General features: G+C 49.5%; 1 long non-coding RNA gene across 2 annotated transcripts; it reads right to left on the bottom strand.

The window, feature by feature from the left end:
• Positions 1–52,288: 52,288 nt before the first annotated feature.
• LOC116590596 lies at positions 52,289–58,621 on the bottom strand. 2 transcript variants are annotated; one of them, XR_004285670.1, is made up of 3 exons: positions 57,987–58,621; positions 53,660–53,937; positions 52,289–52,424 (listed from the first exon to the last, which is right to left on the bottom strand). It is a non-coding gene; the product is annotated as an uncharacterized LOC116590596 (long non-coding RNA). The 2 variants fall into 2 exon arrangements; XR_004285671.1 differs by having other exon boundaries at positions 52,289–52,421.
• Between the last annotated feature and the right edge of the window lie 13,026 nt (positions 58,622–71,647).

Below are 71,647 nucleotides of genomic sequence, written 5' to 3'. Positions count from 1 at the left end.
ACCAATCACTGTGTCCAGGGAATACGAAGTGCTGATTGGCTAGAGTTAAGGTCATGGGCCCCACCTCCAGAGACCCACCCAGGCCACCAGGACTAAGAGACGGGCTGGAGCCCAAATGAAAATTCAGGAGCTGTTGTTGGAAGGTAATCAATGCAGGGGAAGGATTAAACAGTAAGAGTGCATTATAAATTGGACATGAGATTTCTAGCTCGAAATAGTGAGTGACTCACCAGTTAGCCTTTAAACCTTCTCACTGAGTAAGTATAGCTTGGAATTTAGACAAAGGGAGAATTCCCAGCAGTTATCATCTGACCTACCTAGGATGCTTTTCATCAAGCAGAGGCCCACTAGGAAAAGGTAAGAAGATTCTTCTCACCTCTTCTCTCATCTGTTCTGTCTCAGTGGCCCAGGGTTGGACCTATTAGAAAGGGGTCAACCATTCCTCTCCATCTCTGATGAGCTATCTTTGAAGTAGTCTTCTTACCTATCCTCACACAGTACCCCCTCTACCCTTGTCACTGCCCGCTTACAAACCAGAAACAACAAGTTGCAGAAATGGGAAGTACATTCTGGAAATCACCCTGCTCATCAGACAGCCGGAGCTGGGACCACAGTGAGCTGCGGCCAGAGCCCCACATAGAGGAAACACCACTCCACTTAGAGTCCTAGAGGCCCGGATAGGGGTTATGGGACCCCACCAAAATCACAATGCAGACCAACAAGGAATGAGGGACTGAGCTGGGCTGCTGCCCCTGCTGGAGATTCCAGAAACACCTTCATCCACCTTCTCAGTGAGCTCAGTAAAGGGGAGGCATGACCTGCTTTAAAGAGACACAGAAAGTCTTGGAGAGAAGATATGGATCTCATTTCAAGATGAAATCACAAGGGGATATTAGATGGAGGTGAGAAATGGAAGTTTCACCAAGTAGCTAAAAACAATAGCCAAATGGGATGCCTGGGTGGCTCAGTGGGTTAAAGCCTCTGCCTTCCGCTCAGATCATGATCCCAGGGTCCTGGGATCGAGTCCCTCATTGGGCTCTCTGCTCAGCGGGGAGCTGGCTTCTCTCTCTCTCTCCCTCTGCCTGCCTCTCTGCCTGCTTGTGCTGGCTCTCTCTCTCTGTCCAATAAATAAATAAAGTTTTTTTTAAAAGTAGCTGAATTAAAAACCACTTTTGAAGGAGGTAGTAAAAAATATGATTGATGACCCAGAAAAACAAACCAGCAAAGCAGAAAAAGAACGTGGCCAGCTCTCTTGGGATGCAAAGGGGACAAAGAGGGGGCTGTCATGAGAAATAAGATGGGGGGGAGCTGAGATAGAAGCATTAGAATTGGTTCTGGAGCAGAGTCACCAGACAGACCCATCCTCAGCAAGTCCAATCCAGAAGAAAGAGAGGAGAAATGGAGGTGTCTAACCATCGGCCCGGTGTCCCCTGTGCACAAGGAGACCTGGGAATTCCACCAACCATCCTGTTCTCAGTCTGGTGTCACCTGCTACAGGCTCAGTTTCCAGCATTGCCATGGGTTTTGTCTTGATCCGCAACATCACGGGGCTGCAGGGAGCTGTCGGGATCCGGGTTCTCATGCCTGACGCTGACAAGGTACCAGCAGCGGGGGCGAGGCCGGGCCACTGCGGGGCCACTGGGCAGGTTGCCGGGCCAGACAGGAGGTGAGCAGGCAGCAAAGACAGCTGGGCTCCTAATTTTGCCAAGGGTGTGGGTAGCACCATCAGACCATTAAGAGAAACAGCCCATGAAGAAATGGTTTTGTGCAACCGAGTAACGCATTTAGGGCAACTCTGGAAAATAAAGATCCACCAGCCCAGAGCCTCCAGCAGTTCGAATGAGGCTGGAGTCAGCAAGTGGCAGAATCACAGGGTTGGGGAGGAGGGCAGAGCGGCTGACACAGGAAGGGCCATCTGGCCGGTTGGCAGCAGCCCACCGCTCTCAGGCAGACCTCGAAGTCACCCAGAGCTCAGTCCTGGGGCGGCCCCTCCAAGGAAGCGTGTTGAGTCAGTCAAGTTCTACCTTCTTGAAACGCCCACCATGCACCTGCTGGAGAATGAGAGAGGGCACTGATTTGGGAGTCAGAAGGCTTGAAGTTCTGACCTTCATGTGCCCTGTAACTGTCCCTTCACATCTTGGGGTATGGCCCCCTGCAGAGAAGGCATTCCCCAGGCCTGGTTCTGTCTCCCCCACAGAGCACTGTGACATCCGACCGAGACACACATTGGGAACGTGTTCTGAAAAAGAGAATGTGACCCAGTAATGCAGGTTCAGAGGCTTCTAAGGACATTGAGAGTCAAAAGAGAGAAACTAAGGAAGAATATTCTAGACCGGGGTGGGGGGTCGTAATGCCTGAAAGCCAGCATTCCACTTAGAAGAAAAAAATTAGTCTCTGCGGCTTCTTAGCGAGAAGGGAAGATTCCAGAAGCGTCTTGGAGTCCTGACTCTCACCTGAGCTCCTGCTCCATGCCTCTACCTCTCCTCTGTGTGATATGTGTCAGCAGCTCTGAAATGACGGCTTAGGAGGCTCAGAAAGAAAATCCCAAAGTTATGCGTATGCGAAGTGAAGGCAAAAATGGACAATTTCCCAGTGGTGGCCTGTTGACAGAGGTCAGAGGGAAAATGGGATGGATCTCCTTCTCCTGTACATCTGCTAACCCAGCCCATTCTCTGATTTAGTTTTTCAGCCCCAAGGAATATTTTCGATAGGCCAGAAACAGCCCTTCAAAGCACCCTTGCTAGGATCAGACACCACAGGGAAGGAGCCCGGAGCTGGTGGCAGGAGGTTCAGGATCAAATGCCACTCACCATGCCTGCCCCTGGGCCTCAGGTTTCCCTTCTGCAGAGTAAGAGAGTGGATAAGATTGTCACCTCCCCATCACCATTCTTTAACAGAACTTTAGTGGAATAATTCTGGGGGATGATTCTTTTGGGGTGGGGGGGAGTGTTTTGTCCCTTTTCTTTTTGGGTACACTGCACACATAATTAGCTTTTTATAAGTGCGTAAATGTGGTCCTATGTATGTATGTTCATCCTTGTTTTTACTTTTTTCTTTTTGTCGGCTCCTCTCCTCCCCCAGAAAGAAATTTCAGGACCTTTGGAGCTCTGGGGGTCCACATTTCTGGGGCCGGAAGAATCCCGGGCAAAGGTGGAAAGGAAAGAACCCCAAGGGCCACTTATGCCTGGTGCTAAGGGAGCCAAACTCTACGAGGGTGGTCCTTGCTCGCTCCAGGAGCCTAAGGGGAGCACCCCTCCTCGACCTCTCCAGCCTTCCTCCTCAGACACTGACAGGTCTGGAAGCCAAACCATACCTGCGTTTGGGCTCCAAATCCCCAATCTTTCATGGAACCTAGGAATCAGAGGCACCACCAGAATCATTTGGTCCAGCCTCTGTGTCAAGGCAGGAGATGGTCCATTCTCCCAATAAAACTCACCATGGAAAGCTGTCCCACCTGTCTTCCTGCAGGGGTGGGGGCTGCTGCACTCCCAGGTTTTTCAGGCCGATCGCCTCATTGCCTCCCATCTTAGAAACCTCTGGAAGCCAGGAGGCCCATATCCTGGCTCAACTCTATGCCATCAGCTCAGCCCCAAAGTACTCCTTGCAGTCAAGAGAAAGCAAAAGCAAACACGGAAAGGTCAGTCTAAATGAACGAGCAATTCGCAAAAGACACAGAAGCGGCTGAGAAACACGCGGAAATCTTTCCAATCTCAGTAGAAATAATAAATAAATAAAAGTGCAAACTCAAACAACAGTGGCATGCCTTTGGCAGAGGTGAAAAAGGAGGGGGTACTATTTTGTGGGGAGAGGCTTCTGCCTAGACCCGCAGACTCTCTGTGTGGGACAGACACGGGCATCACCTCTCCAAAGAGCTATGTGACAGGGAGCTTCCAGGCGCGGGCCTCTGCATCCCACAATTCCACGTCTGGGAGTCCATCTCAACGGAGCGATGAAGATGGGACACAGATATCAGAACTCAGGGATAGTCACAGAAATCAGAAAGAATATCCGTGTCCAACAAAAGGGCTCCATTAAATGTGGTACATCTATACAATAGAATTTTTTCAGAATTAATGTCCTAAGAATGGGCACATTACCATAAAAACAATGTTCACGATCTATCCCTGGGTGGAAAAGGCAACTCGGCACACTCCAGAGTCCATAGAAGTAGGAGGACCGTTGAAAGGTGTGTTGTGTACACTGATAGATCAGAAATACACAGAATTCTGGGTGACGTCAACTATTTTAGCTACATTTTCTGATTTCCCATATAAACAGGTGTTACGTACACATCACAAAAAGGAAATGCCAACCCGAAGAAAGGGTTGCTTCCTCCCAAGCAGAGGAGTGGTCTGGAGAACCGGTTGAGCCTTGGTTCCCCACAAAACCCTCCCATGCCAGCAGAGGGAGAGGCAGGGAGAGAGAAGGGGTGAATGTTTAGGCATAAATCCTGGACCCGACACCTTTCTCTTTTCCTGCCATAGAAAATGTGCCGCCAGCGCTCCCGAGGAAGACTTTGTCTCCCAGACCCTCCTGGATCCTGTCTTTCCCTACCTGTTAATCCACCTTCTCCCCTCCCCCTCTCCACCCTCTCACCCCTTCCTCTTCCCCTTCCCCAGTTCCTTCTTTTCCCTCCTCCGTCTTCTCCACCTCTTCTTCATGCACCGGGAGCAGGGCTGACTGGCTCTGAACTTAGCAATGCCACTTCCCAGCAGTGTGGCCCTGAGCTGTCAGAAAATGCCTTTTTTTTTTAAAGATTTTATTTATTTATTTGACAGAGAGAACACAAGTAGGCAGAGAGGCAGGCAGAGAGAGGAGGAAGCAGGCTCCCCACTGAGCAGAGACCCTGAGATCACACCCGAGCCGAAGGCAGCGGCTCAACCCACTGAGCCACCCAGGTTATGCCTCAGTTCCTCATTATTATGAACACTGAGAATCAGAGAAGAAGAAGAAGAAGAGGAGGAGGAGGAGGAGGAGGAGGAGAAAAGAAAAGAAAGGAAGGGAAGAAAGGAAAGAGGGAGGAAAGAAGAGGTTTTAAAAAAAGAACTTTTACATGTAATGTGATACCTTGGATTTTATCCTGAAACAGAAAAAACAAACAAACAAAAAACAGTTGATGGAAAAACTGGAGAATTCCAAATAAAGTCTGTAGTTTAGCTGATCATAATATACGAGGTGTTAATTTTTTGGTTGTGCCAAATGTATCTCGGCTATAGATGATGCTAGCATTATGAGAAATGGAATAAGGGGCGAGGAAACTCTGTAATCTCTTCGCAACTTTTCTGTAAATCTAAAATCACTCCAGGATAAAGATTTATTGGAAAAAAAAAAAAAAAAGCAAAGTGCATAGAACAAGACCTGACCCAACGAATAGTGACTATTATTTCACTATTCCATTCTATTTTCACTGTGAGTGTCCAGGGGCTGGTTTTCTCAGAGGGGGCATCCAACCGTTTGCACACAGAACCTTCCCTGGGGCTGGGCACCTGGAGGCTCTCCGTGGCGACTCACCTTTTGGCCTTGTTATTCATTCCTATCCCTTGCCTCTGCTTCTTATTACCAAAACCTTGACTTGATGTTATTTTATTTTCAGAGTTATTGTATCTAAGCTACCTATTGTAAGTCGGTTTAAAATTCTTTGGAACTAGTCAGGACATCAATAATTAAGAAAATCATTCCTAAGTGAATTACTCTATTTTTCACCTGCTCCACACACATAAGCACACACTAGCTGAACCTCTATAATTACGGATCTTGGGAAGAGCGTGGGTTTAGAAGCAGAAGAGCTGTGTCCCAGCCCTGCTCCTGTGGACTGTGGGACAATGGGGGCAAGCCCCGCATGGGTACTCTGGGGGCTGCAAGCCTCCCTTCCTTCCTGGGGCATTCTGAGGATCTGATAACATGATGCTCATGAAACCCCTTGGCAGAACTCCATCTCCCTGACCATTCTCTCCCTCTGCAGCAGAGACTTGGGGAGAAAATATTCACCCATGGGAAAATCCAGGTCTGGGACCAGAACCTGCCCAGTGGGACTCATGTCTCCTGGTCAACCACTTCTCACAGTCACGTGTGGCCCCACAGCACCGTATGGGACGGGCTGGTCCAGTTCCTTGTGGAGCTTCCACCATTCTCCCAGGAAGTGGGCCTGAGGCCAGCTACCAGGGCCTCTCACCCCCATCTAGATCTCCTGCCCGGGCCTGGCCAGCTCCACTGCACTGCCATATGACTGCATGGACCCTTGGAGAAAGGGTCTCCTCTCACTTCTGATTCCCTAGCAGGGATGCAGCCATCAGTATAACCCTGGGTAGGATATGACATGTGAATGTTTGTCTCTGGTTACAGGGGCTGGGGGAGCAAGGGGGTAAAGCACCTGCAAGACACCCTTAGGGAATTACCATCCTGAACCCCACATGCTTAGGCCCCTGTCAGGGGAGAGAGGGAGGCCCAGACACACCCCTCACTCATGCCTGGCCCAGGCTCATGCTCAGCACCCCCATTTGGGGTGAAAGGGGGAGAGAGTGGGGGTGACTCAGAACGGGGGGACCTAAAGGTGAGGCCTTAATCCATCCAAGCTGGTGAGCTCTCGGCTTCCCAAACCCAGGGGAAGGAGAACAGGTAAGGGAGGGGACAACCTTGCTGCCTACAGCAGATCCCACCCACCCAACTCTTCACCCCTCACTTCTCTCCAGGTCAGTTCCTCAAGCATTTCAAATTCAGTTTCAGGGGTGGATACGGGAGAAATATGCCCTTCAAGAAAGAGCAAGTGGGGTGGGCTAAGGGGAAGATTAGAACACAAACTTTGCATGGAGATTCCAGAGGTGAGGGGCAAACAGAGTGATGAGCGTTTACTGAACATTTACTATATGCCAAGAACTTCACGATCTCATTTAATTCGCAGGAAGATTCTGTGATGTCCAGTGTTTACACAGGGGGGAAATGAGATGCAGGGGGTAATGCGACTTAACCTGAGGTCACATCACTCTAGAGTGGCGCCCTTAGCATCTTGAACCCAGTCCATCTGGCTCCAGAGCTCCAGAGCCACCTGTGCCCTTGGTCACAATGTCACAGAAGCAGCTCGCAGGAATTCAGAGTGGTCCTGTTGGGGCAGCCTAGGGCAGAAATTCCAAATGGATAGAAATCAGCTGCCCAGTCCACTGTGAGTTCATTTCCACAGGGAGGGGGGAGGTGTTGAGAGGTGGGGGCCGGGAGCGACCTCTGGTTCCTTTGAGGCTGGAGCACTTAGGCCCGTGGCTCCTTGGTCCCTGGCACTCTGACAGAGGCAGAGGGAACAGCTGAGACCAGGTCCAGGAGTCAAGAAAGAACAGGCTAGAACAGGCAAGGTGGTCACTCAGCACCAAGCCAGCCGTCCAGGCAGCAGCATCGCACGCCCACCCCGGGAGGGACCCATCACTGAAGTCATTCCTGCTCCATAGCTCACAGCTTACCAGCACTGCCTACGTACCGCGGCTCTTGGGCCAAGTCCTACCAGTATCCTAGGGGCCTGTGGGGTCCTCCCCCACCCAGGAGGCTCCTTGTCCAATTTCTGGGGAGGAGCCCCCTTGCTGAGGCATCCCAAGGCGCACAGGCTGAGAAGGAGACCCGGTAGCTGGAGGGGTGCAGGACCCCTGGACTGTGTGTCCTACGGTGTTCCCACCGCCCAAGAGGCTTCTCTGACGGAGGGCTCGGTGGGGCGGCTCCTGTCTGCCGGCGAGTGGGAACATCTCAGAGAAATCGTGACACATAAACTACAGAGAGGACCCAAGAAACCCCATAGGTCCCCTGGAGGGGCACTCATCTCTTCTCCAAGAGTTTGGCTTCAGTTCTCTGACGTTTTTCTCTCTAGAAGACAGAGAACAGGTCTACGTGTTGTTTGTTGCAATCCTATTCAACACATGGAGAAACTGAGGCCTGATAATTAAGTGATGGTGAGTTCGGAAAAAGCTGGAGTGAAACACAGAAGCCTCTCGCTCCCAGAGCGAACTCCTCCTGCTGGATGCCATGACCCAGCGCTCTGCCCTCGCGCCAGGGCCCTGTCTAGAAGTCTCTGTTGGCATGGAGTAGCCGAGAATTTGGCTGTGTGTCCACTCTAGTGAATGCTTGGTTTATACATCCTCAGCTTTCTCCCAGAGCCTCGGGCTTCTGGACAGGGTGGGGTTGGGGGAATTCCAGGACCTTGACCTGGAAGGAATTCCAGGAGACTGGGCTGCCTCTTCCACTCCACCAGCCACTGGAGAAGGTCTGGGCAAGCCAAAGATTTATCCAGATTTCCCTGTGAGGCTCCCAGGAGCCACCCCTCTCCATCCCTTCCTTTCCCTCTCCCCCCTTCACACCCCTGCACAGGCGGGGCCGCCGGATTCCACAACATGGAAGTCATGGCCCATTTCATCCTGCTAAATGGCATTCTCCTAGGGTCACGGAATGCGAAATGCGAGAACTTGAAAGGATCTTATTGATGGTGATGACCAATGCCCTCTTTTAAGAGATGAGGAAGTTGAAGGTGGGGAGGGTGGGCACCCAGCGAGTCAGCCCAGGGTCTGGGCTAGAAGCTGGACCCGCTCTCCTGGGCCCTGCTGCTCTGCCCGAGCTCCCTTCCCACTTTCCACCACGGAGCCCCAGTGCCCTCACGGCAGGAACTGCAGGAAGCCTGTGGTCAGGTCAGGGCAAGAGTTAAGGACAAACCCGAATGCCAGCGGGGGGAAGAGGGGGTGGCAGAGCCCAAGGTCACGTCAGAGGGAGAGCCAAGCCAGGAACTGAGGGGTGATCACCGCACGGATTATGATCGTCCTGCTGGCCCAGGATTTCTGGACATTCCAACTTCTTAAAAGAACATCTATAAAATACAATTTTGCAATGTGAAATATTCCAACTCGTAAATATAGAAACAATTCGAGTTTAAAAATAAAACCCCCGAGGCTAACTTGTGACCAGCTGTAGAATCCAGCTCCAGCCCCTTTTTATAGATGAAGAACCCGAGACCCAGAGCAGTGGCCCATCAGAGACCACACAGACACCACCGTCCAGGGCGGCTGAGTCATTTGTGGGGCGTCCCCATCCAGGCCATCGGTCCTGCCCCCCGATCATAAGACAGCATTCTCTGAGAGCACACTGCCCCTACCCGGACCCCGGGGCCCCATTCCTCGGGCTTTCTGTGATTGACACTGAAGGACCCAACCCTTGGCCTTCTGTAAGGTTGTCCCCACAGTCCACATTCCCCAAATCTCTTTGAGTGTTTTTCCCTCGCCATGTCCCTTTAAGAGTCCAAAGTGGGCCAGAACATTCTGAGACCCTGCCGGCAGGTGGCAAAGACTGCCGATTCCCTTCCCTCTGCCAAGCCCTTCCCACACACCATTCCCCTTGCCTCTGGACATTCTGCCCTTCGTGCTCCTGCTCAAAACAGCACAGCTGACACTCCAGAAAAAATCTCATAAAGCCGAATTAGGAGCACATCAGCCAAAGAGGAAAATGAGATCATGGCCACCCTGTCACCTTCCCTGGCTGGCTACGCCCGTCAGCAGGCCGTCCGTCGCCACGCCCTCCCTGACCCCTCCTGCATGTCCAGTCCTGTGCCCGAGACAGGGGCCTGGGGCAGTGAGGTGAGGAGGTGACACACAGGCTCGTAAAAACCACAGGAGAAAGTCAGGTGCTGAGATGAGCACTAAAGATAGCAAGGGCTTGCTGAGCTGTAAGACGGGGGTGGGGGGGGGGGTGGGGGGGTGGTGGCCAAAGTAAACACCCGCGTATGCGAGAAAATGGGGCCTGAGCTTTCGCAAAGAAACGATAGAATCGGTTTGGATAGAGGGCAGGGGAGAGCACATTCAGGCGTCAGGCATCAGGGACGTGGGACAGGGTGGGGCAGGTTGGAGCACAGAGCTGGCTCGGGGACCCCAGCCACCCCACTCGTGGGCCAGACCCCTGGCTGATCTGAGCTCCGCGTCTTCATCCACAGACGGACCCCACGTTTTCTTGCTCCTTGGACAGGAAATCTGTGCTCTTTCCTCCCAGCACCCAGCTTAAGCCAGACATACGCACCCCTCGAATGAAGGAGTGAGTGATAGAAGACAAACACCAACCCAATGAGAAAACTATGAGAACTGATACCCAAATAAGATAATTCCATATTTTAAGGTTGTCAAACGTTTCCCTATCAGCATTTGTGTTAGCCCCGTAACAACGCTGGAGGCATAAAGTATGGGTTTTACTAGTCCCGTCTGCCAGCTAAGGAAACTGAGGCATGAGACGTGGTAGGAGGGGTCCAGGACTCACCTGAATGAACCCCATGGCTCTGCCTTTCCTGGGTCCTCCTCTTGGGGTTCTGCCTGCCTTGCAGCAAGGGTGCCCCCCATCCTACTGCTGCAGGGGAGGCCTGCAGTCAGCCTGCTGGGTCTGCGCCGGGGTGGGAAAGTCTGGCCGAGCCAGGAGGCACCTGGGCCGCAGTCTGCCCACAGACCTGAGCCTCACCTGCGTGTCTAGCACTTGCCGGAACAAAGCTGATATTTTGATTTCCATCCTGAGTGACCCTGCAGGGGTCCCTTGACGTGGCCTATGTGAGAGTCTAGAGGTCCACTGCTCCAAGTTTGGGAAGTGTCGCTGCACACACCCACCTGTTTTCTGGGAGGTGAACAGGGGAGGCCGAGGACAAAAGCCTCAGTTTCTGCATCTTTCAAATGGGGATAGTCTGCTGATCCCATTATATTGTTTGGAGGATAAAAAGAGATAACAGACGTCCGCAGACCCTCCCAGTCAACAAAGTCCTGACCCAGGTGTGCACACTTGTACCGGAAAAGGTGTTATGTGATGTGGGATTTAAACAAAACGATTAATGGAAAAGCAAGCTTTCATTTGACCCAAGGATTCTCTGAGTTGCAAAATGACCCACAGGTTTTCTTTCAGTTGCGAACCCCTGCCGGTCCCTGTCCTCCAGGCTGATGTAAAATAGGGGATAATTTGGAAACACGTGGATTGATCAGCGATTGTATAAGCGAAGCTCAGGTGTGGTATTCTGCGAATTTGCTTCCATGCTCACCAAGGTCCTGTCACCTTCTCTGGGGCCTCGGGCTGAGATCCCCATTGAGCCGTGCCTGGTAAACAAGGCCTGGTGCCTCCAACCTCTCCAACATTTCTCCCGCAGCCGCCCCCTGTGAGCGCCCACAGACTCAGTGAATCCTCCCCACACTCCCAGGCCAAGTTCATGCCCATCTCCTGCTGCCCGGAACTGACTCTTCCTCTGGCAAAGACAGCAGGTTCCCCTCAAGAACCTGTTCTCCCCATGGCCTTTTGTAATAGAACTAAAGACTCTATTCCCCAGGGCCCTTTTGCTGGAGGCACTGTGGCCTTGAGCTCCTGTTCTGCCAGTGAGATAGGAGGGGCGGTGCTGTGTGCAAGGTCTCGGTCATGCCCGGCCTTAATGGAAGCAGTGTTTCCTTAACCTTCGCTTATGATGGCAGGTGCCGGAGTGTCTTGGACCATATGATAGAAGTTGCTGATTGATAATAGTAGAGCAATAAAATGGATGGATCCTGGGTCTGCAACACCACGAAACTGCCCTATTAGGCCTGGACTGCTTCAGCTATTACTGCTGTTACATGAGGGGGAATGAATTTCCCTTGTGTTTCAGCCATCGTTATTTTGGCCTTTAGTTATGGCAGCTGAACCCTTTCCCTTTGCATGGCTATTTCCAGCCACTGTGCAAAACCCACCCAAAGGCCGCCACCCCAGGAAGTATCTCCCGATAATGCCAATGGCCTCTGGGCCCACATTCCACATCGCCCGTCCCAGAAGGTATTATCAAACCCAATGTTGCTGCACCCAATTCTATTTTATTTACTGTCCTTCGCTCCAGTGCAGAACGAGGCAACGCCAGGAAGGCAGACAAAGACAATTATAGGGCCTCCCCTTGTCATGGTTGGTTTGGTGTCCCTTCTGTGGGCACCGTGCCTTCCAGACAGAGTCGTATGCCTCTGCAGGGCAGGGCCAGGTCCTAGACCTCTGTCGCCACCCTTTGTGGCGTGGAAGGCATAGCTGAGACTTGGGGGCTTGACATACGCGTTACCAGAAGAAACGGATGGGGAAGGAGGGTGGGCCAGGGCTGGTGGGGTGTGGCAGGGGACCGTCACGGCGCCGTGCCTTTAAATACAACCTGATGTCAGAGAACTCTGTGACATGTAACCCAAGAAAAGGTGTGCTATAATCGGATCCTTCCGATGTGGAAAAACAAGGCAGGCTCCCTGCCGCTGCCATGGAGAGGCGACAAATGTTTGACCTCGGGTGTGAGGAAGACAGATTCTGGGCTGTCACAGGGAGAAACGCACACCTGTTCCAGCTGGAACCCAGTCAGCGCCGGCCAGCCACCCTCTGCAAGACCAGCTGGAGTCCTGGAAAAAGATGGATCATGCTAGCTCTTATACAATGAAGCTGTTGAGCAGCTGCCCAAACTGGAAAAAACTGCCTCATTGAGGTAATGAGCTCCCAGACGCTGGAGGCAATCAAGCCAGATAACCACTGGTGGGGATCCTTTAAGGGGATTCCAGCTTTAGGTTGGTTAGGGGAGGAGATGACTCCGGGTGGCTCGAGGTTTTCTGATACTATGATTTTTCAGGCTTCGGAGGGAGCTGATTACATTGGTTGCATCTGGACATTTCACCCTAGGAGCCCGCCAAGGTGCCTCAGATTCTACCATTAGAACTTCATTCATTGGAAGTCAGGTGTCACGGTCTTCTGGGCACATCAGTTACAGAAAGGGATGCCACATAATGTTACCGGTATTGACTCTTCTTTGCCAATTGATTTAGCAGACCCTTCTCCCAGGTGCCTGGGGGTAGAGGTTACCGGGGCACTGGTCACCATAATAGAGGGCTCTGACCACCCAGAAGACAGAGTGTGCCTACAGGGCCCGGGGGCAGGAGAGCTGAGGGTACATGAGAAAGTAGCGGCAGGAGTTGCACCATCAAACACGGCGTTCGGCCAATTCACAGCTCAGCCCAGGGTGACCGTCCCTGGTCCCAAAGCCCAGCATCTACACAACATCTTACACTTCCCAAAAAGAACACTGGACTAGGAGTCTGGAGACCTGGCTGGTGGCCTTGGCTGGGCCAGTACCTGGCAGGGGGGGGTCTTGATTATGTTGCCACACTGCCCTGCAGAGCCCGACTCCCTCCACCACCAAAGAGGAGGCATGGTCTGTCTCCAAGGGACCCTCCCCATGACAGGGTGTGGGGTCAGGACAAGGGTCCTCCCAACCTAGTTATGAAACTCAACTCTGCCTTTCCAGTTTTACTTGTAGCCTTGAGCAAATTACCTACCCTTCCTGAGCCTCAGTCCCCATTTCTGTGAAATGGGAACAGTAAGACTTGCTTTGAAGAGTTATTAAGATAATAAAATATAAGACGCCTCGCTTGCAAAGTGACAGCGTGGGAGCTAACGACGGCCATTCTTTATCATGTCATTTCATGAGTTAGCACTCCAGTGAGATGCCGCAGGCTTGTCCATAAAGGGCAGGTGGATCTGGGATTTAAACCTAGTTACCAGACTTTGTCCTTTCCACGCAAAAGCCAGTAGCCTCAGGCTCTTGCTGGCTCAGATACCGGCCCTCTTTCTTCTTTCTAAAGCCCTGTCCAGAAGCCTCAGTAACAATGGGGTCTGTGTCCCAGAGCTGCAGGCGTGGGAGGCCTGGGAACCTCTCCCAACATCCTGTTGCCTCACTGGGCATACTCCCAAAGTAGCCTCTGCTGTTCGGGTCTCTGCCCCCTCAGGACTCGGGGCAGGGGGCCCGGCCTGGGACCAGCCGCAGAGGTTTCCATCCCCACCCACGCCCTTCCTCCGCCGCTCCTCTGCCCAGAGCAGGTCAGGCAGCTGCAGACTTGAAAGCCAGGTTGACCACTAACTGCTGTGTGCCCTGAGGCTAGTTACCGCCGGTCTCTGAGCATCAGTTTCTTCATCTGTCAAATGGGCGTCATTAGTGCCTGGCACATCGCAGGGCCTCAGTGGGGGAAGAAAGGTGACTGATCCCCACTCATGGAGGGCTTGTGAGGTACCAGACAGACTTACCTATTTACACACCCCGCTTTTCCTCTGCTATGACTACCCACCCTCCCCTCAGCTACACCAGCATGCATTTTTCTAGAAACAAGGACTTTTTTTCATGCATCAACAAATTCAGGAAACTTGACAAGGATGTAAGACCACTCTCTAGAAGCAGTGTGCGTTCAAAACTTTAACAGTTTTGTCCCTATTATGGGAGCAGTTGTCCCCATCATGTCCTGTAGAGCAGTGCTTTTCTGGTCTGAAATCCAATCCAGAATCAGATTTTGCTTTGACTGCAGGGTCTCCTTAGTCTGGAAGAGCTCCTGCACTTTTATATGTCTTTCATGACCTTGACATTTGCAAGCCGTGAGGCCAGTTATTATGTAGCATGTCCCTGACATTGGCCTTGTCTGACCATGTCTCCTCATGATCAGACCCAGGTCCTGCGTTTTGGGCAGAAATATCACAGAAGAGATGCCGAGTCCTTCCCAGGGCAGCTTATCAGGACACAACTTCCACTCGCCCCCTGACGGGGACGTTTGTGTTCACTGACTTTGGGTGAGGAGAGCACTTCTCCACAGCACAGGTGTTGTATTTCCTATTCTTTGAGGAACATGATCTCATTTTAAGCCCAGGTTCTCGAGTCAAACAGAGCTGGGAATGTATCTCAGTGTCAACATTGACCAGCTACGTGGCCTTGGTCAAATTAATTTCTCTGAACGTCTGAAACAAAGGTTGTACCCCTACATTTCAGGGTCATTTGCAGAAGCAGATGAGATCGTGTATGCGAAACCTTGGACACGGCTGGAGGAGGTTCCCGGGCGGACATCCGTGATGCTCACTGGGCATCTGCCCAAGGCTTAGGAGGGGACTGACAGAAGGAGCTTCTGGCAAAGAGCAGCAGAAGAACTTGAGGTCACGTGATACCCCGGGCTCAGAGGAGGCAGAGCAGGTTTTTGCTGAAGGCAGACAGCCTAGGGAACAAAAATAGACTAGTAAGGTGTGACCCATTGTTGTGAACCAAGTGTGGACTTCGGGGTCCTGCCGATCTGGGTTTGTCGCCTATAATCTGCATGAATTAGTGTTTGTCCCAGGGTAAGTCCAGTAACCTGAGTTTCTGTTTCTCCCTCTGTGAAATGAGGAACGAGGATAATACCAACCACATATTTCATGAAGTTGTCAGGCTGGTGGGATTCATGTATGTAAGAAGCATGGCCCAGTTTCTGGCACATGGTTAGTGTTCAGAAACAAAGTATTAGCACTGACCAGCCAGGCCAGGGGCCCAATTCTAATGGGACTTCTTTAGAAATGCCTTCCCTCACCACATTCCTCCCCAGGAGAGAAACAGGCTTTCCCAAAATGTTCTTGGCATCACGTCCTCTCACAGGGGGACCATAAACTAGGTATGACCTTCCTGCAGGACGTTTTGCCAAACAGGGATTTTGTCGCTCAACATTCTTAGCTGTCAACAGCAGAAGCCATTCGGCTAGCTTAAGCAGAAAGGGATTCATTAAGAAGAAGAGAGAGCTCCCAGAATCACCAGGAAGGGGGGGACCTCATCCGAGGCCGGGCTTCCCAGGATACGTCCCAAAAGCACAAAGCGCAACTAGCTGCCATCGGAACTGTTGCTTCTGCCTTGATCACAAAGGACTGGCCGCCATGACTCATGGTTCCAGAACCATACGCGTTGTGTCCTGACCTGTGCTGGCAGAGACGCTCCATGCCACCTGCCCACCCCCAACGTAGCTCAGCCTTGAATCATGCTCACAGAAGTCCATCACGTTAGCAGAACCAAAATCACATCTAGAACGCGTGCTGTAAAGGAATCTTGGTTTGTAGCTGTCTGATACCTAGACATTCTAGAAGGAGGTGAAATGTGTTTTGAACTAGCCAATCCACCAAACCAAGAACCATAAAAAGGTTCAACTCTTTGACCTAGCAATTGCTCTTCTAGGAATCCAACTGAAGGAAATAGTTACGAACTGCATTTTGTATAAGGTGGAAGGGAGGGAGGGAGGGAGGGAGGAGGAAGGGAGGGAGGGAGGAGGGAGGAGGGAGGAGGGAGGGAGGGAGGAGGGAGGGAGGGAGGGAGGAGGGAGGGAGGGAGGAGGGAGGGAATCCATAAAGAAGGGGTTGGATAGATAAATTTTGGAACATTCATATGAAAGAAATTTTTGGACAGGAAATATGAGGCATTTCAATAATTTTAGAATTGCAGTCACAAAGTATTAAGGAGAAAAGACAAAAACCAACCTATACAGACAGCATGATCCCAGCCTATAGGAAGGGCACACACATGCACATTATTGAAGGAAGTACCCAAAGATAGAGTGGAACCACACGGGATTTTTTTCTTGCTTACACTTTTCTAGATCAGCTACGTGCCCTACTAAGAATGTGTATCACTTCTTCCAATGAATAGTAGAGATTGAAAGATGATACAAACGAAATGAGGTCGTCCTGACATGCGCACACCTGCCCTTGCCTTGTGCCGGGGAGTGTGCTGAGGCCGGGACTGGAGCCGAGTCAGAGGGGAGAGCCGGGAAGAAGTGAGCACAGTGGATAAGAGAGGACAAGGACCAAGTCTGGAGGGTGGGCAGAGGCCACCTCTGATTTATCTGGCACGTAACTGGATGTCTATAAATATTTGTTCTATACTGTATGAAGAAATTGTCAAAGGGCTTGAAAGCAGCCAGTTCACACAAAAGGAATGCAGACGACTTTGAAACAGATGAAAAGATATGCAGCCTTAATCATAATCAAAGAAATGCAAAATAAAACATGAGCTATTTTCACTTACCAGATTGGCAAAGATCACAACGTTTGCTGAGAACACGGGCTGGCTAGACTCTTGCTGGTGGGCTGTGCCCCGCCCTGACAGGGATGTGTGGTCTTACTCAGAAAATGTGTGTGCCCTTTGATATGGCCGCTCTACTTCTAGGAATTTGTTCTCAGAACTGTGCTTTGCTCATATGCAAAAGAGGGGTATACCAGGATTTTATAGCAGTGGTGCTTATCTTAGCGAAGACTGGAAGCCTCGTCTTCAGTAAGGGTCTGACTACACCATGGGGCACTCAGACGATGGAACATTTGCTAAAAAGGAGTGATCTCAAAAGAGAGAGAGAGAGAGAATCTCAAAGATGTATTTATAAGTACTGAGTCAAGATGAAGAGTAAAGCATATACTATCCACTTTGTAAGGAAAAAACATGCATGTATATCATTTGATGTTATAGCACATTTCTGGTGTCTCCGCAGAGAGAGACGGGGGTAATGAGGGTTGAGCTAGACCCAGGATTCATTGTTTATACTTGTGTACGTTTGTCAGTTATTTCCCGTGTTCATGTTTCATGTTCATACCCATTTCAACCACCAAGGTAACTTAAAAATAAATAAATAGTCTTTGAATTAATCATTGGACTAGGAAGCCAGGGAGAGCCATTTGGGTGTGAGGAAATGAGCCGTAAGGAGCTACTGATGGTTCTTGCATAGGGCAGTGCGACAGACAAATGGTATATGGCAGGGAGGACCCGGAAAAATACAAGGGAGAGGAGCTGGGAAGCTGGACCAGCTGAGGCATATGTCACTAGGCAGGTGGGCTGCACCCAACAGACCTGGGATGGGGATGGGTGGGCACAGAAGGGTTACTCCATGGAGAGCCTCTTTCCACTCCCGTCCAGATGGAGCCTGCTCTCACCCCACACACAGCCTCTGTACTCCTCCATTGGCTCTCACATCTCGGCCCGCACCGCTGCCTCCTCCTCACACACGCTCCATGCTCCCCTCTTCCCAGAAGCACCCCAGAGAGCCCTGTGAGATAGCTTACAAACGGACTTCCTCCTCATCCTAGCTCCCAATGAGGTTTTTGACGAATGTTATGTCCCGGGTTGAGGTTGGGGGGGGAACGGGAGGGCAGAGGAAGAGTGGGGTTGGAGGGGAAGGAAGAAACCTGTCCCACCTCGCTACACTTGAAGAGGTGTACTTACTTTCAGATTAAATAGTTTTAAGTTATTTGCCATGGAGTAAAACAGATGATCTGGGAGATACACTAAATGGATCTATTTGTCCTGTGGTCCAGGGCTTCTCAACCTTGGCACTATTGACATTGTGGGCTAGATGATTCTTTGTTGTGGGGACTCTGATGTGCGTTGTAGGATATTTAGCAACACCCCTGACCCTGACCTAGACCTAGATGCCGGTAGCACCACCCCCTCCAATTGCAACAAACAAAAATGTTCCCAGACTTTGCTGAATGTCCCCTGGAGGAAAAAATGGCCCTAGTGAGGGCCACTGTTGCAGCTTCGTGTACTCCCTAGTAGAACACTTTGCATTGGTGGAAGGGAGGGCATGGGGCCCCCTCTTTTGGTCTTCACCCAAAGTCCTAATGGGGAGTTTCTGGCATTATGGGGAAGGCAGGCAGCTGCTGGCTTGGGGCCTTATAAATCATAGCCCAGAGACAACCTCTACTTCACCACTTATCCCTCTGAGAACACTAACCTGGAACCCCAGCCTGAATCATTTGCAAAATTCTGAGATTCTCAACCTCCACATAACTAGATTCTTTTTGGTTCTTGGGTTTTTCACCCAGAACTACCAATAGTTCTGCTTCTTAGAGTCTTTTATTGTTAGGTCTACAAGGGCAATAAAAAGCCTCAAAGGGTTTCCGGGACATCAAATAGCTCCTTTTAAATTAAAAAGAAGGAAAGGGGAAGGGGAGACCTCCAACCTTTATATTTTGTTACACACTGAATTAGACACATGTGGAATATGTTTCCTTCTGGCTGGGCACTATTTTAAGACATAAGGAGGTTGTCCTTAAAATATTTCTCAGCCTTTTATGGCAGCCTAGTGTTGTAGGGGAATTCATCTGTGTGTTGCCAACTGTATAGGATATAGTCCAGAATTCTGGGGGAGTCAGTTGGCCCACGAGGAGAAGGCCTGAGCAGCATGGCCCAGGATATCCAAGAGTATGGTTGTTGTCCTGGGGCTGGAGTGGTCAGGGAGAACTTTGAACAAAAGCAAAGCCTGAATATTTCTATGGTTCTCCACATTTTCTAACATGAGATGTACTTCCAGCCCCCTGGTTCTTTGCTAAAGTTGTCCTCTCTGCCTAGAAAGCTGTGTCTCCTTTGTGTACTTACTGTCCTACTTACTCATCCAGCAGTACATCAAAATCTCCCCTTCCTCTTTCCCAATGAAATTATCAGATAAGTGAGCAAAGATTTGTATAAATCTATGTACATATGTGTGGTGGAAAAAAATGTATGTATTTCATTGCAATGTGGTTTATGGTGATGAAAAAGTGAAAAATAAGCTAAAGTGTACAGTAATGGGGAATTCGTTAAATAAATTACAGTATAGTCGTACAAAGATAAATCCCTCTGCCATAAAGAATTGAAGACATAAATGACTGTTGACTTGATTAGATGAAAAGAAGTTAAAAACAGCATATATGATCCTATTTTTAAAAAATATGTTATACAAGGAGGATTCCAGGAAGAGGTGGAGTAGTAAGCACCAGAAATCTGTCTTCCCACTTAGACAACAATTGCAGAATATGTATAATATAACTATTTTGGAATTTTGGAGGCCACTGAAGGCTTGCGAGTTCCAGGGAAGGGTTGGATGATAATTTTGGTCAATTTTAGCTCTTAACTTAGTAGAAGGTAACCTTGGCTCATGCCCAGCCCCATGGCAGGTAGCTATGCATGTGTTCCAGGAACAGCTTGCACATAGTTTGTGGGAGGCAGGGTAGGCAATAAGTACCCTGTCCTCAGTCAAGCATTCTATATCCTGCAACACTGTCCTTCAAATGTAAGAAAGAAATTATAACATTCCCAGATATACAAAGGATCCAAATACCGGGAATCTGTTCTGTCATTGCTAATCGCTGCTTCTGATCACAGAGTTGGACAACCATTGTCATTACATCTCTCCCCATTATTGCAAGCCTCTTCTCTTCCAACTGAAGCAACTTTTAGGAACCTGGCACTTTTTTCTCCTCCCTTTATTTTTCTTTCTCCCCTTTTGGTAAAAACTAAAGACATTAGACTCCCAGACTTTAAAGACTAGGACATTTAAAAGCAACTATGATTATGGGGGAAAGTAGAAAGTCATTGGGTGTACCCAGGTAAAGGCTCAGAAAAGACCAGAGAAAACCTTAAGTTTGTGCCTCAAACTGACCCTCAGTACAGAGATAGCCTACCAGTCAAAACAAAAACCAAAAAAAAAAAAAAAAAAAGAGAGAAAAAAGGCAAATCTGGGGCAGGAGATGGGGGCAGGGATCTGATTTCCAGAGTTACCACATTATTATAGTCAAATGTCCAGTTTTCAACAAGAAAAATTCACAAAGCATGCAAAGAAACAGAAAGTATGGCTCATTGAGAAGAAAGAAAAAAAATAAGCCAACAGAACTATCACTGAGAAAGACCAGATGGTGGATTTATCAGACAAAGGCTTTGAAATGACAGTCTTAGAAATGCTCAAAAAACCAAAGTAAGTCGGGGGAAAGTGAATTAAATATATGTACAAAATGGAAATATCAATAAAAAGAAAACCTAAAAAGAAGCCAAAAGGAAATTCTAGAGCTAAAAAGTACATTAAATGAAATGCAAAATTCCCTAGAAGGGTTCAAAGGCATATTTGGGCAGGTAGAAGAATCAATGAATTTAAAGATAGGACAATTGAAATTATTGAGTCTATGTAACAGGAATTAAAAATACTGAAGAAAAGTTAACAGATCCTCAAGTACCCTATAAAACACACTAACATATGCATTGTGGGAATCCCAGAAGAAGAGACAGAAAAAGGGGGCAGACTTTTTGAAGAAAAACAACCTGAAGCTTCCGAAGTTTGATGAAAGACATGAATATAAATATCTAAGAAGCTTAACAAACTCCAACTAAGGTGAACTCAGAGACCCACATGAGTACATATGGTAATAAAGGTATTGAAAAACAAAGACCGAGAATGCTGAAAGCAGTGAGAGAAATAACTGCTCACACAAAGATCTTTAATAAGACTATCATGGGTGCCTGGGTGGCTCAGTGGATTAAAGCCTCTGCCTTGGGCTCGGGTCGTGATCTCAGGGTCCTGGGATCCAGCCCCACATCAGGTTCTCTGCTCTGTGGGGAGCCTGCCTCCTCCTCTCCCTCTATGCTTGCCTCTCTGCCTACTTGTGATCATTCTCTGTGTGTCCAATAAATAAATAAAACCTTTAAAAAATATAAGATTATCAGCATAGTTCTCATCAGAGACTTTGGAAGCCAGAGGCAATGGGCTGATGATATATTCAAAGAGCTAAAAGAAAAAAAAAAAATGTCAACCAAGAACCCTATACCCAGCAAAACTGTCCTTCAAAATGAGGGAGAAATTAAGACCTTCTCATTCTCAGGTTCACAAACGTTGAGAGAGGGAGTTTGCTACTACTAGATCTGCCCTGCAAGAAATGGTCAAGGGAGTCCAGCAGGTTGAAATGAAAGGGCTCTGGGTGATAATTCTAAACTGTGTGAAGAAACAAAGATCTCAGGGAAGATAAATACATTGACAATTATAAAAGCAGCTAAAATTGGAACAACAATTTGTAACACCACTTTTGGTTTTATATGTGATTTAAGAGACTGAAACATTTTGTAAAGATTATTAGTCTAAAAGTACATACTACTGTAACTTTGGTTCATAACTCCATATTACATGTAAAGACTAATGCACTCAAAACAGCTATCAGTTTACAATTTTGCATATACAATGTGTAAACATCTTTATTTTGTGATATCAATAACTGAAAGGAGCGGCAGTGGAGTTATAAAGAAGCAGAGTTTTGGTACGTCACTGAAGTTAATCTTGTATCAATTCAGATTAGAATACTACAGCTTTAGGACATTAATGCAATCCCCATGGTAACCACAAAGAAAATAGGTATAGAATGTATACAAAAGGAACATAATAATTAGAACATTTCACTACCAAAAAGTAAATAAACAGAGGACAGTAATGCAGGAAATGAGAAACAAGAAGCAGTATTAAGGGAGAAACTTATAGCTATAAACACTTATATTAGAAAAAGTAAAAACAACAATAGACACCTGGGTGGCTCAGTCAGTTAAGCATCCACTTCAGCTCAGGTCATGGTCCCAGGGTCCTGGGATCAAGCCCCATATCAGGCAACCTGCTTCTCCCTCTCACCAGCTTGTGATCTCTCCTGCTCTCTAAAATAAATAAATAAAATTTTTTAAAAAATTAAATTAAAAAACAAGAAAGCTATCAAATCAACAACCCAATTTCCAACTGAAGGAACTAGGAAAAGAACTAAACCCAAAGCTAGTAGAAGGAAATAAATAAATAAATAAATAAATAAATAAGATCAGAGCAGAGACCAACAAAATCAGGAATAGAGAAACAAGAGAGAAAAATCAACAAAACCAAAAGTTGACTCTTCAAAGAGATCAACAGAATTGAAAAACATTTAGGTAGACTAAGAAAAACAGACAGAAGATTCAAATTACTAAATCCAGAAAATAAAGTGGAAACATTATATCCAATACTATAGAAATAAAAAGGATTCTTGGTCAGCACTCTAAGCAATTATACACAAACAAATTGGATAACCTAGATGAAGTAAACAAATTCCCAAAAACACATGATCTACCAAGTTTGAATCACAAAGAAATAGAAAAATCCGAATAGACCAGTAACTAACTAAGGAATTAAATTAAGCTGAGAGGGAATCTAGATGCCCCTAGACCTGAGCCACACTAGCTGGTCCCTGGATGACAGACCATGAAACAGAGGCTTGGACCTCCATCCATCTGCTCCCTGTCCATGGGAGGGCTCCACCAAGCAGGAGGCACCCTCAATGCCTGTCCTCTCGAATCCCAGGATTGCACCCCACTTCCCCAGCCCAAGTGTTGTTACCCTGCCTACTCAAAGAATCACACCCCTCTTGGGTGTGAAATAAGATTAAGCCATACATTTCCCCCTCCCAAGCCCTGGAGTTCCCTGTTATCAAGGGACGTCGTAAAGGTAAGCATGACCTTCTCTAGGGGCATCTTTTCTGTGGGGAAGGAAAGCATGTTAATGCCCATGGAACACCGTGTAAGTAACTGGAGCTGTTGGGTCTGCTTCCTGCTCCTTCTGGAGGATCCCTGCTCTGCCTGATGGGAGCCCTGGCACATAGCACCAGCTGGCAGAAATAGCATGGCTAGAGAAGGATAAAGTGCACCAGCCAGGACCTCGCTGCCCAGGACCTCGCCTCCTGGGGAATTATAGAATCCTAGATGACTCTTGCATTCAACACTGTCATTGGACAGATAGGGAAAATGAGAGTCACAGAGGCCATGGCTCTCGGTGGCGGGACTGGGACTAGAATAAGACGTATTGGTCCCAGTGCAGAGTTTTGCTGTTTTTGTGAGATTTCTAGAATTCTAACTGAGGTCAGAGAGGGTAAGTAATTTATTCAGTCACTGAGATAGTAAACTGAGATTATGGGATTTGAAACCAGGTCTATGACTCAGAAGACCACTATTGTTCCATTAACTCACTATGACGTGTGTGTCTATGTGTTTAGGCAGAAAGAGACCTGGTGACGGGGAAGGTATTGAAGAGCTGATTGTCCACTTCTCAGTCTCATCTTTTAGCTTGCCCCACTTTCACCGACCATCCTCCCAGACCAGGTCAGGCTGTGTTGTCATACACCTGTCCTCAGAGTCCCTCGTATGTCCCTTCACAGCATGTACCATGGTGATTCCATTCCCCATGGCATTATTTGTTCAATATTTCTCTCCCTCTATACATTATGGCCTTATGTTGTATGATTGTGTCTTTCTTGGTCACCTCCATATCCTCCTAAACCTAGCATAGTCTGTGCTCACGGTATTTATTGAAAAAATGGATGGATGGGTGGGTGGGTGGGTGGATGGATGGATGGATGGATGCCCAAGTGGATAGAAACATGAGTCTCATCTGGCTGGAGACCTGAGATGTGCGGTACTCAGGGCCCCAGGCTGGAGCTCTTGGTTGAGAACTGCAGCAGACCAGGACCGTATCTCTGTTTCCAAACCTCGCCTGTGCGGTGAGTCACCCAGTTTCTGAAAACCACATGCTTCTTTCCACAACGAGGCTGCCCAGAGGGGCCCTGAAGCCCCAGAGACTATGAGGCAAACGTTGCTCACACGCACAATTCCTGTGGCCCCTTATCAGGGCTGTTTCTTTGATGTGCTCTCTGTGAGTCAGAGCTGCTATTTGCCTCAGCGCTGTTCCTGTTTCAGCAGCACGCTGACATTTTTAAAAGAAAAAAAGAAAATCGGAAGTGGCGGACTCCGTCTTTGGGCAAAGACTGCCGACAGCCCTTTGATTTGATTAGAAACCAAACTGGGGTAGAAAGGGGCAAGGACATCCAAATGAAAATGGTGGGACCCTGTTGCCTCCACGGCCCACACGAGTTACTTATGAGACTAGCTAAGGATAACGTGCATTTTGCAACGTTCTGTTGCAATGGAGAGGAAGAAAGCTGCGGTGTTTCAGTGACAGCAGCACTCTTGGAGCCTAAAGAAAGAAGCCAGAGCCCAACTCAGCTACTTTCTGACTAGCTGAGCTCAGAGAAGTTATGACTCTCAGTTTGTTACTCGTTAGAACTGGGGAGGCTGGTTTTGATTGTTTTGAGTATCACATAAGATTAGGGTCATAGGGGCACCTGGGTGGCTCAGTGGGTTAAAGCCTCTGCCTTTGGCTTTAGTCATGATCCCAGGGTCCTGGGATCCAGCCCTGCATAGGGCTCTCTGCTCAGCAGGGAGACTGCTTCCCTCTCTCTCTGCCTGCTTGTGATCTCTCTCTCTGTCAAATAAATACATAAAATCTTAAAAAAAAAAAAAAGTTAGGGTCATGAATGTGCTCTGTGAACCATATAATGGGGTACCTCTGCATGGGATGATTGGTACCCCCATCCTCTGCATTCTCTCCAGCATTTCCAGCAACAACATTACATTGTTATTTCATTTCCCACGCATACACCTGTTATCTTCCCAACTAGTCTGTGAGCCTCCATGATTAGGGACCCCGCCTTCTACACCTAGCATAGGCTGGGGTATACCGTTGGTATCTCATGACTGTTTCTTCTTTGTTTTGTTTTGTTTTTACTTTAGCTATACTTTTTTTTTTAATTTTGTATTTTAATTCCAATTAGTTCCTATATGGGGTTGTATTAATCTCAGGTTCCCCTCTAGGGACACTTCCGTGCATGACCTGGTGCTCATCATGACAAGTGCCTTCCCTAGTTTCTCATCCAGTCTTCAAGGGAGTCCTGAGAAAGGGGGTGGGGAAGCACAGGTCCATTAGCCTCCCATTCCACAGTCAAGCAAAGTGAGGCCCAGTAAGGCTAAGGGTCTCGCTCACTCCAAGATAGAGCATAAGTCACTGAAAAAGCCCAGCCTGCGAAACAGGCCCTGACCCTTGGCCCCTGAGTCTTTTCAGGAGGACACTCGTTCCACCGAAAGAGAATTTCCTACCATCCATGAAGAGGGAGATTTTATAAGTATTACTCAATTTACTCCTCGTGCTGTCCTTGAAATGACCTACCATCACCCCCCTTTCATACACGAGGAAACTGAAGCTCTGGGAGGTGAAACAACCTGCCTAAGGTCAGAGGGGGGAGGCGGCGTCCTGCTGTCATTTCCCAATACTCGCCGCGCACATTCTAAGCATGTGGGCTGAGCCCAGTGTCTCCCCCTGCTCTCTGGTTCCCCCATTCACAGGAAGCTTGGGTCAACCACATCCTGCCACGTCCTTGCAGACAAGATAATGATCCCCACCACCACCATTCTCTGTCCCACCACAGCTCAGCCCTGCCCAGCTCGGCGAAGGCAGACGGACTTCCTTTCCTCTGTAGGCAACCGCTGAATGTCAGAGCTGAACGAGGCTGATTCTGGGCTCCCTGGAGCATCCTCCTTCAGAACCCTCCGGGCGAGGGGCCTTTGTGGGTAGTCCAGAATCCCCAAGCCATCCCTGCCATCCAAGACAATGGCTCCAAAGGCAGAGGCCTAGGAATCTGCATTTTTCTGCAAGCCCCCTTAGTCATTCGATGAGTGCTCAAGTTTGGGAAACCACTGCTCTAACCCTCTCATTTTAAGAGAGGCAAACTGATTCCTGGAGAGGAGAGGTAACTTTGCCTCCCACCCTTGTAGTAGGATATCTGGGGCCTCTTTGGCACACTTGTTGAATCTGTTGCAAGAGACCACCAAGTGCCCTTGGGTACAACCCTCCCCTCCAGAAAGCAGCTTGGGACCCATCCCACCCAACTCCACATGAGCAAAGGGAACGATTTGCGGAAAGTGGGAAAGACATTAGAGACATCTGGAGAAGAAACTCCTACTCCGAGGGCTAATGTCGCCTTCTGAGACTGATCTGGAGGTGGCCTTCAATGCCAGAGTGTTAACACTTGAGCCCAGATGTAGGCAAACAACTTCCTGCAGGTCAAATCCAGCCCATTGTCTGTTTTTGTAAAGTTTTATTGGAAAAGTAGCTATCGCCATTTGTTTATGTGTTGTTTATGGCGGCTTTTGAGCTACGGCGGCAGAGGAGAGCCTAAAACATTTACCATCTGGCCATTTACAGAAAAAGTTTGCCAGCCCCTGCATTAGCCCATCGATCAGCCAGCAAAGCCTCGTTTCTGAGGGCATTCCAGAAGGTCTCCAGTTCTCCCACACTTGTACCCCAGCACCTGGCAGCACCGTGCTTGGCACATTGTAGGTACCCCCCAAAATTGTTGAATGAATAAACCATTGCAATAGACTATTTTAACTCTTCTTCTATAAGTGAGAAAGGCACAGCATCTTAGAAGAGGTAAGTATACACTCCAAGGTCTCTGCATTGGAGAGTGCTGAAATTAGAATTTATCTCAATCCATGGTATGTTATTTTCCTGTAAACTCGAAGAAGGGATCAGGTAGAAATCTACATAAATGGTGTCAATGGTAGATCTTTTTTTTTTTTTTAAGATTTTATTTATTTATTTAACAGAGATCACAAGTAGGCAGAGAGGCAGGCAGAGAGAGAGAGAGGAGGAAGCAGGCTCCTGCCAAGCAGAGAGCCTGATGCGGGGCTTGATCCCAGGACCCTGGGATCATGACCTGAGCCAAATGCAGAGACTTAACCCACTGAGCCACCCAGGTGCTCCAATGGTAAATCTTTTGAAATAAGGGCTGGATGTGGGCTTGGGAGAGGGGGTAAGGTCCTGGGAAAGAACAAAGGAGCCTCTGAAGGGATGAGAAGACCCTGTGCTGCTGGGAAAATTGATTACCTTGAGACTATATTAGGCTAATTGATCCTCCAGTGTGAGTCTCCATCTAGACCTGCTGTCCTCATAACTGAATGTAAGTAGCAGAGCATCTTCACCTGTGGGCAAAGGAAGGCTTGTCAAGAAGCACAGTAAAAGGAGATGAAATGAGTCAAGCACACTTACCAGAATACGATGCAAGACAAGCCAGGCTCTGGACTCAGAGGTGTTGAGTCACAGGGACATTCACAGAAAACCTGTACAGCCACTTAAACTTGGGGCCCTGGTGGACGTGTCCGTCCCTGGCAGAGCCTAGCCTAGAGACCACGACGCTTCTCCCAGCTCTGAGGCTCTCATGCCAACTTGGGGCTTGAGTCAGCCCTGACTCAAAGAGGCATCTTTGAGTCCCCAAAGAGGCATCACAGTTACAGGACAGGCCTTCTTGAACCAGATAAGTCCAGCTTGATCAGGGACACTTGGTCCAAACAGTCACAGAAATTGGGGGAACTGTTTGTGTTTGCCGTTTGGAATTCTTTGTTATCTTTCCCAAATAAACCACACCCACAGAACATCATTGACAATTTCTAGTCTCTGTCCCTTTAAAGTGAAAGGACAAAAAGCTGAATGCCAAAAGATTCGACTTCCTAGGGATTCTCCCCCTCTAACCTTTACTATTATCTCCCTTGTAATCCGTTCACGAGAGTTGTTTCATTCCCGCATGTGTCACTCTCTCTGAAGGGCTCCAGTTCGTGTGCAAAGAAACAACTCTTTTCTGCACTCATATTTCACTGCATCATGGAATAATTATTGCATTATTTCATTAGAGTCATAGGTACCACTCAAGCCCAAACACAAATAACACTTGAGAAGCCCACACAGCTCAGCTGCCGGGAACAGATGAGCCCAGGAACACCGGAGAGTACCTGCCAGCTTCGAGGGTTTGATGCATCCTGGGCATGTGGGGACAGTGCTTGCTGAGGGGCACGGACAGCCTCCAGCAATCTGGAGCGTCGGTTCCTTGAAGACTATTAAAGAGGGCTCTAGGGTTTTAGCACGTAGGCTGCGGCCCCCTGTCACATGCAGGGCATGCTGTCCTGTGTGAGCCCCGCGTCCCTTCAAGGTAGGCTGAGAAGTCTTTTATATAGGGAAAGTGAGGATCGGGGACATAGAGTGACTTTCTCAAGGATAAATGCCAAGGAATGATCTCTCTTCTGTGTCTGTGCTGCTGGAGCCCGACGCAGAAAAGAATCCATTGTTCACGGGACCGAGGGGACAGAGCTGAGCCCCAGAGGATGTGCTCTGAGATTTCGGGTGCCTCCCGCTCACTGACAAAGGCCACAGGAAGGGCGCTCCCCACGCCCGACTTGGGTACCAAAGATGGAACCCTATGGCTTCTCACCTGCACAGAGCCTCATGCTTCCTAATTCCTATTCCTCTCCCCACCTTTCTCCTGGCTGGGACAAAAAGCTAAACTTGCTCTCCTTGGGCTGTTACCTTTAGCCCCTTCTGCCACGTGGCCTGGGAAGGAGGAGCCAAGGGCACGAGGATGAGGCTGAAGCCCTTCAGAGGGACACCCCCCTCCCTAAAGCCCCTACCTGGTGTCACCTTCACTTCGACCCCATCTCTTCCTTCCAACTCCAATCCTTCCCACACTGATGCACAGCACCCTGGCCTGACTCCCCAAGAGCTCTAGGGGAAACCCTAAACCTCAGAGTGAAATGAAGGGGCTGATTTGCCCGAGGAAACGAGACACAAACAATCCTGGGGTGAACCGCCGGGCCAGAGCTGTTTCTCCGGATTACTCACAGGGTTACCCACTGGCGCAAGGGCCCTCCCCCGGCTCACCCTACAGCCCCGAGTTAATCTGGAAGGCTCGCCCGGTTACAGACATGGCCAGATGAACAGGAGGTGAAGCAGGGGAATGTGGGGTGGGGGGGATATTCGCCAAAGAAACCACAACAACCTTCCGCTGGGTGGGGCCTTTCTTCACCTGCCACTGAACTACACCGCCCTCCAGCACCCCTGCTTCCTGCCCCTACTACTAGGTGATCTTCACAGGTTTGCTAGGAGGTGCGGGGCCCAGCCCCATCTTCACTCTCAGGGGAAGGCGTCAAGGTTCCTGTGGCTTATTTCACAGCAAACACTTAATTAAAGCCTGTTTTCTGCCAGGTACATGATAACATCAACAAACCACTGGAGAGCACACTCACCTCACCGAGGGCTGGGGCTTCTGTCTCTGGGGTTCGTTGCTGCATTTTCTAGGCCCTGCCTGCCAGTAAGCACAGGCACTCAGTAAGCCTACGCTGAATGAACGGAGGATACAAGGCAGGGGGCAGAGGTCATACTGAGTGCAAGAATTCAGCATTCCCTGGGCCAGGAGAATGCGCCACGGGATTTCTCATCGCCTTTGGATCCTGGGCAGGCTTCTTGGCAGAAATGATGACCTGGCTGAGATCCAAGGGGTAAGTAGGAAGCAACAAAAGGGAAAAGGGGTGGTGTCAGGAAGAGCAGTGCAGGCAGAGGGAACAGCATGCCTGAGGGTCTTGAAGCAGGAGGGAGCACAGCTAGTGAGGGTCTGCCCGAAGCCGGTGTCTGGAGTGGGAGAATGGTTCGAGGTGACTCTGAAAAGGACAGCCAAGCAAGACTAGTGGGCTGGGGAGAAGCCTTTAGCTTCCTCCTCAGAGGGATGAGGAGTCCCTAATTCATGGTCCGCAGAAACGGATGTGGTCACCCTTGCACTGGCGTCCCAGGTTGAAATGCCTCTCATACAATGCCTCTGGTTAGGGGGTGTTTGGGTGTGTGACGAGGAGCTAGCAGATTCCTCTCAGCTGTGGCCAAAATTTAAACCAATGCGTTTCCAGTCCACTACGGGTCTACCGTCACGGCTCCGTAACGTCTCTCATTTAACAAATACCAATGTTGCATCACCATGTCAGATGTCATTTGAAGTGCTTCAGAAATATTTACTCATTTAATCCTTACAAGGACCTGGTGACATTGGTGCTGTGATGGTCGTGTTTGAAAGATGAGGCACCCGGGATAGTCAGTCAAGTGGAGACAACAGATGGCAGCACCAGAGTATCCCTCTGTGGGCCACAGAGGGTTCCGAAAGTCATGAGAGGTGGCGGGCCTGAGAGCTGTCATGGGGTGGCTCAGGAAGGCAGAGGGGGTGTGATCGAGAGCCAGCCAGCTGTCAGGGGACCCGCAGTGCAAGCCACAGTAAGGCGGGTCTTGACGACAGGAAGAAATGTAGGGCTACATCTGGGCCATGGTTACCATCCTGGCATCTCTCCACATAATCTTAAGGATCCCTTCACTTTCTCCACTATGGAACTGTCTACTTTGTGGATCCACATCTGCCTCTTTTGTGGTTGACTTCCTCATTTAAGCAGAACACTGCCTCTTGTAGCATCCTGAAATAGGAAAAATGGAAGGCAAATTTGGGAGAAATTTGTATTTTAAAAATGTCCCTAGAGGGTCACCTGGGTGGCTTGGGCAGTTAAGCATCCCTTGATTTCAGCTGAGACCGTGATCACAGGGTCATGAGATTGAGCTCCGCATGTGTCAGGGTCTACACTCAATGGGAAGTCAACTGGAGATTCTCTCTCTTCCTCTGCCCTCCCCCACAAATAAATAAATAAAATCTTTAAGAAAATGTCTTTAGACCCTCTAATGGATTATTATTTTGCTGGATATAAACTCTACACCACAAATCACTTTTTTTTTCCCCAGAATTTTGAAAACATTGCTTCTTTGTCTAAAGTTTCCAGTGTTAATACTGAAAAGCCCACACTTGATTAATAGTTGGGCTGGGTATAGAATTCTAGGGTGTAAATCAGCTTCCAAAACCATTGTTGAGAAATCCAGTGCCATCCTGTAAACTGATCCCCTGCACATGGCTTGTTTTTGTTTTTTTTCTCCATTTTTCATTTCTAGAAGCTTTTAATATCTTCCCTTTGTCCAATGTATGATGAAATTTCACAATAATGTGCCTTGATGTGGGTCTTTTCATCGTTTGCTGTGTGGAGTATGTGGTGATTTCAGTCAAGGAAACTCATGATTTTAGTTCTGAGAATTTTATTTTTGTATTATTTCCTTAAATATTGCCTCCCCTGTGTTTTCTCCCTTTTCCTCTCTTTGGAGCTCTATTTGAATGCTGAATATCCTACACGGATCCTCCAATTTTCTTGTCTTTCCTTCCTACTTTCAATCTGTTTATCTCTTTGTTTTACTTTCTGAGAGTCCTCTTTGTGTTCCAAATGTTGTGTTATTTAACATGGTTTTGGTCTGTTAATTTTAATTTTCAAGAGCTCTGTTTTATTCTCAGTTTGATCCCCTCACTTTCTTTTTACATTCTGTTTTGTTTTTTGAAATGCAAAATCTTCTCATCTCACTGAAGATATTACTTATAACTCTTTGAAGTCTATTCACATTTAAGATGGGTCACTAGGGGAGCCTGGCTGTCTCAGTCCATAGAGCACATGACTCTTATTCTTGGGGGTCATGGGTTTGAGTCCCATGTTGGGTGTAGAGATGACTTTAAAAACATTTAAAATTTTTAAAATGAAATCAATAAAAATAAAATGGGTCACTAATGATCACATGAATGGGGCCTATCAGCTGGCGAAATTCACTACCGGATTATTCTGTGGGGACCAAAGCATTTCACTGAGGGACCCCCAACCATGGGGAACAGCCCCATTTCACACACAAAAAGAGAAAATAAATAACTCACCCATGCTCACACTGGGGTACCGAGATTCAAGCCAAGGATATCTCCCTCCAGAAACAGTGTTCATCACCGCATACTACAGTCTTGAAGACCCTCATCAGGGACCCCTATAAGTGCTTTCTATACAACAGCCTTTGCCCTGAGCCTCTAAAAACACTAAATCAATTTAATCCTCAGGACAGCCCTTTGAAGTAGGTACTATTAGTAGACCCGTTATTGACGAGCAATCTGAGACACAGAGAAGCTCAACAACTTGTCCAAGATCACACAGCTGGTACGAGTTAGAGGCAGGACCCAATCTTTGGCAATCTGGTCCAGGGAATCCTCTCGCTTAGCCTCCCACGGTCTCCAGGTTCCCCCTTGTAAAAGTGGCAATGTGGTTCCTAACTCACAGAGTTATTTTGAGGATGAAACAAGAGAACACATATGTAAGAAATGTGTACACAATAACCCCTCAGCAAATGTTATTTTTATTAAAAAACATTCCCCCCACTCCGAGGCTTTTAATTCCTTTAAAACCAGAAGCTACAGTTCGGGGATCCTTGAGGCTTCTCTTGGCTGTGAATTTCATGGTTCCAAGAGCTGGGCTGCCGTGTCGGGGGCCTCATGCAGAGGAACATGATGGGGATGGAGCAGGGATGGTGGTGGGAGACATCAAGACCTCAAGGGATAGAGGAAGAAAAAAAAAAATCAGGAGGTAGGAGCCAGTGCAACAAATTCTGGACTGTTCCATTTCCCAACTTGGGCCCAGAGCATCACTCCTGTGTTCCCAAATAGCTGTGAAGTTCAAATAACAGACTCCAACTGACACATAAAAAGGAACACATGTAACCACTTACAGGCCAATTAATATTGGGGCGGGGAGAAAGCCATGGGGCGGGAGGCCACTGGGGTTGAAGTGAGCAGAATGAGGGCCGTGCTTCCGGCCCTCCGGCTGAAATGGGCTATTATGTGTCATCAGGAAACTTAAGAAGGGGGGAAAAACAACCTCTGATCAAAGTCCCTTTTGTCAACTTCTAACAGATTAATAGATGACAGATTTTTCACTTAGAGCTCTACTGCAAGGTCAAGGGCAGTGAAATGGGGCTTGTTGGGACTTTTTTCTTCTTTGGTTCAGCTGCTAGGCTGTAGAACTCATCATTCTGACAGTCTGGCTGCCTGAAATGGCTCTAAGAAGGTCTGCCTTCCCCCGGGTTTCTGTGGGGGAGAGCAGGGAGGGGGCCCTCTTTAGTACAGACCAGGGAGGCTTGTCTTCTGCCTATAGTGACTTCCCCGCTCAGCCTCCTGCTGGAAGTCCTCTCTCCCCGCATCCCCAAGCTTATCATGCCACTGCCCTCAATTCCCCAATTATGGCCTCATGGTGGCCCTCCATAGACCCCAGAAGGAAGACACCTCTAGGCCTGGCCTATAAACTCCTTAAGGATTCAGCTTCACCCCCATTTCCTCGGGGAGCTTGCATTGGTCACCCTGGATTACTCATGGCTCCCCAGATGCCCCTTGCCTTTTTACCTCCACATCTTGGCCTTCTCTACCACCTTCTCTGTCTTCCTTGACATCCTACTAATCTATCAAGGCTATGCCAGTGTCCCTTCCTTTGAAAAGCCCTCTCTGGCCCTCTTCCCTGCCCTTCCCGCCCAAGGAGAGACTATCCTGTGTGACCCCAGCCCCTTTAAACATGCAGCCATTGGCAGGTGTCTTACTATAGGGCTGTTGTCTGCTCACAGGCTCATCATCCCTACTTAGCTGTCTGCAGAGACCACTGTGTGTCCTGCCTGGCATGGAGGAGGGAGTCCCTGTTACACAGAGGTGGGTACATGCAGAGTAATTCACCAAGGAATGAGGGATTGTGGAGGAAGTCCCAAAGGTTACCCAAATAACACCCACCCTGGCAGAATCTGTGACTTGCTTCTACCCAACAGACTAGGGAAAGGGCAATAGGATGTCACTTCCATGGTTAAGTTGTTATAAGACAAGGGTGACAGGCTTTCAATCACATGATTATGGAGCTTTATATAAAACTCCAGGCCAGAGTGAACGTTTCATCTCCCTGGCCTGATGAAGTCAGCAACCGTGGCGAGATAGCCCATGTGGCAAGAAACTGGGGCAGGATTTCTTGGTGGGGAAGGTAGGGAGGCTTCTAGGACCTAAGGGTGGTCTCCAGCTCTCAGCCAGCAAAAACCAGGGACCTTGGCCACACGGCCACAAGGAAATGACTTCGGCTACAACCCCAGGGAACTTGGATGTGGATCTTTCCCCAGGTGAGCCTCCTGACGAGATTACAACCCAGCCGAGATCTTGGTTGCGGTTTTGCCGGCTCTCACACAGAGGACCCCACTGAGCCATACCTGGTCTCCTGACCAACAGAACCTGTGAGATGATAAATGTTTGTGTTGCATTAAGTGGCTATGTTTGTGCTAACTTGTTACTCAGCAGTTAACAAACAGATGCAGAGATCATTCTTAAAGATGCCTTCTCTTAGGTATGGAAGACCCAAGTAGTCATGGCGGAGAGTCCTGGGCTCTACTGCTTAAAATTGATGCGTTTGCCAGAAATTCTTGCCAGCCAATTCATAGAAGACTCCAGAACAAGGGTCAGGCCCCAAGAGAGTGACCCAGGAAGATGAGAAGCGACCGTCAGGCAACAGGGAGAGAGCCCTGAGTCTGAAATCAGGTTCCAGGGGCCGGACTCTGCAACCAGGCTTTGGACAAGGCAGCTGCCCGCCCGCCCCAATCCACAACCAACATTATGAAGAGTTCGGGCTCTGCACCTCCCTCCAGCTTTGGCATTCTGAGTCAAAGATGGTTCAGTTTTACCAAAGAACTCCATATTTTAGAATATATTCAATCTTTCACTGTTCATGCATGCAGAATAAGTTATTCTACTTTCCATAATTTTAGTATTGCTTACGATAAAAGATACATATTTACTAACTTGATTTAGAGAGAGAGGAGAGTGAGAGAGACATAAAATGATTCGGGGGAAGGCACAAAGAGCTATGGCAGAATCCCCGGCTGAAGTCGACATCTACCAGCCTCGCACATCCCATCCTCATCCCATATTTCCAATTAGGGAATATATTCCATATGCTTAGAGTAGTGCTAATCTTGCCCCTCTTCCCACCTACAGGGAGGGTCACCATGGCCCAGGTTTGGCCAGTCAGGGTACCCCAAGTCTCCGGCCACTCTATTAGGTTCCAAAAATAAGCCCACATGCCAAGTAGGACTTGGCTGACTGAGCTGTTGGACAAGATTGTCCTTCTGCTGGGATGAACTCAGAGGATGTGATTCGGGGGACAGTTTAAGGCAAGAGCCTGGCTTGTAGAAAAAGCCGATGTGAGATCTAGAAAAGGAGCCCAGGGAACATTAAGCCCTTGATTCCAGCCATCTCTGAAACCATCTGCTCTCACTTAACCTGATAAATTATCTTTTTATTTAAAGTAGTTTGGGTTGGGTTTCTGCCACTCGTAACCAAAAGAATCTTAACTAATGTAGATGGTTATTTCAACCGAGCATATAATTTCGCCCGAGGTCTCTGGAAAGCCAAAACAGAAAGGGCACCGCGCGGGCCTCACGAAACTCTCCTTCTCTGATATCACAAACCCTGAGCACCGTGACAGAGAGCCTTTTCTCAAGGGCTCCGGACGTTTTCTCATGGTCTTTCACGCTGGTGGCCCAGACCAACCTCGTCCACAGCTGCTTTAGAAATGACGCAGAAACATTCCTCATGTGGCTGGCTTCTTCTTGGACTAAACCTTGACAAAAGACAAAGCAACAGAAACCAAGCGTCAGTCAGCATTCATGAGGACCTCCTGGGTTTTCACCAGGAGAGGCAAAAGGGCCACGAGGCTTGGGGTCTTGGCCATGAATTGTCCCCAGGTCCCTCTCCATGGCCTCCTCAGGAGCCCCTCCCCATGCGGCTCTGAAGTTTGACTAATCCGTCAGCTCTCTGGTTGCAAGGTTGGTGTTTCCTTGCAAGGGACCACAAAGCCATATTACATTCAAAGTTAAATAAACAAACGTTTGAATCTGTGTTTTATTGGTTCCATACCATCTGCCATCTGGTTTGGGGGAGCAAGGAAAACTGTGGTTTTGTTGGTTTTGTGTGTGTGTTGTTGTTTTTGGTTTTTTTATTTTTTTATTTTTTTTTTCTTTTCCCTGTGAAAATTCTCTAAGGTTGAATGCTGGCAACAGTCCGGACTGGTTAAAAGCCACCTAGTTTCCCACATCTTAACTCTCTGCTAAATGTTGGAGGCTGGTCTGGGCCCCCATCTGCTAAGCAGCCTGTTGTGTGAAAATGAGACCTATGCATATGCAGAACTCCACAGCCTGGCTTCCAAGATCTAAAGAATTGTTATGAGTGAACCACAAGAAGTGCTTATTTAATGTTGACAAGCTGCACCCAGACCAAAGGCTAGAGCGGGGCATATGGAAAAGGAACAGAGAAAACCTGGTGTCTGAGCACCCCGGGCTGTCAGGAAAGGCAGCTCCGCCTCTGAGCCCCTGGGTTGCTAGAAACGTTGAACTTGTAATGACTTGAAGGAGAAAATAGGCCCCAGACACTGGGTGGGAAATAGGCCCCAGCCTGCCTGGAATCTTTAATCTGGAAATTGCGATGACTGGGGGAGGGGGGGTGCGCACGGTGGCGGGTGGGGGGGGGCAGGGCACATTCCATGGTGGGGGTGGGGTGAGGACCAACCTCTCTGGGTGTCCTGTGGGCCCAGCTGTTTTTGGCCAGCAGAGCCTGAAGCTGCTTGAAAAGGGTGGGGAGATCCCTGGGGGGCTAGTGGGAGACAGGGACCACAGATACAAAGCTGGGGGGATAGTACTCTCAGAGCTTCGATTTCCATGACTTTTAAGGCAGGTCTTCAGCGTCCTCGCCTATAAAATACAGGCAGACTTGGACACGGGTCACAGAAGCCCATGCCACGGGGCCAGGCAAGGTAGTGAGAAAGAGTGAGAGTGGGGACCAAGGCAAACTTGCTTTTGGCCCAAGGGTGTCAGGGACGCGACCAGCTCCAGCAACGGTGGTCATGCGGGAACTCAGCCCAGTGCGGCCAGATTTCCCAAGTAAGGACAGATTTTTCTTTTTCTTTTTCTTTTTTTTTAAATGTGAAAATACCCAGTGTTTTAATGCTGGCAGCTATCACAGTTCCTGAAAGGAAAATCCCATCAAATAAAACCTGTCTGCAGCCCACATAAAGCCCACAGGTCTCCAGTTGGTGACCTCTATGGAAGAACTCAAGGAGACAGTCTTGGAAAAGCCTGGAACAAAGACCATGTCTTCCCTTGAGGAAGGGCAGGCCAGAAGGCTGGTCCAGGCCCACTGACCCTACTCTTGCCTGCATGGGCCCTAGATGACATGCAGGGATCCCTGAGCACTGGCTCTTCCAGCCTGGGTCCACGGAACTGGGGAAGGGCCCTTTCTCGGGTGTCCGCCCTCAATAGTCCTGAGTCTCAGAGCTGGTGAAATTCCAGTCCCAGACTTGCCATGCCTCCTGGGTCTTTAGTGACACAGTGACTGTTCTGGGCCTCTCGAGCTCTAAGCTTCCCGGGTCTTTCTGCTTTGCCACCCATTGCTGGCGGAGAAATGTGTGCACGAGATGCTCCTGTTGCACGTACTCCCTCGGTCCCCACAGGTTGGTCCCGGCCCAACCACCTTTTCAGAGCATCGCAAGTAAGCAAGTTGGTGACCTGCACAAAGTGAGACAAGGCCATTTACTCTCTGGCCCGATGTCACATCTCAAATGAGCCCTCACTGCCTCGGCAGCCAAAGAACTTTTAGTCTATGTTTTTTGGAGGGTTTTTTTTTTGTGGTGTTTTCTTTCTAATTGAGGTGTGAAACAGTCCTTTCACTTGGGTTCAATTTAAGTCCCTGATAAACACAACTCGGATTTTTTCGGTGATAAAATCTGCATGCTGATATTTTAAACCTTGTCGTCAGAGCAATGCAAAATCCTCTCTTTCCCCCCACCTTTTGGCTTAATGAACATCATTTGTCCAGTATGAAATCTTTATACTATATGTTTCATGTGTAGAAAATAAAGGTACATTAAATCTTAATAAGCTGTTTAAAAAAAAAGAAAGAAAGGAGACCTCTTCTCCCGTCTGCCACCATCTTGTTGTGGCGTCTTGGTCAGTCAGTCACTCCCCTGAGCTGCACTAGCCCCAACTGCCACATTACAAGAGGGCATACAAGAGCCCCTCCTGCTCTACCCACCTGCAGAGTGAGTATGTCGGGGGAGGAAAGGGTGAGAGCGTTGCTGGGAAGAAGGGAGGCAAACATGGCAAGAACTCCATAGCCAAAAACTCACAGACAGGCAGATTCTATGCTACCTAGGCACAAAGACTGGAAGTCCACTTCTAGAAACAAGGACAGACAGTGAGCTCATGGGCGCAGAGGGTCCTAACCTCTCTAAGTCCTGGAGCCTAGCGCAACACTTACACGGAGTCTGTTAGGGGTCCCTGTGGAATACACTCAGGTTGGAATCTGCTGGAATGGACTGACTTAGCATTTCACAGCCCTTCCTTCCATCCTTCTGAGCCGTCGTTTGTGCCTGAGATGTAGGAGGATGGGGAAGGAACTGTTGTTCTCCAAACAGAGCTGGCAAACCAAGGCCCGGCGAGGTGAGGCAGCTTGTCAAAGCTGGGTTGGTGGAGAACCACATCTAGATCCCAAGTCTCTCGCCTGCGGAAGAGAAATCTTCCTTTCTGAGCGGTGACCCTTAGTGATTCTCAAAGGTTCACGGGGACAAACAGTCTAGAAAGGGAGGTGATCTCTGAAAGAAACTAGAAACAAAGAAGATAATTAACTTGGCTGATCTAGTGTCAAATCAGACCGAGACTTACACCTGATTCTAACACGGAGGTAACACCAGGCATCAAAGATGTAAGAAAATCTATGAGAGTCGAAATTAACATGAAGAGAATTCTGTTGCTTAAGTGGTTTTATTTGCTATGGTTTGCACCATTATTTAATTTTTCAAGGGCAACATCCCCGCCCCCCTTCCACCTGTCTGTGAGCTCCCCATGTGCTCTCATTGTGGTATAAGTCTGTCTGGAGGGATCCCAGAGCATCTCAGCATGTTGGGCAGGTCTGAGCGTCCAGGGCCCCTCAGGTGAACATGAACCCCCTGCGGCAAGCGAACGGCAGGTCCCTAACACGCATGCACACTTGCACGCACGCACACACAGACGCACATACAGAGAGAGGAAACCGCACTTGGTCTGGGCTGGCCCCAAGCTGAGGAAGACACTTCGAAGAGGGACTACACCCTCAGTAAATCAAGATGTGGGATTCAAACCACTTCCGCCTCCTACATAGTGTTAGGAACATCACATACCTGCTCTCAGAGCATGGTCCCTCCCCACCCCCAGAGGGAAGAGTCACTACCCCATTGCCTGGAGCAAGAACCCACACTCAGAGGCCACGTGACTCACCCAAGGACATGGCTCCTAAAACGCCAGGCCAGGAGAAGCAACTAGACCTGCTTCACCTCCCAGAAGAGGCTGCCTCCCCGGACCCCAGCCTTCAAGGACCCCTGAATGCTGAGGCCCATAGCTGCTGGTCCAGGACGATGTCCAGGCCGCTACCCAGAATCGAATGCTGGGCCATTTCCTGCACTTTCATCTGCCCCATCAATTCCAGCTGAGTGTCGGGGACAATCCCCGCCCAGGCCGCCCATTTCCTGGGCTCGTTTCCCCAGAAGGAGGTTCTCTAACACCCTCTAAGTGCTGTGGTCTTTCATCTAGTTAGACAACCCCTCAGGGGTTAAGGTTAAATAACAAGGCCCAGACCTACATTTCAGAGAGCATCCCACAAAATCTTTTGTTGATGGCCAACAAGGAGACCTCTTTAGGCAGAAGGCTTTTTCCACCTTTGAAGCTATACCACACCCCTTCCTGCTCCCCAACTCTCCCAGAAACGAAGGCAAGAGTCAGATTCTGGTGTCCTGGGTCCTTTGGGTAGGCACAGAAGTCCCTGCCATCCTGGGTCCTTTGAATAGGCACAGAAGTCCCTGAGCTCTCTTGAATCTGAACCCTGCTCCACAGTGGGGGGAATATATACAGCCTCTACTTGGTCATCTCCTGTCACGGGGAGCTCACTACCTCTCAGATAATCTTCTTGCCATTCAAACACCACTGAACAGTAGGATGTGCTTCTTTGGAAGAGCTGGCATCTGCCTTCCTGCTCATGAGTACCCACAGGAAAAGACAAATGTCTCCTCAAACCTGCAGCCACACCTTGCAGCCAGGGCAACGATTTCTGGTCTTCGATGGGCTGTAATCTCTCTGTGTGCTTGGGTTAGTCACTCCTGTCCTTTCTGGCCTCCAATTCTCCTCTCTAAAACAGGAAGGCCCCTCCAGTCTGTGCTGGTGTCCATGCGGGGGGGCCCGGCATGGGCAAGGACTTGAGGCCCCCGGAAGCCAGCCCCAGGGAGACCACAAAAAGACCCCATGTGGCCTGGCTCCCCGTTTGTTGTGCTGTTTCGGCCCATGGAGACAAGAGACTGCCACAAGGATATAAACACAACCTAAGATGGGGAGGGACCCGACGCACAGCTAACATAGAAGTGACGGGAGATGGGGTCCAAGAGGTTTCAGTGGAGAAAGAGAGCTCATAGCACGGACCAGCACTGCAGGCCAGAAAGGGCTTCAGCTGAGACATGAGAGACAAGGGCCCGCACCCCAGCTCCATCATCCAGCAGCTAGCTGACCTTGGGTGTGCTGCTTGACCTCCCGAGTCCTGCATCTCTTCCTCTGCTGATGAGACACAGTGGAACAGCTGATCTGCAGCGTAAGAAGTCAGAGAATCAATACAAAAGCATAGACGTGGGCCCAAACACGAGCTCGGAGTTCAGTCAGTCTTCGTCAATGTTCGTGACAAACGGCACCGTACAAACTCCAGTGAAGCTCGGAGAAGGTGGGGACCGCGTGTTTGTCGTGGCAAAAGCCTGGCGTCTGGCCAGAGGAGGGGAGGGTTCGAGGGCTAAGAAGGCAGACACAAAGGCTAAACTCCGGGTGTAGGATGCGCCATTGCTAACCGGGGCCCTAGGCACGCCTTGAAACCTCTCCTGGTCACAGCTCCCTCATCTGGCACACAAGGACAGTCTCTCCCACCACAAAGAGTTCCTGCCCAGCACAACAGCGCATAGTAGGAGCTCAGCGACAGGCCACAGAGGTGGTCGGCAGCTCTACATGCACCTGCACAGAAGAAACACGCCTTAGTGAGACCCAGAATCTTCTTAAATTATTTAGCAGCCTATAAGGACCTTGATCCTGCACCAGGCTCAGAAACAGCTCTCTTCCTCTTTTTCTGTCTCTGGCTCTGTCTCTCTCAGACACACACACACACACACACACACACACACACACACACACGATAAAAGAAAGAGAAAACCGCAGGCAGCCTGGGGTGTTCCCAGCCGTAGGAAAAACATGTGTGCAACAAGTACGCAGTGCCATAAATCAAACTGTAGGATCCGAGTCTGAGCCGGGGTCCAACCTCCTGCCCCAGCTGCGTCACGAGGTGGGCCTCACTCTCTGTTTCTGCAGCCAGCCGTGCCACGAGAAGCTGGCCTGCTCTTCGGGCTACTCCTGAGGTAGTTGACCCCTCCTAGGGAGCTCAAGAGTGCCCAGAATGGGAGGCAGAGAGAAGCATAGGCCATCAGGATGTTTGGCTGAGCCGAGCCAAGGAGATGGCTTTAAAACCTGCCTGTGGCAAGCTGCCTTGATTCCTAGAGCATTCATGTTGGAAGGGATTATGGAAAGACACGGAGGTGTGCACACAAGAGCCCCTGGTGGGGGGGTGGGGGCGGGCAGGGGTGGAGACTCAGATTTTGAGATGAACCCCAGCCCCTCCTTGCCGGAGGACTCCAGCAAGTTTCCTCCCAGAAAATGAGGGGCTTAGGTTACTAGACATCCTCCAGGAGCCTTTTCTGCAGTGAGATGTTGCTGAATTCCTCTGATACCATTTAGCTAGTCCGCTTCTCACCAGGCTTCAATTCATTTCAAGAAAGCAGTTACTAAATGTTGATTGCACGCCAGGAACTTGTGCTGAGCACTGGTTGGGCCAAGGAGAAAAGACAGGGTTCCTGTTTTGCTGCTGCCAAGGAGCTCACAGTCTTCTGAAGGGAAGTGTATATCTAATTAAGTAAATATGATCGAAGACCACACGATACTCGAGTAGCAATCCATTCCCCCGGGAAGACTGCGGGAGGTACCATAAAGGAAAGGGATACCTGACTGAACGTTTGAGAGTTAAGTAAGAACCTTCCAGAATCCCGAGGGCAGAGGATAAGACAGGAACCAAATCAAGGGAAGTGTCAGTGGATATGAAGAGTCGTTCATGGGGTTGCAGCATGGAGAGGGACGGAAGGACAGGAGACTGGAAAGGCTAGCTGGGGACCGAGTGTGGAAGAGCAGGTGTGAGAGCCAAAGAATTAGTTCTTTATCCTTCGGGTAATGGGGAGCCACTGAAGATGGCACTCCCGACAGGGGCGGGACAAAATCAGATCCGTAGTTTAGACCATCCATTTTGGCAGGAATATAGAACCCCCGTGTCAGCAAACAACAGCCTGTGAGCCAAATGTGGTCCACAGCTTGTTTTTGTATGGCCTGGGAGCTGAAAATCTTTTTTTCCTACAACTTTACTCGGAAACAATTTGCATACCACATAATTCACTTATTTGAAGTACACAATTTAATGGCTTTTAGCGTACTCCCAGACTTCTGCAACCTTTACCACGGTCGATTTTGGACCATTTTCATCTCTTCAGGAAGAAACCCTACACCCTTTGACTACAACCTCCCATTTCCCCCATCTCGCCCCAGCCCTACTTTCTGTCTCTCCAGATTCACCTATTCCTGATATTTCCTGTAAATAGAACCTATGATCTATGACCCTTTGTGTCTGGCTTCTTTCACTTAGCATAATGTTTTCAAGGTTCAGTGACGTTAGAGCCTTACTTTTCATGGCTTTTCTTGGCTAATTAATATCCCATTGAATGAACATACCACATTTGGTTTCTCCAGCCATCAAGCTGGTGGACATTCGGGTTGTTTCCCCCAAAGAAGAAAGTGCCGCATAGACATGTGGCTCACAAAGCCTCAGTATCTACCACCCGGGTCCTCACAGACCTGACGCAGACCCCGCCTAACAAGGAAGCAAGACAGCAAGTCAGAAGCCCAACTCAGGGTTTCCGACACTTTCCAAGTGACCATTTATGACGGTGGCTTCAACTACCCCTCGTAGTTGGACACATATTTGGGGTGGTGAAATCCACGGGACTTGATTGGATGCTTTGGGGAAGGAGAGAGGTACTGAGGAAAACTCATTCATTTATCATCAAGAAACTGAAATTCGGATGGTTAGAGTGAGTAGTCTGCAGTGAAGTCACTGGCTGATGGCCAAGTTAAGTTAAAATCTGCCTCTCCTCTTGAATGCAACACACAGACCTGTGCGATTTCTTCTTATCATCACCGGAGAGACAGACTCAGCCCCCAAGGGTCCCGAATGAATCAAGACAAGGGGTTTTCTCTGTAGTACTTGTCCCTGGTAACTGCCTTCCGAGCTCCTTCACCTTCTCTGAATTTACAAAGAATTCCAAAGTCGGCTTGGCAAAGTAGGCTCTTATCCACCGTGCCTCAATATGCTTCTCCAGCCGCAGCCTCTCTCCGCTTCTTTCCCATCCTTTGTTCCCCAAACTTAGCATGCCCCTTTCCCGTGCTTTCCCTGTGCCCCTCCCGCTCTCGGCATTGTCCTCCCTGACTCCCTTCTCCACCCAGAAAACTCCTGTTTACCCTTCAAAACCCATTCAAATATTCTGCCTCCAGGAAATCTCTCTTTCCAGCCCTTGTTCATAACATCAGCCACACTGAATGGCGACATTCCTGTTCTTGTGTCTTTCTCTTCCACCAGGCTGTGCCTTTTGTCTGCCTCTATGGGGCTCCAGGGAGAGACGGGCCCACAGTCGGGCCCCCTCTAAGTATTCGCTGAATGCGTGGGTGAGCGGGCACACATTCTTTCCCTTCATCCTTCAATTTCAAGGGGAATTGCTTTCTTGAAGCCCCTCTGGGTCTTTCAGAGGAAGCCGCTCTCAGCCTCACTGCTTTCCCTTCTATTGATCCCGGGATTTATGGCACTATTGTTTCCTTTTATTAGGCTGTAATGGCCTCCGTTCAAACATGTTACATGGAAATAGGCTAATTAAGTGTGTCAAATAAGTCATCATCCCACAGAGTGGCCAGCCCTCCCCGGGCAGCGCTGCGGTGACTCACAGTGGAGGGAGCCAGGCAGGGCACAGGAGAGCACATCCTCCTCACCCCTGTTTCTCAGAGCAGTGGAGGCCTCCCGCAAGCAAGAGGCTCCCCGCTTTTCCCTGCGACCCTCCTGGAGTCAGTGACTCTGTTCACTTGCGCGGGCTGGAGTTGACAGAGCCCACGCCAGGAGGCTTGCTTCCGACTCCTCTGCCTGTTCCTCGTCTAGGGGCTCGCAGGAAGGGGAAAACTTCTAGTAGTGGGCCTGATGATCAACTCTGGTGGGAAACCTGTTTCACCACCTCTGTCTGAAATACTTCCCAAATCTGTGCTTATTTTCAGGAAGGCTGGTTGACCGGAGAAGCTCCAGATCTTGGACGGTAGGTGAGCGCCCACCTTTGGAGGAATTTCCAGCAGGCCCTTGGGCTGATACAGACTGGACTCCCAGACAGTGCTGTTTGCTCTTTTAGACAACACGGATATCATTTTGGGTTCTTCTTATCCTGAGGGAATGGAGTATTTGACAAAATTCCCATGACAAGTGGTCCCTCAAGGATAAGGGACAGGAACCCATATAAAAAAAGTTTCAGTTTTGCTCCGCCCGTGGTGAAAGGCTCCTCCCTTGCTTGAATCCACTCTTCAAGGCCCAGTCAAGCCCCTTGTCTTCTTCTCCCTTGAACTTCATGAATGTGTCTCAAAATCTTAACCTTGTAGGATAATAGTCAGGCTCTGTTCTCCAAGACGCTTGGGGAACTCTGTGTGAACAACGTTACACAGGCTTATTTTCTACAGAACTTCTCAGAGCTATCCGCATGTTAAGGTGTATTATAGATCTTCAGGAAACCATGGCACGTCCCAACTATTTACTACCCCTCATCCAATGTAAGGATCGTACATCCCTGCCCTTTGCTGTGTGCTTTTGCCGTGCCTCCCCCAGACTGGACCATGTATAGTTCCAGTTCCCACGGATGTTAAGGTTGGCCATATGACCCATGGAAGATGGGCAGAAGTGGGGGTCTCAGAGCTGAAATGGCCACAGACTTTGCAAGTGTCTACTAGTTTTCTCTCCCAGTTTTGCCCCTGCCATGAAAAGAGCACACCTCTAGCACCAGTCCCCCAGAATGCAGCTAAGGAGGAGACTTAAAAGCAACCCATAATCTAGCCAGTGTTGTTCCACCCAACCTCTTCCGGCCAAGGAATGAGACAGTATCTCTTAGCAGTTACAGACTGTATCAGTTTCTTACTGCTGTTGTAACAAATGACCACAACCTGAGGGGCTTAGAACACTGCCCATTTATTCTCTTACATCCAAAATCTGTCTCCCTGGACGAAAGTCAAGATATTGAGAGGGCCAGTTCCTTCTAGAGGGTCTAGGAAAGAACCCACCACCTTGCCTTTCACAGCTTCAAGGGGCTACTGATATCCTCTGGTTCAGGGCTCCTGTCTCAGTCTTCCAAGCACATCACTCAACATCTGCTTCTGTTACATGACCTCTCTTCTTCCTCACTCTGACCCTCCTATCTCCATCTTCCAGGGACCCTGTGACTACATTGGGCCCATGCGAATCATGCAGAATAGTCTTCCCATCTCAGGATGCTTAACGGAATCACATCTGCACGGTCCTTTTCACCATAGGAGGCAGCATTCCTAGGTTCTGGAGATGAAGATGTGGATGCGTTCAAGTCCATGGTTCAGCTGACCTCATTGGCCATATATATATGGTTTCCCCAAGTTTTTTGAAATTGGAACCCCTATTATCTGGTGTTTCTATTGCTAATTTGCAGTTATCACTAAACTGATACCCGGTTGCCTCCTGTGGGATTATCAATTTCTGCTGATCTTATTTGGTCCATCTCCTTGGCTTAAAGGTTCTCCTACTTTCCTAATCTATAAAAGAGGGACAACATCTGTCAGGGTTGAACTTACCAAATTCCAATTGGAAATAAGTTGGAAAGACGTTAAGCGTGTCTGTACGGTGAACAGCCATAATTTCTCAATAGACGCCACTTGACTTCCTGGCCTGCCTTTGCCGGCACGGAGCGCGGGCTGCCGCTGTGGGCAGTTTAAGTGCTGGTTGGCTGATAGAGGGAAGGTCTCCCTGATAGCCACCTCTCTGCTTTCCATCCTCTCTCTTTTCGTCCACAATGTCAGGCATGCAGCAGGCATGGGCTTGTGTCTGTTTGTCCTGTCGTCCCCAAATATATGGAAGTCCCGGGATGGGGGGAGGTGGGCAGGAACTGTGTTGCATGAATAAATGAGCCTTTTCATCGCTCGGTAGCTGTGTGTCTTTTGGAATGTTCCTTGTTTTCTCGAGGCTTCAGTTCCCCTACATGCTAACAGGAGACTAGATTCAGAGCCCTGTGGCCTCTCCCTGCTGGGTCCAAAGCCCTTGAGTCTGGGACTCCCCCTTTTCCCACCATTTTGCTCAGCACAGCCTTTGGACCTCCTTCGTACTGATTAAACACTCGGTGATTAGAACAGGGAAGCTCTTCTGTGTACCATCTTTTTCAGTTTTGCATTGTAATGGGTTTTTTAAACCAAAATACCCTTCAAAGGCCAAAAGAAAAATTGGCAAATGACCCAGACTCCAGAACAGACCACCAGGACCTGGTCATGATCATTGGGCCTTTCTGGAAACCTCAGATCCCCCCACGCAGAGCCAATGCTGCCCAAGTAAATGACACCAGTGGGTTCTGTGTCATAGCTTGCAAACCCATTGTAAAGCTCGAGTCCTGAAACCCCACAAAACCCTTCAGTCGTGACTGATCTTCTCATGCTTGCTTCGAGAAAGCTCTATTTTCTGAGAGCAAGATGACCCAGAAAAGGGTTAAGCCCGAAAAGGTTCATTTCCTCTACACTGCCTGCTCTAGAATCTGGGATAATTCCTGCCATTAATATTTTAAGCAACTAATTTGACATTTTTCCATTTAATTAACTTGCATACATATGAGAACAGGGCTTTGAGAGTACCGTGACATTTAAACAAAGTCATTTAAGTTTTCCCATTTCTGGCAGAGTGCGGCTTTCTTCTTTGCCTTTTTCCTTTGTGCTCCGTTTCTGTTTTGCATTCCCGATTCTGATGCTGGCTTATTAGCTCAGAGAAGTGACCAAATTTCCCCAAGCCAGCGTCCCACAGCCTCAACCTAGGTGACGTGGGTGGGCCTGGAACTCTGGGCTGCGGCTCTTTTAAACCCAATCCTACTCTTTTCCAGGCCATTCTGCAAACGGCATTTCCATCAGAGCAGGCTAGCGTCACAGGCTAATGTTTTCCTGTTGCCACACCAACCCCTGGTGGGAGTGGGGGAGGTGCGGCGGGAATGCAAAACATTTATCAAATGTAACCATCTCCACTGAAGAGCCGGGGTTTCAGGAGGCAAACAATAGCTGCGTGACGATTTTCCCTTCCAAATGACAAATAATTGCTGTCCTATCATCAAATGATTAAGAAATAAAGGAAAACAGACAAATGGAGTGTATCCATGGAGGGATGGTGCGGGGGTCTGGGGAGAGGCTCGCTCAATGTGCCGTAATTGAAAAATTGCACCCTAATTAGCTCCCACCCCGGAGGATTTGTGAGTTCTATGCGCGCCACCCCATTCGCAGCCCGCCAAGTTACAGAACTTGCAGCCATTAAAGTTTCCTGCTGGTTTCAGAAGGGGCTGGGCAGTCTCCAGACGCACCCAGAAAGCAAGGCTCTTTGGCTTGCCCAGCCCTCAAGAAGGAGTCATTACTTCATACTTTCATCTGCCATAATTAATCACAGATTTTCTCTGCCTATCAACAGCACCGGCTGCTCTCCCCAGATGAACCTGGGCACTCATGCCTCAGGCTTATTGGCGGTGGCCAGCCGAGCCCGGCTCACCCAGGGTCAAGGGAGCTGCATTCCCATGATGCAAAATGGCGCCCCCAATCCCAGGCACCAGAGGAGAGAATGGGTCCTGCATTTGAAATGAAATCCTGTGGCAAACCAAGCTCAGGGGACTCTGGACGAATTTCACGTCTTCCTTTCCTCCCACGATCGGGATATTCTTGGGGACTTCTAATGAGGCTGTCAGGAAGCATAGCCCTGTAAGAGAGGTGGGTCTCCATTCTCTTCCACTCCCTCCCCCTGGACCTGGGTTTAAATCCCAGCTCCACGACCTCATTAGCAGCATGACCTTGGGAAAGTGACTCGGTCTGTCTGAGCGTGTGTGTCTCCAGTTATAAAATGGAGATCATAGAACCTACCTTTCAGAAGTAAGATGATGACCAGAGGGTGCCATGGCAAAGGTCTGGGTTACGGTTGCCACGGTTCCTGATTCCTATGTGGAAAGGGGGGATAATGATCTTACCTCCCCACTAGGATCTTCCTGAGGAATTGAGTAGAGAATGCTTTATATGTGTGTAAATTGCCTGACATAAATTTGGGGCCCAGTAAATATTTGAATTGAACTGAATCATACATAAATGGTTCATCCGTTCATTTAATCCATCAGCTAACCGTTGTGAAATGATTACTTTTCGCCAGACACTTTGTTAGGCATAGGATATATACAGGGGAGTAAGACAAACTTGATTCGTGCCTTTGGGAGCTTACATTCTAGGGGGAGAGCACAATGAAAAACACATTTTTAAAAAATGACATCCAAGTTGTAAAAAGTTCTGTAAGAAAATAGACAAGAACACAAATAAAAGCTAAGAGTTGGCAGTAATTTTTAAATGAAGACCAAGAGGCTAAAGACACACGTTTGTAAGGAACGATAGGGAAAAGCATTCCAAGCAGAGGGAACAGCCTGGCAAAAAGCAGGATGAATCTTAACATATTCTAGGAATGGAGAATGGCCAGGAGTCAGGCCATGGAACACACAAGCCCAAATCTCAGTGATTTCAGACAATACGAGTTTAGTCCTTGTTCTTGTCAGAACCAATTTGGTATTTGGTGGGTGGTCTTTAGCTCAGTTACTCAAAAATCCAAACTCCCCACTGTCCGCTAAGGTCTCGGTGAAGTTGTCCATTATATCCTCTGCTTGCAGCCAATAGCAAAAAGAAAAAGCTCTTGGACATTTGGGGGTCAAGGCCAGAGGTGGTGGGGGTCATTTGCACTCATATACCATTGACTGGAGCTCAAAGATCTGGTCCTGCCTCCCTGCAGAGGAGCACAGGGGACCGTGTGTAGCCACATGTGCGGAAGGACAGTAACAGGTTGAGAGAACACACAGCAATGCCCGCCCCTGCCCCCAGAAAGCGAGGAAGGAGAGATGGAAGTGGGGTTATTCAAGGCCATGGAAACCAGGGGGAGAAGGGTGACGTCCATGCGAAGAGAATGAGAAGCCATTCCAGGGCATTCCTCACATGCCTGTTTAGATCTTACTCAGTGAGAATGGCAAGCTAGTCAAAATTAATGGCATGACCGAATTTACACCATAAGGGGACTTCTCTGGCTGTTATGAGGAGAAACATCTGCAGAGGGCAATACTGGTCCCTGGAAGGTTCCTTGGATTAAGGTGATGAAGAAGGGGATGGACAGAAAGTGACAGATTTGAGAAACTTCAGTCCCCATAGAACTGGCTTCAGCCTCACTGGGTATCTGGCATGAAGGTGCCTGTTGGCCTGGGGCCATCATGGAAGGCTCCAAAAGATGAGAGAAGACATGAAAGCACTGAGTTGAGCAGCTGGCTGTGCAGCATGGAGGAGTTCCAGAAGTTTCCACTGGAACCAAAAGCTGGTCTACCTCCTCAGCGCCTCTCTGGCCCAGTGTAGCCACAGACCCTCCACGTCCTGCTTCCATCACAGTGAGAGATGTCAACCTTCAGCCAGCCTGGTTCCCACCGGTCTCAGGGCAGGCAGCTGGGGGCAGCTGGTATGAGGCAGACAATCTGCAGAGTGTGACCGCTTACAGAGCACGGGCTTCAAGTGGTTCCGCTTAATCCTCCCAACCGGGCTGGGAGGATGGCCGGACTTACTATTGACTCTCTATCTTACAGACAACGAAACAGGCTCCTGTTGCTTCTGTTCCTCTATGAGTACAAGCAGCAGGTTCGAACACGTCTTCTGTTTGCTCGGGTACAACGCAGCGGACTCCTCCAAGGGCAGGCGTGTCTAGACTCACACGAGGCCGAAAGAGAGTGAAGATCTGCCTTTCACGACCCCTGCTTCCTGCCAGCATGGCAGTGGCCTCCTCCAACCGGATGCTCCCCAGTCAGCCCCGTTGGACCCCTGCGGCCCATTCTGCGATGTCTTCAGACAGGCTTACGGACCTGGTGATCCAAACATTCGGCATCCTGAGCTACTCCAGACATTGTGAAGCAGAATCCCAGAGACTATGGGAACCATTCGGCTGTGTTTTCAAATCTCCCCAGGTACAGTGACCCGGTGCTCAGATAAGAGTACTGTGGTATCATCAGCGGGGGTAGTGGTAGGCTAGGCGGAGCCCGGGGAAAAGTTTATCACCTAGTGAACTGGCGACAGACCCAGGAGTAGACGATGCCTTCTAGTTTCTAGTCTCTTCTCTTCAGGACTGTCCTGATGCCCTGAAGAGGTCATGGGGAAGTGCAGCCTTACCAGTGGTCTGAAAAGATCAGAGCAGGACAGGAACTTTAAGGTTATCTTTCCAACCCAGGGGTTCCCCAATTTCCAACTGTCCAGTGCTTCGGAATCACCAGAAATGTTTGTCACAACTCGGGCTCCTGGCCCTCTGTGCCTACTGTACCAGAAACTGGGGAGTTCATGTTTTCTAAAATATCCCTGGTGATTCTGTTATCAGCCACATTTGGAAACCACTGATCCAGGCTTCCCATTTCACAGTCCATAAAACTGAGGCCCAGGGAGATGGAATTTTCCTATAACGACCTGGCCTGTAAACCAAGTTTCCTGGCTCGGTCTCCAGCTTCTTCCACTAGCCCTCACTCATCAAAAAGCCCGTCCACACATGGGGGCAGAGGAGGGGATGGTGGGCCAACAGCAGCAAGGGGGGCCATCGTGTTGAAAGAGCTGCCTCAGAGAGACATGGAATTAGCTGACTGTGGCAGGTTTCCTTCCCCTGGTTATCGATGCCTCTTCTCCCTTCCCTTCCCGGTACTTCCCCTGCTCATCCAAACACGATCAATTACTCACAGGAATAAATTATGCACCCAGCCTACAGTCTATTAAGTCATCGGTGATGTGCTGGCTCAGGAGCCAACAGGCAAGACGGGCTGTCTGTAGCGAAGGCCAGCAGAAGGGACCGTGTGGGCCCAGCGCTTGGAGGAGCCTTGAAACAGAAAAGCGCCCAACCCTCCGACAATGGTTGAGCCGCCTGGGCCCCCAGAGATAAGATCGCAGGCCACACTTGAAAAAAACATTTTTTGAAACAACTGCCCCTCGGCCTGAGGCTGCAGCTCCATGGGCCGACCACCAGCCGCCCTCCCCAGCTCCCACAGCCCCAAGCCCTCAAGGAGGCCTAGCCCCGATCCAGGGATCCTATTAATGTGGAGGAGGGCTGGGAGACCTGAAACTGCATTTCTTGCAAGCTTCTGGATAATATCAGCGCTGCTGGTCCAAAAAAACAAGGCTCTAGCAAGCAGTGTGAGCAGAACTGGGTAGTCAGCCCCCTTGTTCATACGTAGTTTCTTCTCCCAGTCGGCTCCTTCCGCATTTCCTCTGCCTGCAACATCTTTCCCTTCTGGAACCTGCTTAGAAAACTGTTTGCCATGCATGGTCTGGCTTGGGCATGCCTGCTTTCTCCAAGTCTTCCTTGACCCCCTGTGGCCCCCACGCCCCACTCACACTCCATCATGGCCATACTTACTCTCGTGGGAATAGTTCACACAACTTGTCACTCGATGGCCTGGGAACTCCATAAAAACTGTACCAACTCTTTGGTTTCTATGTGTCCAAGACTGATAGAGCTCTGCTTCGCCACTGGGGCTCCATAGAGCCTGGGAACTTTTCAGAGATCCCAAAAAAAAGTTTGAGACCGGAAAACAAAATGATTGGACCCAAAACACGAAGGAAAAACTTCGCAGTAGAAATTAATAAAATTTTAATGAAATGTCTCCAAAACAAAATATTACATCAACCACATTAATGGTTTCATTTAGTATTCATAAAAATTCATAAAAATTTCATTATACTTGGAAACGATGTGCCGGTTAGATTTTCTCACTTTGCAAGAATTCTTGAGTACCCCCATCACTGCTGAGAAATCAAAGACAGGCATAGATCGAATGAATTACTTGTAGCCAAATAATTCCAAACGTGAAGTTATAAAAATAATCTTTATTTTTCTTTACAGAAAAAAAAATACACTTAATATGGAATATGGGTGAATTACACTATGTTTGATATGTGTGAGTTGGAGCTTCCAAAGCAAGTGTGTCTAGGTCTTAGAAAGTCTGAAAACTGCCTTGACGTCTGGCCTGGGGGAAGCATGCCATAGATTTCTCCCAAATGAATGGATGCATAAATGGCAACCCAAAGTGGTTCTGAAAAGTATATAGGTGGGAAGAAGGGAAGAAAAACAGGCAAGAGAAATATATAAAACATAAGCCAAACTTTTAAAACAACAGAGGAAGTCCTTGTTCGCCAGAAATCCCAGTCCCAACTGGATGACAGAGACAGGCGATATCGCCCCCTACTGGCTGGAGGAGTTGTCCACACACACGGGCTTCACTTATTGATCTGTCCTTGCCACTTCTCCAACACCAAGAACATCAAAGCCCTTTGGATTTCCCTCAAAGAAAGAAGTCAGTGGTCCCTGAGGATCAGCCTCTGCCTCTCTCCAGGAAGGAGACTCGAGGGGAGCTGTATAGCTGACTTTGTGTCAGACATCCTGAAATGGATCTAAACCCATCTTGAACCTATTTCTACCTTCCTCCTGAACTACCTCTTGGCTAACATATTCCATATGTTTCTTTCCCTGATGGATAATAGGCTTTGCTTTTATTTCAAAGGATATCATTGAAAAGTCTAGGGGACAGGGCTTTGTTCGAAGACAAACGAGATTTGGGGAGTTTTTCTGAGGAAACCATCAGAGATAAACAGGAAGATTTATACACAAGATGTTCGTTACAGCATTATTTATAATAGTGAAGGAGTGGAAATGGCCTAAACTGCCAAAAGCAAAGGGCTGGTTGAATAAATTAAGACCTCCCCACATAATAGAAGGCTATGCAGCCATTAACAGTCATGTTTTTGGAGATTATTTTATTTTGTTTATTTATTTTAAAGATTTTATTTATTTATTTGAGAGAGAGAGAGAGAAAGAGAAAGAGAGCACAGAGGGAGAGGGAGAAGCAGACTCCCCACAGAGCAGGGAGCCTGACACAGGGCTCAATCCCAGGACCCCGAGATCATGACCTGAGCCTTAGTTAGACGCTTAACCCACTGAGCCACCCAGGCACCCCTGAAGATTATTTATAGAAGTATCCCACCTTTGGTGAGCCCTTCAGAGGTACCAAACAGCATTGTCTGCGCCTGACGCGCCTTCCAACAGCCCCGTGAACAAAGTACACTGCTTGCATTATCTCCGTGGGACACGCAGGGAAACTGAGGCATAGGCAAGCCAAGGTCGCAGCACTAGACTGGGCACTGCACTGGCAACTCCAGAGCTGCCCTGAGGCACGATGGACTGCAGGATGCTGCCTCCTTCTCACACAGATTGATGGGGAGTGGAAGCGAGGCGGTGGCTCCTTCCCAGATCTGCAGCCAGCTATCACAAAGAAGGGCAGCAGATCAGGCTGAATCCTGAGGTGTGGTGGGGTCTTGACAAGGCAGCTTTCACAAGCAGTGATGACAGAGGAGGAAAGAGCCCAAGTGAAATCCCAGAGGTGGCAGCAAGGGGGTGGGTAGGGGTTAGCAAACATGGAGGGGGTAGGGATGGCTAGTATGTCAGGTGTGTTGTCACCACGCACTGGGAACAAACAAATACAGCACAGGAGACTGGGCTGAGGCACTGCAGTGTGCGCCAGAGCAGGGACAGTAAGCATCGAAACTGCTAGCTTTGGTGGGCCCATCCATACAACGTGCTTAGAGCTTCTCTGGGACTCGTTAAATCCTGAGGACCAGTACCTTTCTTTGAGCTATCATTATGCCCATTTCACAGGTGAGAAAACAAAGACCTGGCAAGATTTAAGTCATTTGCCTGCAATTTCGACCAGTAAGCAACAGTGCTAGAGTTGAAGTATGTGGTGCAGAGGCCACATGCTTGACCCCTGGGCCACCTCCTCCCTCCCGTGGGGATGGGCTGCCATACACAGGAATAGGAGCCCACTTTCGTCCCCCCCCCGCAGCCCATGCTGCTTTCTGTTCCATCAGCTACAGCTGGCCTTCCTTGTTATTCAGGGAATCCATTCTATAGGAAAATGAGGGCAGAGCCTCCTGGGTTTATGAGAACCCCTGGGAAGCCCAACGCGAGAGATGAGAGAGGGAAAAGAAAGATCCCTCCACATTTGGGGAAAATCACCAAATGTTTCTGGTTCCTCAAGCTAATGCTGTGTGAAGTCCAAGGGGAATCTGAAACAAAGGAACACCGCAGATTCACCCCAGAAGTCCTGGGTGCCCTCCTCAGCCCCAGGCTGCCAGCTCCTTCTTGGGTAGCCTCCAGCCCTAGGGCCTCGGCTGCATCCTCCAAGAGTGGCCACCTCCAACCAGACCCCTGGGCCCTGAGCCTGCCTGCTCTCCAAGCCTGCAGCAGAAAGGCCCAGCCCCCCCCACAGACACCCCCAAAACAAGCTCCTCTCAGACTCTTTCATGGTCGGTGTTCACTCTCCACAATAGCGAACATGGGGATTTTTCTGGGTTTTACTTTCTGGGTTTCTCCCTTCCTGAAGAAGTCAGTGGAGGTCTCTGTGGATTCTGGCTACTGTATATCTGGAGAGCAGGCTCACCCAAAAGCCCAGTGACCCACCCTACCCACCCCCCCTGGAGTAAGGGTCTCTATAGAACAAACAGCCCTTGGGGACCAATCTAGAGCCAGCACCCCACTCATCCACAAGCCCACCCCCCAACAGACCCACGGAAGTGGGTTCTGGAGCCACGCTGTCTGGGAGACACCCCCTTTCTTAGCCATAGGCCCCCTGCCCCAAGGCCACAAATCTGCCCGCTCGGGGCTTAGCCACAGGGCCTGCCCATGAGACCAACGCCAGGAGGAAGATCCTGCCCTCTGCCTCTGCAGAGCATCTGGCGGTGAGGAGTAGGAGTCGGGTAGAGGGGTACCCCTCTACCAGAGACAGCTGGCTCGAAAATGGAGAGAAGAAAGAGGAAGAACAGCCGTGAGACAAGGAGAAGAGCCCTAGGCATGACTCCGTAGTTCCTGATTCTAGTTCCTCCAGGGCGGGGCTGAAGTTCTCACCCCTGGGTTTTGTGAAATATTGCCATATCCTTTCCCCAAGGTCATCATTTTGCTTGAGGGAAATGTCCCTTGCAGTCCAAGCAGCCGCAGCAAGAGCAGCCTCCACGAGACCACCACAAGTGCCTTGCACGTTGCATCCAGGATTTCTGCAGCCTGCCTCCCCAGATCCACTCACAATTTGCCATATGGGTGGCCAAGCCTGATGAATCCTTGGTCTCGTGCTTCTGAATCTTCAATAGCCCCCTGCTACATACAGGATAAAGTCCAAGTTCCCTAACACAGCGTTCAAGTTCACTGTCAACCTACTGAAGCCTTTTCGCTCTCCATTTCTGGATCTTGGCTAGACAGAACTGCTCTTGGCCTCCCACTGCATGCCTCTGCTCATTCTGTTCCCTCTGCCTAGCCATCCCCTTCCTTGCATCTCTGCCTTGCTAACTTGTTCTCTGACTTCCCAGGCTGGGCAAAAGGGGGCTTGTCCTCTGGGCTTCCCTATGTCCTGGCCTCGCTCAGCCTGCCAAAACTCAGACCAGACTGTGTGGTAACTGGCTGCTTTCTTGTCTTTCCACCACAGTGTGGACTCTAGAAAGGCCAACATCACAACGTCTCTGCTCCCCGTACTGTGTTCCGTGTAAACTGGCTTCTATCCGCTCACCCACCCCATCTTGTGGTGACTCCTTCCAGCCAAAGTTGAAGAGTTCCAGGAGAATGTTCAGGTCACCTGTTCCTATTTTAGAGGGAATGAAATTGAAGCCCAGAGAGGTTCATAGTGACCCCAGGTCACAGAGCTAAGCCTGAATTAGAAGCAGAGCTTTCTGCTTCAAACCCCACGCCTTTCCCACTATACCCACCGTTGACCTACTGCTCTGGCCCTGCTCTGTGTCTACGCTGTGATAAGTTTCTTTAAGTGTGTGTATCCCATTGGGGGCCATCAACTTTTCTGAGCTCCAAGAGGATTTCCATTGTGCACCCTGGGATCAAAATTTGAAATTAGGCCCCCGTGCTTCCCTGATGTGTTTGTGTGGGTGGCTTTCTCACCTCGATGTCTTTGTGTGCACTGTTCTCCCGCCCTGGTTCCCCACGAGGACCCTGCTCCTCATCCCTGTTCCTTCATCAAGAGCCACATCGGGTGTCCCCTCTATCGGGAGCTTTCCAGAAGCCTTCCTGAGTTTGCTGCTCATTGCCTTCTTGCCTGCACCCATTGAACCTATCCATTTCTCTGGGACAATCCCTGGTGGCCAAGCAGAGCTTGGTCCCTACCCATTTGCTGTTGTCTGTTTCCTCGTAGGCAGTGATTTCTATATTATCCAGCTCCTAGCCCAGAACCTGACTTGTAGTAGGTGCTTAACTAAAGTGTGTTCGGGGGAAGATGAGGGGAAAGGATGATGCTTACAAAGCATTTCACATTGAGAAAGCCCACTAGCCCCATGATGGGGGAATAAGACTTCACCCCATTTCTCTACAGCTTCTAACAAAGAGCTGGGAACTCAGTAAAGAATCAGCTAGCATCTTCAGACCAAAGTCTAATTCCGCAACTTTCTTCTGCATTTGTGCTGATATTTACCAAGCAAGCATTGACTTACTGAATTTTCATAATAATGATAAGGGGTCTTATAATTTTTTTTTTAATTTTCTATGGAAGAGCCACCAGAATCAGCCCTGAATCCTGGGCCTTACCTGGCGGCAGCCTATCCTCCAGCACCTACCCCTATCTGAGGTCAGAGTCCGGCTACCACGACACATGCATGTCTGTTAGAGGCTTGCTTCTCCCCTCATGGTCCATACATAGTTAGGTGATCCATATGGATACAGGGTATCTTTAGCCAACAAATGACCGTGCAACCAAGTTCGGTGGCCTGGAGCAGATAGTTCAGACACCCTCTGCCTTGACATTGCTTTTAGTGGCTCCGTCCCCTCCCAAGCCTCCCATCAAAGAGAAGGTCCCATGGCTTCCCAGTTCCTTGCAAGCCAGGGTGGAGTGTCCGCACAGCTCAGATGTCAGCGGGCAGGCCGAGCCAGCACCACGTCTCATTTGGCCTTACTTCTTAATTAGGCACCCACAGTGCTACTCAGCTGCCCCTCTGCCCCTCCAGTTTCCAGGAGCGCAGCCGTGCTGCTGAGACAATGGATCAGCAGCACGGAGCACTGCCCCTGAGGTTTGCCAGAGGGACAAAGATGGCGTCCCCGGGAGCACTCGCCATTGCCAGGTCAGCCCAGGGCTTGAGAAGCATGGCAGACTGGCACAAAGGGTTGAAGCCCAGAGCGGTGCAGCCACCCTTGGAGGACCCCTCCCCCAGCTTAAGTCTCGCTTTCCCCCCGCCCCCCACGAAGCAACAAAGCAGCAATGTCCCAAGCATCCAACCACACCCCAACAACCCTCTCTGCCCAGCTTCCCCTTCGAGGTTACTGACCTCAGAGTTGCCCTTCCTGGATGGTGAAGGTGTCACATGACAGCTCAGAGGTGGCCACGCACCAGGAGCTTGCAGCCCTGCCTCACCACAGAGGCAACCTTCGGTCAGTTGCCTCTTCTCTCAAGAGTAGCCGCCAGCAGAGGGAGAGGGATTGGCCAGCTGAGACCTGAGCTGGAAGCCTGGCTGTGTCACCAAACTGCTGTGTTTGTTTGGGCAAGTAGCCCCATTCCTCTGGGCTTCAGGTGGCTCCCCTCCCAGGGAGGGGGTGGCTTCACTGAGCTATCCATTTCCTCTTTCCTTCCAGGCCTCTCGATAACCAGAAACTACAGTTCTGCGGCAGGAATAAAGCTTAGGGCACTAACAGTAAAGTTCCTCCCTTTCTGCTCTGCACAAACCAACAATAAAAATAGCAATAATTCTATTTAGTAACTGTTTTCTCTGTGCCAGCCAACACTCTAGGCGTGTTTCCTGACACAATCTCTTCACATCTTCCCAGAAACGCTGACAGGTGCACATTCCTATTGCTCCCATTTTAAAGATGGAAAATAAATTCTCCCCAAAATTCCGTGTTTCGTCCATGGACACACAGCTGGAAATGGAGAGAAGTGAGATCTGAAATGGGGTGATTCATCTGCCGAACAAGGACATGTTAGAACTCCATTCTCTCCAGCTTCTGTCTGACCACCTCAGCTATTTCTTCCCCGTAGAACATTTATAAAATTTGATTGCATCCTTGGGCGCAAAGAAAAAAATTTTTAAATTTTAAATTAGAGATTTTATAGGTCACAATCTCTTACTATAATCCAAAATTTTCAAATAAAAAAAAATGGGGCTGAAAATATTCTTAACTACCGGGGAATTAATAAACACAGTTCTAGATAATCCATGGAACAAAAGAAATATTAAAATGAAAACTAGGGGAGCCTGGGTGGCTCAGTCAGTTAAGCATCCAACTCTTGGTTTCGGCTCAGGTCATGATCTCAGGGTCCTGGGATCAAGCTCTGCATTGGGCTCCAGGCTCAAGGAGGAGTCTGCTTAGGGTTCTCTCCCCTCTTCTCTCCCTCTGTTCCTCTCTCATGCTCTCTCTAATAAATAAATAAATCTTTTTTTTAAAGGGGGGGGGAATTAAAAACCATGTAGAAACAGATGAAAAGGAGAACATTTATTTCAAAACCTATGGGATCCCCCAAAAAAGCTCAACTCAGGGGAAATCAAGGCCTGAAATGCCTTCTTATTAAAGAAGAAAGACTAAAAATAAAGGAGCTGAATACACATCATAAGGAATTTTTTTAAAAAAATAAGTGAACAAAAAAAGTACAAAATGGGAATTGATCAATAACTGAAATCAATGACACAGAACATAAGAGAAAAGAATACAAAATACACAGAACAGGTGCTTTGAAACCAGAGTTGGCAGGAGAGGTCACTGGTGTCTCGGGGCAGAACGAGGTGGGGGGCTCTGCTGCATATGTGTCCCCCTCGTGCCCAGCCCCGTGGGTCAGGAGTAGGCTCCCAGTGCTCGGGTCCCCCCGCCCCGGGTGGGAGTGGCTTCCTTCCACCTGGCCAGCGCATGGCATCGTCTGGCGGTCTGACTGCCCACCCGAGACTCCTTGGAGTGGAGTCGGGAGCACTTCCTCCCAGAAATAAAGCTCCTCCGTCTGGGCTTATTAGGCAAACGAGTCAGTTTTGTGTTTTCAGCAATGAAAGCTGCTGCGGTTTTGTTTTCTCTCTGTTGCCAGGAGTCAAGAGGAAGTCTGTGGTTAGACATCTTCGGGTGGAGACGTACACAAACACAGCGGCTAGAAATGAGCTCCTCGCACTCAGCCCGCCCTGCCTGGTGGAAGGAGGCTAATGCAACTGAACACACGGAGCAGGGGGAGGTGGGGAGAGACACCGAGGAACGACCAGACCTGTAACACCCCTCACCCCTCCTCTAGTCCCCGGCCAGCCTCTGCTTCCCATTCTGACAGTGGGATCCTGTGGATCCATTTTCTCTTGCAAGGATGAGGCATCCCAGTTTGCCTTCTCTAGGTCCAGAGACTGAATTTAAAAGATCCCCGTGAACTGAGTGCCAGTCTCAGGAGATCTCTGAATCTCCTGGCAGGTGCTGCCGGCTGCCCGCACTGTGGGTCCCAGCCTCCCCCTCTTCTGCAACACAACCCTGGACTTGTTCCTATAAGCAGTTCAGGGCTATCTTCACTCTCGCTATACCTCACTCCCCACGCACAGAAACTGGAAGTGTTTTGGGAACCAAGGAGCGTGTGAACTGAGCTTGGCCCCACCGGCTAGCACCAGGAATTGACGCATTCTGTTATTTGAAAATCCAACACTTCCAATCAAAAGATCTAGGTTCAGGTCTTGGATTTCCCCCCTAACTTGCTATGAGCTCCTGGGTGGGACAAGTCTCCAAAAATCTCCCTGCCAACATCGGAATGGCAGCCCTTCTCCTCCAGAGGCTGTAATCATAAATTCAGAGATCTATGATAATATATGGTATATGACAATCAGCCTAGAGATTGTAATCTCTAAGCACTCAGGATGTCAAGGAGAACACTTTGTGCATGATAAAACACTGATGTCCTTATTATGGGGCTGTTATCATGATGACTTCGGTCTGTCTCGAGGCTGTGACTCGTCCCTCAGCTCGGTCCTCCTTGTGGTTGACACGTAAATGACAGATATGTTTCACATGCCTTCGTGACCACCGATCACCATTTGTCAACCTCATGGGAGCTGAGAACGTTGATTTCATGAGCAGGCATGAAAGGATATTGTTAGTGTTACCGTATTTACCTGCTCATTAAGGAAGGCTATTTTATTTCCTAAGTCCTTCACTTTCTTAGTGACGAAAATTTATCCATTCAGCCACTTTCTTAAAAAAAAGAAAAAAGAAAAAGAAATGGACTCAGGGCTGGAGACTCCCAGGGTTGAACGGGACTTAAAAATCATCCGGTTCATCCTGCCCTCTCATCTTCATGCCCGTCCCCTCGAAATCTGTGTTGGGCATCTAACCTCAACTTGCTTCCCTTAGAGACAAGGAGTTGGCTGCCGGGGCCGTCCATTTCTCCTGTGAACACTGTCTGTTATAATACTCTTCCTCCAACAGCCTTGGCAGTTGCTAGGCTGTGTTCTTGGCAAGCCCCTAGTGCTGTGCACACTTGACTGTGTAGGACGGCAACTGGCAGAGTCAGTGGGGGATGAAGAAGCCCACGGGAGGTGTGACCAAACCGGAAGTGCCATCTGAGCAGCATGAGGAGGGGGAGGGAAGGGGCCCATCAGCCACCCTTGGTGGCTCCAGAGGCAGCTTTTTCCTTCCTGCCATTAAAGAACTCAAGAATAGCGATTACTCTATTCATTCTGATGCTCTGAGCATTTGCTGGGACGGGCCGGGCAATGTGACAGGGACAACATTGAAATCTTGGGGGCTTCATATAATGGAAGCAGATTTCTTGCTGGTATAAGGTGCAGTGGAAGTTGGGAGCCCCACTTTCCACGCTGTTTGGAACACAGGACCTCCAAAGTCACTATGGCAGAGAGGGAAGGAGGAGGTATATCAACTCTTTTTTTTTTTTTTTGAGATTTTTGAAATTTATTTGACAGAGAGACACACAGCGAGAGAGGGAACACAAGCAGGGGGAGTAGGAGAGGGAAAAGCAGGCTTCCCGCTGAGCAAGGAGCGTGATGCAGGGCTCAATCCCAGGACCCTGGGATCATGACCTGAACCAAAGGCAGATGCTTAACAACTGAGCAGCCCAGGCTCCCTGGTACATGAACTCTTAATTGCCTCACTCATAGCCTCTATTGGTCAGCACAAGCCACAGGCCCCAACCTGGCTGCAGGAGAGGCAGGGAAGTATAGGGGAGGGGCGCATGGATGTGTGGCAGATGCTGTCTCTCCGGCCTCCTCCCCCCAGTCCATCTCGGGGTACACCAATGAGAAAAGAGGGTTAACCCTGTGAAGAAGAGGCACCCAGGGCAATGGAAATGAACCACACAGGTGAGGGGGACCTTTTGGGGCAGGGCCTCTGCCTGCTGCTGGTTACCCGTCATCCCTCCCATTGCCATGTTTGCCACATACACCCCCTCCAAAACCGTGGTCCTGGTCTACTCTGCTTCTCCTCGGCCAGCTCCTGTCAGAGCTCCATCTTGGCCATCCCAGGTTCTGGGGAAGATAGGAAGGGACAGACAAGGCTGGAGAGACCCGAGAAACGGGGGAGCAACCTGGCTGGCTGCATCCATCCCTGAGTCCCCCACTTTGTAGGGAGGCATTTGGGTTAGCGGTGAAGTGGAAAGAGAACTGAAAAAGAAAGAGGGGGAAGAGCAGGAGGGACAAGAAGTGTGTCATGAAGACGCAGGAAGTCGAAAGCGATGGCATGTCCAATGGACTGGAAGCCGGGAGGCTTCAGGGCGCCTTGGGTGAGTGAAAGTTTCTAAAGAAGATTTGAAGCACAAGATAAGGAGATAGAGAAGAAGCGGGGACCTCATCCTTTATCATCTCTTTGAGAGATGTGCAGGAAACCTGAAAACCCTCTTTCTTTTGCTTGCCGCATTGTGCGGCTTTGAATGTGACTTTGTGTAGAAACTGGGTCACAAGGAATCCCCACATTTATGCGGGTTACGTGAATAAAAAACCAAAGTGGCCAGAGTGGTGTATTCCAAAGGCAGGTGAGGCAATTGCATAAAAGTCAAGACGGAGCTACAATTGTTCAGAAATACACGAATATGCTTCAGTGATGCCAGGGGACGGGGAGAGTGTAGAATCACAGCTAGGAGCCACTCCCACCCCTGTCGCACCCCTGCCGCTGTGTCGGAGAACCTGGTGGGTTGCGAGCACCCCTTTCCCTGACAAAGTGTCCCTGAGCCCCAACTCCTGGAGGCAAACTCCAGGACTTGGGAGTGTCCCCTCTCTCCTCGTTGTACCTCCACTTGTGGAGGCTACAGTGACATTAGCTTTGCTGGTTGCCACCTCCTCCGTTGACTCATAGGAGACTTCCTGTCAACTAAAAACCCAGCATCTTTCACTTGTGCTGTTGACCCAGGTATCGCACATCCTGTGTGTGTCTGGTGGGTATCCAAACCCCAGTGCAAGCAAAGGTCTCTACTGTCCTTCATCTTGGTATGAACCTTGGGTCATTTGGACCCAAGGTTCGTCTCCGCCCTGTTGAAGTCCTTTTCAAATACTGGCCCTCACCTTCTGGCAGGAAACGTCCATCCTTCCCACTTTCCCACATGCCCCTTCATGACAAGGCAGTTCAAGGCCATGGGTCAATCAGTGCCTCAGGCTTTGGAGTCAGACCTATGTGGGTTCCGAATCTTATAACATCAATGGCTCTGGGAACCTGCGCAGGCCCCTCACTCTCTCCCGGTCTGTGAAAGAGGTAATGAATACAGCCTGTCTTCCAGGGATACCGTGAGTCATAATTCTATTCTAGTTATTGGTGACTGTTGAACAGGTTGTGGCCAAAGACGGGGTCCATTGACCTACCCCATCTAGGCTGCTCAGCTAGGCTCACGTAGCCAGAGTCAACCATTGTACTTACAACGTGGCTATGTTGTGAGGAAGAACGCCAAGGCTGCATGAATTTTCAAAAGAAAACTGAAGATTTTCTGAGACATTTCCTATCTACCTCTAGCATAGGATCCTCAAACCTGCAAGTCCAAATTCACTCTCTACCCTTCGAAAGCTACCCTGCTAGACAAGAGGCACAAGGGGCTATTTGGATTCACAGGAACCACGTGCTGCTTCCCAGCTCCATCCACTCTCCAAGGAAGGGGTCCAGCTGCCTCGGCCTTCAAGGGCTGCCTCTTCCCTTGGGACGCATGGCCACCCCGTGCTCAGCAAGAACCACCCCAGCAGCCAGCCTGCTCTGCCACAATCGAGGGTCTAAATTGTGGCTGCTCTGACCTTGACCTTCCACCCCACTCCTGAGCTGGCAAGGCAAGAAGAAAAGCACAGGACTTGGAGAAAGATACACCTAAATTCAAATTCCACTCTCTTTCGCCAACTACCAGTATCAGGCAATCTCCCACCCCTCTCTGATCAGATCAGCAGAACTGCAAATTGGGACCATTAACGGGACCATCTTCACTGGTGATTGGCGTAGTGAGGAGGGCAGGGGGAGGGACTGGCTCCTCCTGTGTCCTCAACCACCCTCCCCCACCATGCCCCTCTCTGCCTCAGTTCCTCCAAGATGTCACATTCTCTTTACTTCTAATTTTTCACCTGCAGGGCACAGTGTAATGAGAAATGAAAATAGCTGGCCACCAGGAGACCTGACTTGGAGTCCACCCGAAGCACAACGTGACCATCAGGTCGCTTACGTGAATGGTGCCTCGGTTTCCTTATCTTTATAATGAGAGGACTGAGTTAGAGATGGGTGACGTCAACCTCTAGATCGCACGCTTGCTGCATGCCCATCACGTTGCCACTTGTTAACGTGAGCTCAGTAGCTCCAATGAGGCATTATAACAGGAGAGGGAGCAGGCAAAGCACTCGGGAGCATGGGCTGTGGTGAAGGCTGCCCGACCTCATCCCCCTTCTCTCCCTTCAGCCACTTGGGGATCCAACACCCGTGCCTCAGTTTCCCCTCTGCGATTAGGGCGGTTATGAAGATTAAATCAGATCCTTCACACAAGGGCTTCACCCAGGACCCAGCACACAAGAAGACCGGCATGAGTGGTTCCCCCAGTAGACGTGAGGGGGCATAAACCTGCTAAGGTACCCAGGGCAGGACTGTGTGGCTCTAAGACAGAATGCTGTCTATACGGGACCATGGAGGGCCCTCTAGGAGCATCTCTGGTACTGACTCAGGATCTGGTAGGCTGGCAGCCCGGTGCCTGGGAGGAAAGGATGTCCAGGGAGAAGTAGGGGTCTCTAAGGAGCTAAAGCTTCCTCCTACACATGGAAGACCACCAAGACCCCAGCAGGATGGGGATCCAGAGCGAACACACCCACACACACTCTGCAGGAACCATTGCCTCTGCTCCGTCAGCTCCAAGGCTCCAGCCCAAAGCCCAGGGCTCCTGCAAACAAAACTGAATCAACAATTCCATCCACACACCTGCCTGGGTCCTGGCCTCTGCTAGGTGCTGCGACGGGCATGTGGAAGAATTTTCTTCAATGCCATGTTCACTGAGCACTTGCTATGTGCCAGGCACTATGCAAAGCACTGGGACTTTAGAGACAAATAAACCAGGGTCACCAGATTCGTGTATGAGACTGGCTCATGGCCCATTGTAGACTGAGAGACGAGTCCAAGAAACTCTTAGTAGTACAGAGGTCAAAAACTGAGTCTTAGAGCCCTAAAGTGTCATCATCATGGGGGCAGGGTAGGAAACAGCCTTTCCAGGCAGGAACAGCTTCCATTCTGCATAGAGGTAAGAGATACCCTGGCCTACCTGGAGCCGGGTGGTGTGGAGGGCAGTGATGAGAAACAAGGCTAGGGACATAAGCTAAAAGTTTTGACCTTATCTCATGTCAACTGACAGACACTGAAAGGTGCTAATAAGGAGCACATGGAAAGAGAGTTTTGAATCAGATAGCTGGGAGGACTTCCAGGAGGAGGTGGCTTTTGAGCAGGTCCTTAAGCAATGGCCAGAACTTTGGAAAATAGAGATGGCAATGAGTAAGGCAGTGAGTAAAGCAGGGCATGGAACAGTAGGCATGGGGCCATCTGGAGAACAGCCAGGCCAGCAAGAGATAGTGGGGAGATGTCACAAGAGATGAAGCGAGGCTGCATGGAGGAGCCCAGAAGGTCAGGGAAGGGAGAGAGCACTTGGGGTTGGTAAGTGTCAGAGGAAGCCTTATAAAGAAAATAAATCAGTCAGTGACTCAATCATCCCTTGAGTTAGCCTTGAGTTGAACCATCAAGTTTAACAGGTTTGTGTGACCATGGGTGCCACATCCAGGTGGGCGGCCTCTGCTCCCAACCCCACAAGGAGCTTCGGAGTTCATCTTCTGAGCTAATCAAAATCCTTGATTGCATCTAACCTAAGCCCTTAATGTTCTATTTGAGAACACTGAAGCCCAGAGAGAAGGAGTGACTTATCCAAGGTCACACAGTGACACTTTCTAGCGTCAGAGCCAGAACTAGTGCCAGGAATCCCAAGGGCCCTTCCTCTTACACATCAGCCATCGGGGGCTCAAGGGCTTCTCTAATCCAAAGATGTGTCCTTGATCCCAGAAACTTCTTTCTCAGAAGTGAATTTCCTCATTAGGCCCCAAAGGAATGACGCTAGGACAGCGATGCCTCAAGCAACAGGACCAGTTCTGGAGAAATACCAGGACTGTGCAGTCCCACAGACAGACCAGGTGAGTAACCAGCCTCCTTCCCCAGATTCAAAGCTGGCCTGAGCACTAAGTACAGAGCGAGGAGGTACGAAGAGCTAAGAATTTCACCTGCTCTGTTTCAGTTTCCATAGAAACCTCATGGAAAAGCAGTGTGAACCCCATCTCACAGAAACGGCAGCCTCAAAGGGCCAAGAGGTGGCCCAAAGCACGATGGTGACAGCATCAGGATCTGCCCTCCAGCCACTCCCCCCTTGCAAAAGGACACCATCCTAGCTGGCTCGCCCATCACGGACTCTCCCTTCAGGGCCTGGCCGGTCTCCCAGGGAACATCCGTCCTTCGCCGGGTCAGTAGCAGCCCATCAGAAAGCCCCTGTTTAATAAACCATGTGTGCTAAATTATTGAAGGCATAGGAAAGTGCCATGAAGATTCAGGTCAACGGGAGTAGGGAGGAGGTGGACGGTAAAGGAATATTAATTGAATGTCCATGAACTAGACAACCTCTTGGGTTTTTTTTATAGCAACCTTTACTGATGAAGAAAACTGAGGCTCAGGGGGGTTTATAGACTGCCAGGGACAAAGAGCCAGAGTGGGGTCCCACTGGGGCCAGGCTGACTCGTTGGCCCTGTGTTGTCCCCATGACGGGCTGGTCCAGGAGGAACTGAGGGGATGGAGGGAAGGGCAGGGCCGGGGAGAAGCCAGAGGTGGGGGTGGGGGGACTGGTGGGTGTGATTCTTAGCAGTGCCTCAGTTTCCCTCATGAGCTTCACTTTCTCCTGAAAATTGTTACCAACCCTACTGTGGCATGAAGCGGATCCTCAGGGGCAGGGAAGCAGGCAGCAAAGGAGAAAGTGAGCGACTGACCTCTCTTCTCCCTGTATCCATTTCAGGCCTTAGGGCTTTAACGTATAAATGAGGAGGGATACAATTCAGTCCATAACACTAACCAGGGAAGGAATTTAAAAACAACATCTTGGGGCGCCTGGGTGGCTCAGTGGGTTAAGCTGCTGCCTTCGGCTCAGGTCATGGTCTCGGGGTCCTGGGATCGAGTCCCGCATCGGGCTCGCTGCTCAGCGGGGAGCCTGCTTCCCTCTATCTCTCTCTCTGCCTGCCTCTCTGCCTACTTGTGATCTCTCTCTGTCAAATAAATAAATAAAATCTTTAAAAATATATAAAAAATAACAACGACATCTTAGGAGGCCTCCCACCTTTCGCATTCCTCTCCTGCAAACCTCGCAAAGGCCGCACCTTCTCGCTCCACCTGAACACCCTTAAAGAGTAGTTTTGCTCTCTGAAACCTTCCTGCAGAAGCCAGCCTTGGAGGCATTGGAGAGGCACAGGCCACCCCCTGTCTGCAGGGGAGAACACTGTCTGGGAGGCCCCACCTTCTCAGGTCCTCCCCCCTGCGGGGGGAGCCTCCCCTACTCCTGCTTTACCTACCCACAGGGAAAAGTAGGTTCGCAGAGTCAAAAGTACATCAAGGCAAACCAGTGAAGAACGCCGGCTTCATGACAAGCAGCTAAGACCCTTCTGACAAATGAGTTAACCTCTGAATTTCCCTTTCTCCGAACGGGCATTATCGTGATAACATGATGTGCTCCTTGGGATTTCCAGAATCCCCAGGAGAGATGGCATCCCCTACCCCTTCCTGTACCGGTGGCCTTTGGTATGACTTTGCAATTCTTCTCACAAAGAAATAGACTGTCTCATAAAGACTTGGAGTTTATCCCCCTCTTTGATTCAGAGTTAGGCCGTGTCACCTTCTGGCTGATGGGATGTCAGCAAATGTAAGGCACGCAGAGGCTTGGGGGAGAACTTGAGGGACTAGTGTCATTGCTTTCACATACCCGCCCCCGCCCCACCACGTTGCCATGAGAATATCCCTGAGCTAACCTGGTAGAGCATGAGAAACCCATGGAGTGGAGTCAAGTTGCCCCAGTCTTCCCAGAGGAAGCCAGCCAAGATCAACCAACAGCCATCTTATCCCTACACCTTTACAGAGCTCAGTAGAGGCCAGAGGGTGCTCCAGGCTGACTCCATAAATTAAGGAGCTAAATTGTTTTCAGCTTATTGTTTTAAGCCCCTGAGTTTGGGCTGGCTTGCTACTCACTCCCAGCAATCGCTAGCGGACACCATCACGGGGTAGCATGTGACCGGTGCCCAGGGTGTGTTTACTCCCCGCATCGTCCCACTTGCCCCCATCCCTTCTGACGCACACCCAGTTCTCCCGGAGCTAGCCAGAAGCCGTCCATCGTGAATCTCATTGTTCCTCCCACCTCAGATTGATTACAGACGCTGACTGCTCAATTTTGATTAAATACTAAATCATAAGCTGCTTACAAAATGCCTGCAAAAAGCTGACATTTATGAAGTCCAATAAACTACTTGTAAGAACAGGAGTGCTAGATTGGGAGAAAAAAAAAATAAAATCTTCATCCAAACAAACATCGGTTGACAGCAGACAGATGGTCAGAATCCCTTACTTGTAAACTAGAAAAATTAAGATTTGGCAAGGGTTGTCTGAAAATAACTAGCAAACATCAAAGTTTCCCCTTTCTATGCTGGTGTTTTTCTGGGCCCGACTTCAATATTTGCACAGGCTACTGCAAGGAAAAGGTGTTGCAGGCCTCCGCGTCGCTGGCAAGGGAAGGCTAAGACATACCAGCAACGATTTATGGGAAGCAAGGTTGCCAACATCCCAAAGAGTGAACGCTTAACAGCCAGCAACTGCACATTCCCATAAACCCCCAGAACTCAACATCGGGCCTTCCCTTAATCTGCTGAGGTGGGAGGGAAAGGAAAGGCAGAATTTTCTAACTCGATTTTCCACTCGTATCGGCTTTCACAGGGGTGACTGTGAGTTAATCCTATGGGGCCTTTGGTGATCTTAATAGAAATGGAATCCAGCCTTAAAACCACAGGCAGGGCTCTCCTCACCTTTGTGAAATCAAGGAATGCGGGTGCTAAAAGTGGGCTTTGGCTCAGGCCCAAACAAGCCCCATAGGTCCAGAAGAAGTGCGGGCTTTGGCTGCCCTGGTTCTCATTGTTTTCCTGGCCTCTCCACAACCTCCAAAGGGCTCAGAGGGCAAGCGTGTGTGCCGATGAGGGGGACTCATGTGCTCCTTGTGCACGGGGATCAGCATAGTTCCAAAGATGGCCCGTGTGCCACCCTTTGATGGCTCTGCCCCTGCTGCGTCAGGTACGTGGCTGGCACACAAGCAGGTGACCTCACGCGTGGCAGAATCCGGGGCCCCTGCTAGGAGAGCAGCATCTCGTGGTGGAAAGATTGTAGACACCGGAAAACTGGGAAACCAGGAAACCCAGCCCCCAACCATCGCTGCCTCCTTCTGGCTTCATGTGCGAGACCTTCAGACATGCTGAGCCTTGGGCTCCCCACCCTCCAACAAGGGGAAACCACGCGTACTTTGCAGGGTTACTGAAGGATGATATGGACAAGACGCAAAAGAGAGAAACTCAGAAGCTCATCATGGCGATGTATGGTGAGTGCCATGACGAAACTATGCCCGGGAGCATCACAGGAGCATACAGAACACCTGGTCTACTAGGAAATGATTCCTGAGCTGTCTTTAAGGTTGTGTAAGAGTTAACCAGCAGAAAAGGATAGGAAAGAACATTCCAGAAAAAGACCAAGTGAGCAAATTATTGCCTATCAGCTTCTGTTTGAACTCTCCAGTGGTGGGGGTTTGATGGGTATTCTGTTTGGACCCTTCAGGAACTCATAGCCTACCGAAGAACCCATTCCACCTAAGAAAGCTCAGGCCCTTGGAAAATCCTTTCTCACAGAGGGTCTCTCTATGGCTTCCACTTACTGGCCTTATTCCCAACAGGGTGTATACTGAAGGTGGCTCCTGGGTCTTTACCTCTCTGGGTAATAGAGTCCAGCCCTATTAGGTGTTGCTTGTGCATCAGGGAGTGAAGTCACCTGGAGAATAGTGACCCTGGAATGGAGCCGAACGTCAGGGTAGTGGGCCCAGCTCAGGGTGGAGGATCTAGGGCTCAGCTCAGCTTCCACGGGCCCAAAAGAACCACAGTCTGAAGCCCCAAATAGCAAACAAAGGGCATGGCTTCTTGAGGTCATTGGAAAAGAGGAAGGGAGGCCATAAGGGAAGGCAGCTCACCCTGAACTTTCAGGCCCAGCTCCCAGCTGGGCCCTGAGGATATCCCAGGGCAGTCTCCACTCGGAGAGCCGTGGGTGGGCCAGCCGTGGGTAGATGCATGAGGAGGCCCGCCCGGCCCCGCAGAGGGCTCTCCAAGCACTGTCCTGGAGATAGAGAATGCAAACATGGAGATGGAGGACTTAAGGGGTCCTCGCAACGATGCCCAGCCCTAAAGTGTGCCCCCATCCGCCTGCCGTAGACTGGACTCCACCAGGAGTTGTCCCTGCATGCAATACGGGAACAGATCTCTCCAGCAGAGCCAACGAGGTACCTCAGGCACCTCCTCAGACAGTGGAAATGCCTCCCTCAGAGGGCTTACCTCCTATGACAAGGAGACGAGTTAATCAAAATAAAAGCACTCAGGGCACCTGGGTGGCTCAGTTGGTTGAGTGGCTGCCTTTGGCTCAGGTCATGATCCTGGACTTCCAGGATCGAGTCCCGCATCGGGCTCCCAGCCCCTTGGGGAGTCTGCTTCTCCCTCTGACCTTCTCCTCTCTCATGTTCTCTCTCACTCATTCTCTCTCAAATAAATAAATACAATTTAAAATAAAAAATAATAAAAAAAAATAAAAGCACTCAGAGCGGCACCTGGCACGTAGCATTATATTAACAACAACATCATCATCATCATTATTATTATTAGCCCAAGTACTCAGTTAGTGAGTATAGCAATAAAATAAAATAAAATCTCCATTTTGGTCGGTGCCGCAGTTTGCTTCTGTACCTGGTACCTGGAAAACACAGTGAAAGCTAGAACTCTGTAGAAAAGCAAGGCCTATCCTCACCTCCCAGGATGCTTGCCTCACTGCCAACTTGACTTTCGCAGGCAGCAACTGCCTCTTCCTCACCTCCCCTGAGAGTTGCTCATAGTCACCACAAGCAGAGAGACGAGGGAGCAAAGCTGGACGCTGGTGACTTCCCCTTAAATCCCAGCTCCACTCTCCAGGCACTGTCCTTCCCGGGCCAAGCGACCACCGGTGGACACCGCCACGATATTTAAACACTTCCCTACCGCGATTCACCTTCCAAATCCCCCAGTAACGTTCCCTAATTAATCACCCTGTGTACTGCATTCTAAATTAATTAAATTAAAAGTCATTAAATCCAGGAAATTGAAATTAGTCTAATTAGATTAGAGGCAGATCCAGTGACTGTGGTGAGGGGTGTCATGTAAATTGGCCAATTTCAGGGTAGAAG

The sequence above is a fragment of the Mustela erminea genome, chromosome 5 (assembly GCF_009829155.1).
Source record: "Mustela erminea isolate mMusErm1 chromosome 5, mMusErm1.Pri, whole genome shotgun sequence".
NCBI lineage: Eukaryota > Metazoa > Chordata > Mammalia > Carnivora > Mustelidae > Mustela > Mustela erminea.
This window is presented reverse-complemented; position numbering and strand designations above follow the sequence as displayed.